At 40.9% G+C, this 72,089-nt stretch overlaps 3 protein-coding genes across 5 annotated transcripts in view; 2 read left to right on the top strand and 1 right to left on the bottom strand.

Annotated features, from left to right (window-relative positions):
* Positions 1-213: 213 nt before the first annotated feature.
* Positions 214-26,138, bottom strand: chka (choline kinase alpha). Its single transcript, XM_080437781.1, has 12 exons — positions 25,635-26,138; positions 24,902-25,010; positions 22,153-22,206; positions 14,772-14,885; positions 13,847-13,980; positions 10,239-10,343; positions 9,655-9,713; positions 9,267-9,354; positions 5,398-5,506; positions 5,197-5,303; positions 4,689-4,770; positions 214-4,445 (listed from the first exon to the last, which is right to left on the bottom strand). The coding sequence occupies exons 1-12, from the start codon at positions 25,874-25,876 to the stop codon at positions 4,386-4,388; spliced, it is 1,263 nt and encodes a 420-aa protein (XP_080293907.1). The 5' UTR covers positions 25,877-26,138; the 3' UTR covers positions 214-4,385.
* Positions 26,139-39,722: 13,584 nt separating this feature from the next.
* Positions 39,723-46,312, top strand: LOC308092478 (uncharacterized protein). Its single transcript, XM_080438394.1, has 3 exons — positions 39,723-39,808; positions 40,848-41,486; positions 42,519-46,312. Exons 2-3 carry the CDS (start codon positions 40,923-40,925, stop codon positions 43,104-43,106), a joined length of 1,152 nt encoding a protein of 383 aa, XP_080294520.1. The 5' UTR covers positions 39,723-39,808; positions 40,848-40,922; the 3' UTR covers positions 43,107-46,312.
* Positions 46,313-47,697: 1,385 nt separating this feature from the next.
* anpeplb (alanyl (membrane) aminopeptidase-like b) overlaps positions 47,698-72,089 on the top strand; it is a 25,808-nt gene continuing 1,416 nt past the window's right edge. For 2 of the 3 annotated variants that reach the window (XM_080438279.1, XM_080438280.1), the window contains exons 1-18: positions 47,698-48,996; positions 50,967-51,109; positions 51,259-51,398; positions 52,264-52,384; positions 54,012-54,163; positions 54,622-54,735; positions 55,096-55,239; positions 55,413-55,478; positions 55,754-55,819; positions 57,658-57,794; positions 58,182-58,261; positions 58,693-58,826; positions 59,727-59,782; positions 60,871-61,018; positions 62,124-62,236; positions 62,376-62,483; positions 64,992-65,159; positions 69,039-69,179. In XM_080438279.1, the coding sequence (XP_080294405.1) occupies positions 48,377-48,996; positions 50,967-51,109; positions 51,259-51,398; positions 52,264-52,384; positions 54,012-54,163; positions 54,622-54,735; positions 55,096-55,239; positions 55,413-55,478; positions 55,754-55,819; positions 57,658-57,794; positions 58,182-58,261; positions 58,693-58,826; positions 59,727-59,782; positions 60,871-61,018; positions 62,124-62,236; positions 62,376-62,483; positions 64,992-65,159; positions 69,039-69,179 (2,651 nt within the window). In that variant the 5' untranslated portion in view covers positions 47,698-48,376. The other variant, XM_080438281.1, reaches the window with a different exon arrangement.

Here is a 72,089-nt window from a genome sequence, read left to right on the forward strand (position 1 = left end):
ATATAAATAAATAAACAGGGCAGTTAGGCTAACATGCTTATTCCAGGGATAAAGAAAACACAAACTTTGAGCACCAAGAGATCTTCTTGGTGCTAACAAATAACAATTCAACATTGCATGACACATTACAATCATATTGTAATTTTGGATTATTTAGAAAGTATATGTGAGCCCACACCAGCGGTTTTTTGTTTGTACTTTATTTGTGCAAAGCAGAAAAACATATTTACAGTTACAGTCTTTCATTGTATATAGTGGCACAATGCACCTGCAAAGCACTTTCTCCTTTACCATTTTCGTTACATAAAGGATGTAGTTGTACAGTAAGTCGTTTATATTCATAGTAACTGTGCATACAGTAAGCTGCATAGATAGCAATGGTTATCATTCTAAATCACATCATGAGTGTTGGGTCCTATTCACAGTATTGACTATAGGACATCCAATACCAACAATAAAGACAAAATAATGTACTGTACATGTTATCAGAAATATTCAGAATGATTAGGGTACATGTTATTTGCTGCACCTCTTTTTTAAATTTAGCTAGCATCAATGCCTGGACAGAGGCAAGAGCTTCTGTTTATTCTCCATTAGGATAACTTATTAAGATTGCAGTTCTTTTGGTCTCAAGTTGAATCCTACATGCTAAAGGAGCTTAAACGACAATAAGTGGCATACAGTACAGTATATACACAAATATACATGGTTATGGAATGTACAGCAGTTATAAAGTCACACATGTCCATTATTTATGTAGAACTCACAAAAGAATAAAAGGTTGATTTCAACAAATGACAGAGAACATCTCACGAAAAATACACATTCTAGGAGGCCGATGAAGAAAATATATGCCTGTCATTAATACTGTGAAAGTCTCATTCATGCTTCGGCAGCACAAAATAACGTATTTTCAACTGAAACATTTTTGAAAACTTTTAATGTTGAAAGTACATTATTTTTGTCAAGCAATACATCACAGCTAAAGAACACAATAGGCTTTACTTGCCTTTGAGAAAAGTGCCATCACCATGGTAAGACAAAACCAATGGCTGCCAAACGGTGCTAGGCAAGTCAGTATTATCTTAAATGGAATGTACCAGTTCCAAGGACTGAGTAACAATCTGATCCATTTGTTTGTGGAAATGCTCAATACCCTATTTTAAGTCAGATTTGAGCCCAATATCCAGTGCCAATACAGATAATACAAACATAGATGCATCCCTATTGTCATATCAAAACAAAATCAAAAATGTCTACAACAAAATATACTACACAGAATATAATAATGAAATGTGCAATCAAAATACACATGTATATAAAATATCTCAAATAATCACAGTTCTGGTAATTATTTGAAAACAATGACTCTAAAACTATAAACATGAAAATTGTCAAGTACTCTACATAGTTTTTCCAGTCCTCAGAACAAAAGGTGCCACAATAAACATTCAAACACCCAGACATAAGTGTAGTGATCTGGTTCAATTTCACAGTTCTCCAAATTTCGTTCACCTTGATAACACTGTAGAACCTAGAACCCATTTGATTAACAAGAGGTAAAAGGCCATGCCTGCCGTACACTAAACGACTAAAGCCGTTTAGCACATTTTGCAGTCGAAGGCTAATTTTGGAGCCTTTCCTGCCAACTGTCGATGATGTTAACTATACCTTCCATAAGTTACAATGCCTAATACACCATTATAACACAATGCTTCACGGCTGTATGCTATGTATTACCATAGTATTAGTACGCCAGTATCATCTTAATGTACGTTAGGCATAAAATACTGTAGCAGAACTCAGAAGACATACCCATACGGTAAGCACAATATAACCTTTGTGCAAGTCAATCACTGTCCCATGTGCAACACTGCTTGATTGTAAACCATAGGCCATACAGTTGAAGAATGAATGTGTAAAACATGACACAAATGTAACTGGTATTGTGTGATAGGATTTCTCTGCTGTCGGGCAGAAAGCAGCTATGTCCAAAATATTAACTTTTCAGGAAATGAAAAAAACAACAAAAAAAAACGACAATTTAGAACGACAATAATGCCTCATCAAAGTCGGTACGATGACTTTCTACATTGTCAGATACTAGAACATGTCCTTATATTATCAATACAGCTCAAGTGGAGTTAGGAGGTTTTTGACTATTTATGTGGAGATAGGGTTTTTCCGTCTGACTTCGTCATTCTAATCAATGGGGGACAAACCACCTAACTCCACAAGTTGGAGTTTGCTGGTTTGACCGACAGTTTGAGGATCCAATGGGCGGGGTTAGGAGGTTTAGTCAGAAGCGCTTTTTAAATACTTTTGATTGGTTCAATATTTGTAAAACCCACACAGACGTAAAGGGTGTTCAATAGCACGGATTTATTAAAAAAAAGTTGAAGTGGAGTTAGCTGGTTTCTGCCCGACAGCGACAATATGGCCATTTGTGGCCAAATGGCCATATAGTATAAAGCTTAAAAGGCTTATAATTCGTAGAATTTATGTTTGAATCCAATCGGTACCAGAGGTACTACCAATCCAATCGGTCTACCAGTTTACTTTTGCTCAAAAAATAACAAAAATTCAAAACAAAATCCCTTTAAAACAACAGACCATATTTGCCTGTCTATCAATCGATGAATTGTCATTCTGTGGCTTGGTGCAGGAGTTTTACATAACAGTCAGCATTACAGAATGTCTTCTGTGTGAATGAACTGAGCTAGTCTCAAACGTCTTTGGGTCAGCTGAGAGTTGGTAAGACACAGTGCCCCTCTCCATGTAAACACAAACATCCATAGATAATGCCTCTCTATTGCTCACTGCAGTCCATTACATAGGAGAGAGCCTCAAGTCAGAGCAGTACACTGTGAGTGAAAGTATGTCTGAAACACAGAGTGCATATGCTGAATGCCCTCCTTTACAAGTCAAGTGTCTTGCCATTTCAATAAGTAATGCTCCCAATCTGTCACAGTGATAATACAGTTGAGCGCTATGGTTTGCGTTTGCTTTCTTGTGGATTATTGATATAACGATAAGGCAGCTTCATAGACCACACATGTACGAAATACTGTATCATTGGCATCAGCAAAAAACTCCATTGTCACAGCAAGGAACAGCTTTCATAGTATTAGGGTTTACATGCAATGGTTAACATTGCCTTGTATGAGGGAGGGAAAAAAAGCTATGAAGTTGGTTAACCAACTTTAGATATGCTTGATCTCACAAAAGAGAAAAAGCACAGGTGGGACGTATAGTTTTAGTTGGATGATCAGATTGCTTAGCCAGAGCTGTTGCATAATCTACTGAAAGTAATGGGGTTCCTCTGTGTTCCATACTGATGTGACACTGATGACTACTGATCATGTTAGAGACAACAACTCTGTCAACACATGCCTTTTTCTAAACCAATTCAGGTCACAGAATATCTGTCAGCACATGCTTGTCAATAACCCTCTCGGGTCACAGAATATTCACAGCAGAGTTGAGGACATCTCCGGTAAAACAGGTTGTTTAAGGGAGATCACAGCTAATAAGAACAAGAGCACAAAGTGGCTGGAGTAGCTGGTCAGTTTGGAGGAGCAATTATGTGGCATGGGGTAACAGACCAGTTGACATTTCAATTTGTTAGGAAAAAGATTTTTTTTAAAGCACACCAAATTGCTCAAATACTTGAAACTATTTGAAATAGAAACAACCACAGCAAACTCAAATGAATAACTTGAGTTTGAAACTTAAGTTTCTAATGACAAAAGGTGCACACACTGATCCAACCTGTTGGAGTCATGTTTGCACCTCATTCAGTGACAGCCAGCCAATGAGTCAGCTTTTCAAAAGTGGGTCCAGGTTAAGGAACTATATTTCATATGAAACTACGGATAGCAGCAAGATGCTTCTGTAAGCTAGGCTATTGCCAAGAAAGGTTCGTTTTTCAGTTCTTTCACATTTCCATATGAGAATAATATATAGTTACATTGATGCAATGTTAACATTTTCAAATGGGAATCTGACGATAACGGAAACCCACTCAAGATGGAATAACTAATCTCCGATGTTAGTGATATGGTCTCAACAACGCAGAGGCATAGAGCAGTCCTGGCCAATAATGGGGGTTAGCATAAGATGATGATTTTTGGCCCTCTGGGAGTTGCGTACTTTAATCTTCAAGTAGCAATGTATTATGGGAAGTAGTTCAGCATCTAACCAGACGGCCAAAGTTTGGCTTTGGTCCATGCGACACCAATAGTAGCCAGCAAATTCTCCTGAGGCGGAGAGTCTCAGTGAAGCATGGATGTGGACTCTGATTGGCTAAAAGCACTTCAATCTATATCTCTTCATCTTGCTGAGAGGCTCAATGCGTTGTCAATCGTGAACGGCATCTTCCTCCATTAGATGCCCCAGACTTTCTTCTGCTGAAAGTAGGCATCAAACCTGGCCATAGCGTACTCCTAAAATACATTAAAATATTTGTGTAAATATATGTAAAACATTTGCATAAATAAAATACAGCAAAGGCTTTTATAAGCCATGTAAAAACAATCAAGTTAACAACAAGAATGAGCATCTCCCGTTCACAGTCCAAATGCTTTTCTATAGCTTTCTATGCCCCCCCAGCTACACAGCAACCATGAGCAATAAACTAATAACGGAAATCTAAAAACGGCAAATATACAAAAAGCTCCAAGACCCACCATGTATCCAAATTCAATGGTGGAGATCCTGGCTTGGATGACGGACCACAAACCCCAAAATAAGTGGGATGCCAAAGAGAACCTACACACACACACACAGATTTTACAGATTGGGATGTCACAGCAACACTATAGCATTTATAGTCATATATTGCAGTGGTTCTGGTTCCTAACTACAGTATCAATTATTTAGCAGGGGACCCCCTGGAAGCCCATCAAGGACCCCTGCCGATCTCTAGACCCAACGTTGAGAACCAGAGTAGAGTATGTGTTGGTATCAGTTTTGAGATCATATTGTGTCGTATTGTATCGTGTCATATTGTGTTGTGTCATAATGTATTGTATCATGTCATATTGTGGTTTATCAAATATACTGCATATATCATAAGCAATATTGTATATTGTATCACAGCCAAGCATGTCAATTTTGCAATTGTATTATCTATCACATAGCATCAATGAATCACATGGCATCATTGCATTACTTTTAGTATGCAGTTGAGCTCACCTGTTGACCTCAATGTAACACTCTTCCTTCAGCTTCATCTGGTCTTCCTCACTCAGGTTGTCAAAGCTCCCATCTGTCTCCCTCAGGTAATTATCAATGAAATGCATCTGTAGGTAGAAACCACAAGGTCATTCTGGGTTCTTTGCTAGATGAATAAAGAATAATAATGCAGAATAATGGTGACTTTTGCTCCATACAGACCTGTTGAGCCTTTGAAGGGTAGTTCTGGGTGTTCACTTTGAAGAAGGGGAACTTGTCATAGGTGTAGTCATACATCCATTCACAGAAATGGTTGCCAATGTCAAATCCCCTGCAAAGTAGGAAAGGTAAACAGGCAGATAGACAAACAAGGGGAGAAGAGAAAGAGAGTGGGACAGATAGAGAGAGATATTTGGATGATATTAGTGGATAAATTCCAACCAAGCGAAGGGAGCAGCAACAATCACATCAGCTCTGTCTGTCGGAGCAGAATGTTCCAGGGCTGTTTCATAAGTGACATAAAGGGGAACCATGATGATAAGATTATCAAGACATAAAAGAACAAGACCTACATAATCATATCTACATACATACTGTACCGTAGCTACCTGCCTACTGTACATACGCAAGTGCAAAGTGTACAATCAAGTATTAGGTAAGAATGAACTCACAACAAGTTGAATATCAAAGATATGCACACATATGTAGTGTAAAATTTGGATGACACAAACCTCAATTTTAGTGTTTCCCCCCTAATTTTTCAAACATCCAACATATCTGACACGACAACTTTATTTTGACACCTGTGGACCAGAAGTTAAATACGTATGCTTGCCTCGTCAGACTTGACTCTGTGGTGTATTAAAATCTTGTTATCTTATCTCGATCATTTTCTTGTGATCACAAGAAAACAAAATGAAGTCGTTATCACAAGAAAATCAAGTAAGTGTCTTGTTTGCATAGCTGCCTACCACCCCTCTGTGTCCTCAAGTAAAGGGTATCTACAAAGCATACCACAGGCTGCCATGACAACCAGACACAAGACACAATTCTCTCTCTCTCTCTCTCTCTCTCTCTCTGCAGGAGCTTGCACGTGTACTTGCATGTAAACTGCATGAGTGTCATCAATCAAATTAAAGCCTTTCATTTATGCAAGGACACACAAGTGATACCGGAGCATTGTTTGCAGTGGGGAATGGTGACAAATTACAATTAAAAAATCAATACTGACAAGAGTCTAACAGAAACCACATAATCCAACATGTAAGGCATAATCTTAAGAATAGCAAACAAATAAAATGGGTATGCATTTTGTGAACTATAGCCGTGTGTAGAACTGTAGTAAAAAGGCATGAGGGTACCTACTACATCGAATAGATTCTGTTTAGTGGGCAAATTTTGTATGCATGCTATATAGTGAGTCTGAAAGCTATAAAGAGATGTATGGAGGCGATTTCTGTGAAAAGCATTATGAGTGAATATTGAAATACATGCTGTTGTACTTTTTATAATGCCCTTTACAGAGTGTCTGTGAGTGTGTGTGTGCATGCATGTAGTGTGTGCAGGCACTACAGTATAATCATGTCATCAGAGCCCCTTCAGCTGGGAAACCTTTCCAGTACAAATCCTCCCACACCTGCCAGACCTGTTGCCTGGGAGATGCAACTGGACGAACCGGACCGGACTAGACCAGGTGACAGCACAGAAGGTGGGGCTGAATTGGACCTAACTGGGCTTGATTTCACAGCATTCATCCTCTGTATACTGTCACTTAATGAGAGAGCATGAGAAAATGTGAATGTGTATGCTGTACGTACATATCTATATGCCTGTCTCATATGGCTCTGGTCACACTGTCTGTGTGTGTGGGCGGCGCTACATGATGTCATGATGTGTACATGATGTAACATGTGCTAACACACGTGCAGGAGTTTAAAGGGGCCGCGCGAATGGACTGAGGCTGGGAAGAAGGATGGGGGGATGGGCGAGTTTGTGTGTGCATGTGAAAGAAAGAGAGAGAGAATGAGAGAGGCAGAGAGAATGAGAGAGACAGACAGACAGAGAGAGGAGATGGGTGAGTTTGTGTGTGCATGAGAGAGAGAGAGAGAGAGAGAGAGAGAGAGAGAGAGATAGAGAGAGAGAGAGAGAGAGAGAGAATGCTTTGGCAGAGAGAGCTGATTTGGCGCCTGAACTGGGAACCAAGGCCAGTCTGCACTATGCTATTTCCCATAACTGAGCCAGTCAGGAATTCCTGAGTACTCACACACACACACACACACACACCAACCCTGTAATCTTCCAGCGAGAGTACAAAGAACCCAGAAGACTGTCCTTAATAAAACACTGTCTGGTCCGTGTACAAAGCCCAGACAACATCAGCAGACTGGAGGGGATTGATAAGACCCGTCCATGTCCTATGCATGTCTCAGTGCCCTTCCACACGACGGTCACATGAAGACTCAGTGCACGTCTCATCAGAGGGGAGTGCTCGTGAAATATGGACGAAAGGGCTGCCAGAAGCTGGCTCTGTGCCTTTCATCCCCCGTCTTCCCCCTTGCTTTCTTACCGTCTCACTCTGGATTTACTCTATTTCTCTTTCCCTCTCACTTACTATTAGGCTCAACCCCCCCCCCCCCCTCTCTCTCTCTGACTGCAGAGGTAGCTTTAAATGGGAACTGGCTGTCGTCCAATGGTGCACTCTGCTGAGAAGGGCAGATGAGGAGACGAGGAGAGGAGATGGAAGGAGGGTGACGCAGTACAGTACTAGAGCCTATTCAGTAGTACATGCATTATACTGGAGCCAGAGCCAGACTGATAGAACGGTCGGGATGACATATCGACCGTTATTTTGATAACGGCGATCGTGCAGCTGATGTGTGCCGAATACTAACCACTTTCAACCTGGTGTCCCTAATTGGGGCATGTTGTTGTTATATGCGACAATCTTTTGAAGAAATGTTCAAAAATAGCTGGTCTACTGTAAGTTGCGACGCGGTGCGAGCTTGTACATCTCTTATATTGGAAGAATGTGTTTTTAATCTTTTTTTTTTTTTTTTCAAATTGATTACAATTGATTTAGCACTTTTGGTTAAAAAAAAAAAACAGTAACCGTTGGGCTAAGACTCTCCAAAATCTGGATGGGGACATGTCATCAGTCAGGCTCTAGTATGTACAACCTCTGTGCAAGAGCACAGCTCTAAGTATAAGAGTTCCAGTGAGGACAACTGTGTTAGAACACGTTTAGTGCAGCTATATAAACTCAGTCCTGGTGACTGACTTGTGCTACCGGCCTCACTGATGGGGGGATGAGCTGTAGTCATCCTAATATACAATAGAGAGTCGCACGCATGCGTGGCTGTCTGCGTCTCCAAGCTGTTTGTGTGTCTGGGTCTCCAACAAGTTAGGCTTCGCGAGCTACAGGAGAGTTGCGTGCATGCGTGGCTGTTTGCGTCTCCAAGCTGTTTGTGTGTCTGGGTCTCCAACAAGTCAGGTTTCGCGAGCTACAGGAGAGTCGCGTGCATGCGTGGCTGTTTGCGTCTCCAAGCTGTTTGTCTGTCTGGGTCTCCAACAAGTTAGGTCTCGCTTTCGCTTTCGGTTTGCATGTTGCAGTCAGGTTTTGCTTTCGATTTGCATGTTGACACAAACACCCGTGTTGCAATGAACGTCGACACGCTCTGCTGTCTCTGTCTCCGATGTGCGGGCCAGGCGGGAGGGCAGCGCAGTGGCCCGAACCTCTAGTTTACTTACATTGGCCAGACCAAGGAATCTGTTAAAACTGTTAACTTTGTTTTCATGGGCATTGTTGGAGTTCCTTGGAAGGCAGAGGAAATACATTTTGTACATTTAGCACTAGTTTCATTTTAGATATCGTCGATGTTGGGCAGAAACTTGTACTGTATCTCTACAACAGTATATCAAATGTTATACTTTGTCGTATGAAAGTAGCATAAATAGCCGATCTACAAGCTCACAAAACGTCGCAATGTGACAATGTGAAGAGAGAATTATGCTTTTCAGTTATTATGGTCTGGTTTTACATAGATTTTAATACAGCATGTTGCAGCAACTGTGTATGCCTCTTGCTAACTTACCTGTAATTGTAGCTGCTATATTCAAAGTCAATGAGCATCAGCTTCTGTTTGTCTGAGCCCTGGCGTCTGTTCAGCAGCAAGATGTTGCCTAAAACCATGAGCAGGTGACTTTATTGTTTATTATTTGCAATGACCATTATTATCAATTCAATACTTGAAAAAAAAAACTTTTACATCAGTAGTGTTTCTCATCTTAAGCATGCGACATAGCCTATAAAAATCCCGGAATCACTTGCCTTAACCCAGCATTTCGATGCTGTATTAACACATTTAGCTGGGAACCCCCCTGGGAACCCCCCTGGGAACCCCCCCCCCCGCCCCCCCCCCCCCAAGGACCCCTGAGGGTGCCCGGACCCCACTTTGAGAACCACTGCCCATAAACACATACCTTCTTGACAGTCGTTGTGGCAGAAGACTACAGGTGAATGGGTGGACTCCAAGAGACACCTGTGTGCACATGGATTACAATTACAACTCAGTGTTTTGGCATGTTTATATTTGTCTCTGGCAGCAGAAAGACAAGATTATCTAACACGCAATACAAAATGCCCGTAGCTGGGAAGGACATTATTATTATTATTATGAATAATCCACTTTCAGAGGGGGAGAAATACAATAACACTCAGGTCAGTGGTATGGTAGTTCTGCCAAGGCGCACAGGGATCAGACCATACTGTAGTTATACTGTAGCTGCTTCAAGGACAAGCTGAACCATAAGAAGATAGGCTGTATCAAAAAAATAGCCGTCAGGCCTAGTGGAGAGTGGAGACATGTGGGCTCTTACAAGCTACCAAATATCAAAATGTATTGTATAAGTACCAGTACTAAGTGATGGTAAAATATAAAGGTTAAATATAAGCAACCATAATAACAATATAGTATAATGAATAATTCTTCTCCACATTCTGTGTTTGTGTCATGTGAGGGACAATGACTTTGTGTTTGCTTTCTTCTGTATATATGGGCTCTTACTTGAGCATATCCATCTCATGAGGCAGATTATAGCTGAGCAGGCGGTTGAAACGACGTAGGTGTGACTCCCGAGTGAAGACCAGCCTCATGACTTGGTTCAGGTACCTGGGGAGCGGGGAATAGTCACACAGAGTTTTAACTACAACTATTTAAGAACCTCCTGCACAGCTGCAGAAGAGAAAAACTGGAGGGAAGATTTGATGAGTCTGATCTCTATAGACACTTTCACATATGAAAACTGGAAAATGTCCGGGGGAGTCAGTGTTGGGACGTTTTCCGTTGTTGGTCGTTCATATCTACGCAGTTATAGTCTATTAGTCTGGCCATGCCAGGCTAGGTCGTTCACACATGTAGCATGCAACAGGAGAATGTCTGTATCAGATGCGTTCATTCACACATTAAGGTAAATACTCTGTTTGATAAGGTGAGGGCGGGGTCTGAGTTGTAGACTCACACATTACGCTAGCTACTCCCACGTAAATTTAACACAGGCACAGCCTGAGGGAGGAACGATGCGTTCCTGCGAGGAACAAATGCAATATTTTTCAGAGAACATTGGTCTCCCTGCTCGTTGTCTACAATTAGGCTACTGCAGTAGTAAAGAAACGTTTATGTTCGATCGGTGAATATTCCAACTAACTAACGCTAATAAAAAGCAGAATGATTGAACTGATTTTCAGTTCTCCCTCTCTCTTAACACCTCGGGAGGAGGAGCCTGCTGTCCCTGGTAAGCTCACAGTATTTAAAACCTTCAACTATCCCTGAGACACAATGTGGGACAATTATGTCTTCACCAAGACGAAGTCACAGGCAACAATAGAGGCATTCAGAACTCTGAGTTTGTTATGTGTTATGTGACTCAGTCCCATCAGGTCATGACACGTCATCTGGAAGTATCACCGCTCAAAAGGTCATGTCAAATATCATGTACATGTGTGCATGTTAAAACAGAAGGTTGTTTCCGTTTTATCAGTTGAACAGAAACGACCTCAGAGAGAAAGCTGAAAAAGTCAGCAATTACTTTCACTCATAAAACAGGGGATCTCCCCTCAGGAATGAATATCATTAAGATAAGATAAACATGTTTATCAACCTGAGCCCCTTGGCTAATTTGTACTTAAAAACTAAACTAGAGGAACTCGGCAATTGTCAAGATATGCCATTTCCACGTGGCATATATTTTACCAGCACTATAGTTGTTCAGTGGCCAGAAATGAACACTCCAGCTCTCTCATTTTTATTTCATTGGTCTAACAATGTTGGGTTTGCCTCCTATGTCTGCTGATAGACATACAAAGTTACAGTACATGTGAGATGCCAAGCCCACTGCCACCCCCATTACTTAAGTTTAACTATGTTTAGGCAAGGGTTTGGTATGGCTCAATTAATTAAGTTTAGTTAAGGTTAGGCTCTGTCAGTAGGTTAAGTCCAAGCTTGGGTTTGGTGTGGTTTAATTAATTATGTATGAATCTGTTTTGGAAGATAAATGCTTTTTTTTTAAATATGAGAAGCCACACACACACTACCACACATCCTTTACCGATCGGTGATAACAGTTAATCAGTTCTTCTTTACCCCATGACGAAACTTTCATCAGTTTCGTGCAATTTGTAATTTGGGGATATATCTTGCTGACAGACAATCAGGACAGGGCTAAAACATATCCCTCGTCCAGGTAATAATCAACAATGATCATTGAGACATGTGGGTTGTGGTTTTGGGTGGGAAAGTAATACCAGCCATCAGAGAAAGGCTGCTAAACATTCACAAAGTGTTTCTACTACACATGCCACTTTGGAATCACCTGCTAATTATTTTAGGCAGTCTGGTAAAATGCTTAAAGTAACTGGTGAATGATGTATTGGCTACGGCTAGGGGTACGGTACAGTAGACTATAAAAGCTTCATATCCTACAGTGCGTAGTTGTGGGCAAGATTGTGACAATCTGTGGGACACTTGAAGCGCCACTCCACTCAGCCTGCACTGACCACTACCCTCCCCCACAACCGTCAGTATTTCATTTCCCTGCTATGTCAGACGAGTTATCCTGGCTCTGCTTCCTTGTATGTCTGAATGAAGGGACAACTGGAGGCTGGATGTGTACGTTTCTCTCCTGTAGGGATGTCAGAGTGGTGGTCTACCACCATGTTCTTTGACTGTAATCACTAGCAGGTAAGTCCTAATAAAATGTTAAATGCTAACATTTCCTGGCAACTGGAATAGTTTTATGATGCGAGCTGCGATATAACAGTGGTAGGAACAGCCTGGTGTCTTGTCCTGGTTCACCTCTACAAAACCACCCAATCAACATCTCAGCCATGTGAACAGGTGACTGACTCACTGTAACCTTGAACAAACAGAAGTTTTGCAAACAGACGCAGATGCACGACACTGTTTGTTGCTTAGCCTTTAGGCTATGTTAGTGGTAGGACAGGGTACTTTTCCGTTAACCGTTGTGGGGACATTGCACAATGCAAACAATCCTAAGCATCACACAATCTTTGACTTTCCTGTCCTACCCCAGATTCGAACGCGGGTATCCTGTGCAAGTGATGACGTTTTTACCACTGAGCTAATATAGCCTGCCTGCTTGCTCAGGGAAGAAATTGAATTTTGACCTTTAGGCAGTACCACTTATCTACCAGCTGTGTCAAAGCCGACACAGGATCTAAAAAGTCTCAATGGAAGAGCAGGGGGACCAAATACAACCACTACCAATTGTATACGTTATATTGTATTTAACATACTCTTCCATACAGATTGGACAAAATAACATCCCCACAAAAAGTTACATAGTGCAGCTTTAAAGTAAACCTAAAAATGAATGATGGGGGGGGTAATCCCCCATCACCATGCTCCTCTTTGACACTCTCATGTCTTGAATGTGGTCCATTAAACTTGCTTATCAACGTGGAGATCTGTTATCATACAGTACGTCTTAAATAAGCAACACTCAGTCAGCTCCAGAATTCCACTGGCTATTATCTGCACGCCTGCAGGACAGGCTGACGGTTAGTAATATGTACATCACTGCACTGACTAGCGGTGAATTTATAAACCGGCAGTTCCGACAACAGTTTTTCCCACAATGATAGTCAATAGAGTGTTACAGGGATGACGTATTTTAGAAGGCCAACATTATCTCCGCCATGGATACCCATTGGATATTTCCAATGGAAGTTTTGCATTCGGTTTTGGATAAATTAAATACATTTTCTGCATGAATTCAAAACCCTATGGGAACCAAAGCATTAGAACAATGGTGAGGGAACCCATTGTAAACTCACATGTGGGCTTTAGGACTACAAACTGAAGCACTCTTTTAGCATTGTGCATTAATTTATAAATAGGCCACGGTTTATCATCTGAGGGTTCCAAATGAAGATAAATTGTTTATATTCCCAGTGCTTAACCACTTTAAACCTGGCATCCTTATTTTGGCCATCATTATAGACTGTCCAAAAAAACACGCTTTGGGAGCTTTAAACCAGTGTGCGGATGTTTTACCTTATTCTCCTTGATTCTTGCCTTAATGTCCTGCACCTAGTCTAAATACAGGTACAAGATATGCACACAATCTCCTCTGTGAACTGCCGTAAATTACTTACTTGTCCATGGTTCCAAAAAGCCATTTGGGCTCCTTGTTGAAGGGCATCCTCATGCCATGGAACTTTGCCATCTTCTCTGCAACCTCAGCTGAGATGCTAGGGTCGCTGAGCTCACAGGTGTCCAGTTTACGGCTCTGTAGTTTTAATAGAACATATGATTTTATTCATTCAGCAACTGATGATACCGTGTACAGAATGAGACAGCTGCAAATGAATCATTCACGTGTATACTATCACATGCAAATCAGATAAAAAGCGACCCTATATTTTGTTGACCAGGGCCCTCCAAGGGTCTATAATTGGTCCTCTACACACCAAATGTTTTTGCCAAAAATTGCTGCTTTACATGCTCACAGCAAGGGATGGCGCGCTTAGATCTTCTATTTCCGCCGAATATTCGCAGATCATGACATAGTGGCGCTCGGGTTCATGTGGTTAATCCTGTCTGCTATTGTCTCTAGACTGAGGCTCCTCATTTACACACAACCAATGATTTCTGTAGAAAACATGTCTACTTTATATATATATATATATATATATAATCTAAATAGAACTCAAATTAGCTAATTTTAACTCAACTTTCACTTGAAGTCGAGTCATATTTGACCAACAGTGTTAAAACTGATTTGATCTGGTTTAATCCAAAGAACCAGAGCGTTTCCTGTGGTTTGGTCACAGGATGAGGGCAATAGTGTAGATAATGTCCTTGTCAGCCGAGTGGAAAATTCATTGCGTAACAGTTTACTGTCTAGTGGCTGGAGACGAGAGCAGATGTTTTATGGTTTATTAATTCTCTCATCAATCATACATCATTGAACAGAACACCAACATAACCACATACCGTGTAAGACATGGAGGTGGTGCCCCACACACACACACACACACACACACACACACACACACCAACAACAAGATGCTGACTTACAGGGACATACTGCTCTAGTCGACCCGGAGGGAAAATGCCATAGAGTTTGGGTCCCAACTCTCTCTCTGCTAAAATGGCAAACATCACACTCTCCAGGACCATGGCCTCTGCCCCCTGGAATTACATAAAAACAAAAAGCAGCAAAACGTTACAAATAAATGCAACAGACAGTACAATATGTACAACTGTTGTCCATCACCACTACCCATCAGTGCAATGAGAACAGCGTGAGAGACTAGATGAAAGGAATGAAATAGTTGATGTCTGACATCAGAACGTTGAACCTGGGCTGGTTAAGAGCCATGGAAGATGCCATTCTCCTGTCAAAAACATCAGCGGTTCCCAACCTTTTTTGGATCAGGGCCCACTTGAAAACCATGTAATTTTTGTAACATTTTTTTTTCATATCAATGTTATATTGTCATTAAAATCGTGTTTTGTCAATTACCTGGGGGCCGACTCGCAATAGAGCACCGAAGTCTGACGTCTTTATTTTTGGAACACAGTTCTTATATGATGCGATCTAAGATGGGAATTTCCATACAAAAAAAATACTATAGAAGTACTCTATACCCTCACAGCACAGGTTGGGAATCACTGAACCACACGAAGCCTCAGTGGAAGTCTGAAGAGAACAGAAGGAAGCTGGTGATGGTGTAGGAATGAGAGGTGTTGTAGTTAGGGTTACAGCTTGGTACACTGTGGAGAGGACAACACATGGATTGTGTTCGTTGGCCCAGTGAATCCGCCAGTCATCACCGTAGCTGCTGAGGCAGAGGGGACAGCCTGGCCTTTCACTTCAGGAGGAACGTACACGCGCATGTGCGTGTGTGTGAGTTAGAGACACAATACAACGCAGACACACACACACACACACACACAGAGCTCTGGCCAGTGTTACTGAGGAGAATTAAACCTCCCACCAACAGATAAACATGTGCCCCTGGAGCCTGAGAGGGTGTTTACTCAGGCTGTGTACCAGATCCCATGCTGCTTTGATTCCATTCTATTCTACTGGAAAGACAGAGGTCTGGGCTCAATACCAAATACGATGGAGGTCGTTAGCAGAGTGGTCTGGAATCGTTAAGGCCAAGGAGTTCAGCAATCAGCAGGTGCTGGACCCTTTTCTAGGACTGGTTCTCAAGTGGGGTCCCGCGGGTGTCCCTGGGGGGGATTTCCGGGGGTCCCCAGCAAACAGTTTAAATACTTAAGACATATTGTATTTCATTATAAAAAAATGGGTGATCTACAAGGTCGGGAGCTTGTAGATCAGCTATTTTCAAAGATAATTTTACAATGGGAATAAGAAGGAATATTTTCCAAAATATATCAATAGGGGTCCTTGACATGAAAATGTTTGAGAACCACTGCTAGAGCACAGTAACAGGCTTACTTACAGGTACCGCTGAAATTGAAGTGTACAGGAGGGATTAGAATACAAGCCAAAAGCGATACATAGACTGATATATACACCGATGGCAGTCAACAAGGGGGAGAATCAGTCATTACCGATGTTCAGCTGATTAATCGGTGCATCCCTAATGGAGGCAACAGACAGACAAAAGGGAACATTTTACTAACAACATTTGGAAAACTACAGAAGAAAAAAAACTTGTGGGTATGTCGTATATATCTTGCGGCCATGACATAAGTAACCGAATCACTCCAGTTACCTGTCCCCTACCCCAAAAAAACTTATTCAAAATGGTATCATATAGCTGCAGACCAGAACTGTTCTTTGTTTGATGGGCCATCACTTGGTTTAAATGTAAGAACTTCGCCAGTAAAACCTCAAACTCCTGCTCATCATTTCTGGGATATGGAAATGCATACATTTCTGTTTGACTATGGTAGCCAGCAATCACTTTGCATTTTAATGTGTCCTGAAGTGAACTCTCCTCCACTAAATTGTTGTGGAAATCGCAATACATTTCTAAAAGACCATGTTACAGTGACTTAATGTGCTGTATATGCATATAATTAACAATTGTTGATCCTGTGTTCGGGGCTTGAATGTCAGCATGTGCTGATGACACTTACATTCAGAATGTTGGTGTCATGTCCTAACCTAAATACCGGAGATCCAGTGAGTGATATAGGATCCTCCCAATTACTGAGTTGGTGATTCTGTTGGTAGGGGGATCTCTGTTACAGTAAATTAATCACGTTCACACACGTTGCAGTAGTCTAGCGTGATGTCAGGCTACCGAGCATTCCAGGTGACCTGGTTCTTCTGTTTGGTCTATTACAGAAGCTTAAATATGTTCTTTCGAGTTATTTGATGGACCATCACTTGGTTTAAATATAAGAACTTGGCCAGTAAAACCTCTAATTCCAGCTCATCATTGCTGGGATATGGAAATGCATACATTTCTGTGTTTGACTATGCTAGCCAGCAATCACTTTGCATTTAATGTGTCCTGAAGTGAACTCTCCTCCACTAAATTGTTGTGGAAATAGCAATACATTGGCTAAATCACCATGTTACAGTGACTTATATATAGTGTGCTGTATATTATGCATATACTTAACAATTGTTGAGACTGTGTTCAGGGTTTGAATGCTGGGCTCTTTGGCCGAGAGCCAAGGAATGCACTCACTGCAGGAAATGAGTGCAATGGAAACAATAGTGGTTGATTTGTGGCAGTAGATGCTACACGTTATTTGGAAGCATGTGTTAGAAGCAGGTTTAAGAAGACCATACTGGAATACACACAGCCAACAGAGACTTTCCAGAGCCACACACTTTCCTATCTATAATATAATCCAGTGGTTCTCAACTTTTATCCCCATAACTCTGAGAATCTCTGAGTTACAGTCCTGTAAGGGTCCATTTGGTTCCTAACTATCAGAAAATTAGCTGGGAACCCCCTATCCCCGGATCCCATTTTGAGAACAACTAATATAATGCACTATATATTTAATATTATGCAATTAAAGACACTATTAAATATTATACAGGGATATTTTCATAATATCTATTTACACACACACACACACACACACACACACACACACACACACACACACACACACACACACACACACACACACACACACACACACACACACACACACACACACACACACACACACACACACACACACACACACACACACACCTAACATGAAAGGTTCAATCTTTGCTGCACTCAGGTACATGGTGAGTCATCGGATGCTCACAGTGTAAAGTTTACACTTTGCACTCTTAACAGCTGACTGGTCATCTTTTTGACCATGTAGTGTACCTGCTACGTGTTTGGACTGTGAGCGTCCCGATACCTCACCCATGTTACGCAATGCCGTACCAGTAGAGTGCCACAGGCAGACGCCAATCCCCTCCCTGTATATCACTGTATTCCTAAAATGATCAGCGTCTAACCCCTCTAATTTACACTTGTGTCACTCGTCTAAAGCCCAAGTTACATTTCGTTGTACGATGGTGTGGCACACCAAAAATAGACGATCTGCAAGCTCACGATGCGTCACGCAGATCGGCTATTTTCGGCACGTTAGATCGTCGTACGACTAAGTATAAATCAAGCATGAGCCTGTGCGTAAAACAGAGTAACTTATAGTATTTTTGGAAGGTGGCACAAGCCTTGGATAATATTTCAGTCAGTCATTGGGTCTGTTACGGTGTTTACCCTGACACACAAACAAGTCAGTATGTGCTGTTGACACTTAGATTCAGAATGTTGGTGTCATGTCCTAACCTAAACACCAGAGATCCAGTTAGTGATATAGGATCATCCCAATTACTGTGTCGGTGATTCCGTTGGTAGGGGATCTCTGTTACTGGAAATGAATCGCGTTGACACACGTTGTAGTAGTTTAGTGTGACGTCAGGCTACCGAGCATTCCAGGTGACCTAATAGTATGGTGACATTAACCTACTGTCAGACTACAGGGCTATGGCAACGATAGCAATGTTGGCAATGATAACAATGTTGACTGTGCTTTCATGTATAGCAAGAATTTTAACTACAGGGCTATACTGCCCTGCCAAGCCAAAGAGCAGTAACTACGTTTTTGGACACACCACCTTATTTGTGTATCCCAAAGGTCAAATTAGCCTTTGTGATGTTGGGGGATAAACAATTACCTCAAGAACAGATGTACAATTAGTGTAATATCACTTATATGCAGATATCTCATTTGGCTGACCAGTTGAATCACTTTTAAACCCATTTTTCAGTGATTTTTGTTTTCGTAGTTACTGCACTCTGCCTTGGCAGGGCAGTATATACTACCAGCATTACTTTATTAGGTTCAATAGGTTTATTTTCATTGGGACAATAAACTTATCAACAGCTCTTTGAGTGTGCAACAAAAAATAAATTTCCCTTGGTCCCATGCTGAAAACATCTTTCAATCTAGACTTTTCTTTTAGGCATTAGATCTAACAAAGTAATGATATGAGTCAGTTATAAGTTATATGACAACTAGAAAGCGCCCTTAAGGCCTTAATGTCTAAAGCTACTGTATCCAAGCTGTGACAGTGTCCTATGGGTGTGACGTAATTTACCCCATTATTGCCTTTGTGATAGCACAATCAATTTCATTTCCTGTGGCCTCTTTTAAATGATAGGGACTGTTTGGCGGTCTCTTTGAGTTGGCTCACTTTCTCCGCCAAGTCTTCTACCTATTTAAAGGTTAATGATCAATTTTTTGTTGCCGTTCTGTTCCACCAAAACACACAACCCAGAAGAATTTCAACATTTCTACAACATGCTTCCTTCCGTTTAAGCTTATTTACAGGAAACAGAAGCTTCCTCTGTTGGACCTTAGGATTCTATTTGAGGTTTCACTTCTATAAGAAGAATCGAAGAATCTACTTAAATAACAACCTCCCTGGGGGGTGAGGATCTGGATTCAAAACATATCCCATAACACAAGTCTGTTATCTGTAGTATTAGTCTCAGACCATCATTACTCCCCAGATTTTTTGAATGGATTTGGGTCTGACCTTGGAATGGTACAGCTGGTAGACTGTGAACTGAGCTAACCTTGAAACTTATCTATTCAGTAAATCCAAGGTCACATTCAAGGATTTCTGACACATCTGAACCAAACAGAAGTGATACTTCTGTCACACTCATCCGTCAACAGAAAACTTGTACCAAGGACTAAAACCTATTGTACAGTGTATAACGCTCTATGAACCGGTGCCATATGTAGCATGTGAACAAATGCTAATATTTGTTACAAAAAGAACACCTGGAGAAATCTTATACAGTGTCAAATCCCAGTGTTCATGTAACTCTGAGTGTAAAAACTGACCCCCATTGGGTACCCTTTTAGGATTAAAACCTCCATCCACATAACTGCAATGTCCACCTCACTTCTCTCTACTGTAATATTCAAATAAATCAATGACAGCTCATTAAAATAATCTTTAAATAGAACTATGGTGTCAGTGAGCAGACAGCAGATGGTCAGACTGACTTTAAATTCCCAGATTAGATCCTATAAGCTTTTCACTGACCCAGACAATGATATGGAAGAAGGAGGACGAGAAGACATTCTGACAACCTTTCTACAAAATTCGAAATAAATATTTTCAGTTTATTTTTCTGTGTGCTATGTTTTTAAATAGGGCTTAAGTGATTAGACACCATATTTGTCTTTTGGGTCTCGAGCGGGAAAAGGTTTGGGAACCCCTGGTCTGTAAGGGTTAGATGCAAGGGAGGAAAGTCGTCCTCAAGTTGGTGTGACGGATTAAAGTGCTTGTGGTGCACTGAGGGAAGGATGCCAGAGAGACAACAATGGCTGACTGATGAGTGATGACCTCACCTCGATCACATGATGAGGGATGGTGAGTCATGCGTGACGATTGGGGGTCATGGTGACAGGACAGGAAGGATAAAGGCTAAGGGCTTTCCAGGTCACTGGACTCTTGGCTGAGCAATGCCTCAGCTGTACAGTAAAAACGTAGTGTGTTAATTAAATGCTGAGTGTAAAAGTGGACCCGTAATTAATGGGTCCATTTTTACACTCTCAGAATGTAATTAACATGCTGGATTTTACTGAGACTGTACTCAACAGCGGTGACCAAAGCTCTGAACGATCAATATACGAGACAAAGATTTACATTTTTAAAGTCATGTTTTTTCGATACACTCCACACACAAATTTGAGAGTAGGTGAATGAGACTTTCTTTCTTTTTTTACCCACGATTTATTTTCACCCAGTGCCAATTGCCTAGCTGTAGTCCTGGGCGCTACTCTCTCTGTGCCAGCCTGGGGAGAGCCCCGAACTGAGCTCATGCATGAACAACCAGTTATTCCAACCAGTTCCTTTCCCCTCCATCAGGCGCCCCGGCTGACCAGGGGGAGGCAGTATAGAAACCAGGACTACTGCATGTTTTTTTGTGAGGGTACCTACCCCAGGGAACAAGGGGAGAACATGCAAACTTCACACAGAAAGGCCCTTTCGCCAATCCCACCAAGGGTATGGGCACTGATGACACGGAGGAGAGAACACGCCCCCAGCATCCCTAGCGGGAATCAAACCCATGGGGACCTTCTAGCTGTGAGGCGACAGCGCTACCGACTGCGCCAACGTGCCCCCTGAATAGACTTTCTCATGCTGGACCAATCATTTACAGTAGGTTCAATTACACCAATTGATTCAATTATGAACACTTATGTACGTTATAGCACTAGCTGAATAAGCTAGCTCACCTGAATTACTAAAATGACTACAGTATTTACATATGCCATTTGTATTACATAATGACTTGTACCAGAGCTTGAAAAGTGAACTGTGGGACCAGACTGGGGATTATCATCATTCCACAGATTTTTCCAACAAAAATTAACTGAGGAGTTCACCCAACTGGCCGTTACTTGTCAGGAAATAGAAAAAAGTGCCTGTGTTCCAGAGTGGATCCAATAGTTATTATTTAGTCACAAGCTCTTGTTAATACTTTTAATTGGTCAAATATTTATAAAACCCAGACAGACAAAATCACTTTTAACTTGGCATCCCTATTTTGGGCTTATCATTATAAGCGAGAGTTTTAGAAATAGGCAAAAGAAATTCAGAAATTAGCAGCTGTACAAGCTCAAAATGTGTCACATTGCTACTTTTGCATGACACTGTCTATATGATGAAGTATAAAATAGGGCATTCATATGCGACTTTCTACAAGGTTTCTGCCCAACAGCGACCATATTTGCCCAATAATCATACCCATATGGACAGAGAGAAGGATTAACATTCAACATGAGCAACATGTGAATTCCCAAGGACAAAAAAGAAAGAACAGAGGGGCCTGACACGTGAGACGGTTCATGCTAGGTTAATAGAAACAGCTGGGTGAAACTGGTGACACGCTGGGCAGAGAAACACATCGTTGCACCAGTGGTTACTTACTTTGAAGTGATTTTCTTTGTTTGACTGTCGGGAATCTCCTTTATTACAGGACATCTATCAACAAAAGAAACAGGAAAGAACTATCCATGAGTAAATGCAAATCTCTGAAAATGATGTACTGTAAAAGCCTAACCGTGCATTACAGTACAGTATGATCCCCCACCAAAGCCGTTAGAACATAACAGTACAGAGGACTGGATGTAGCTGCCAGACAGAGATATGAGAGATAAAGTGAAGAAAACGATATGGATAAAAGCTAGGTCTGAGGAGAAACAATAGAATGTTTTACATCCTCAGTGGCATATGCCTTATTTATACGTTGTTGTATTGTTACTTACTTACTCACGCCTACTACCCCTTCTGGGGCATAGGCCGTCAACAAGCGATCTCGTGGTATTGTTGCTCGCTGAAAATAACGGAATTTCAACTGCAAAACATGATACATTATATCAACGCAGTCGTATAATGAAGTAATGAAAGTAATTCAATAATAATTTAGCCATTAGACCACTGGTCTGTGGGCCAAAACTATTTCAAACTGCATCGGTGAGATAATGTGGAATTAAGGTTTTTATACTGAGCGCCTCACTAACAATGCTGCTGGCCTGCATTCTCTAGCAGCTAAAATGGATAGGCCTAATCCATGTTAGCAGGTGGAACATTGTATGTTTTATTTAGTGGTTCTATTGTTAATCTAAATAGCACGTCACATAACTTCATTGCCAGGAAACAGTCTTTGCTGTGTTTGCCGTTTGTTTAATCGTTAGTAATTGAGAACAGATTCCCTTTAACAATAGCATCTCTATGTTCCTTAATGATATTAGCTTTTTGATGAGACGTCGATAATTCCTGTGACGCTGTGCAGGCTTGAAAGAAATGGCCACAGTTACCTTGGTGAAGGACACAGTGCCATCGGTCTCTTTCAGACATCCCTAGCAATAAAAGGTAACTACTCATACACAGGCATTAGCAGCAGTTATACTGACTTCAGTTAATACTTAATGTAGAACACCATCAGATCTGGGGTTAATAGGGTTTCATTTACATGACCATTTGTGGTTGCAAATTACAAATTTGTATTCCAAGAAAGCTATAAATGGTCAGCAATCTAACAGACAAGGCAAGGCTAAGAATAACAGAGAGTAAAAATGCATGTCTTTGTTTTGGTGCTTTGGGGGGTTTCTTTATTTATGACCTAATGTTAGGGTAAACAGACAACATGTACTGTAAACAATGCCTCTAACTACACTACATAACATTGCATAATTCTAGCCATCGACCGATTAGAATTGATTAGTCTAATATTTATGAGAGTCTGCTCCCACCACCACTGATAGTGACTGAATTATCTTCTCAGTGATGTGGTTACATTAAGAATAGTTCATAATGTACCTGTTAGCGAGGCCCATGACCTCTGTAACGCAACGCCACGTCATGTAGTGAGATAAAATTGCCTCTATCACAGCAAGTTAGCTATATTGAGCGCGGCCGGCCTGCAAAAATAAGTACATTGTCTTCACACTTAGTGACCCCCATGTGAAGCAACAACACAGCGTTATCTTTCAAAAGCAGAACAAGCATTTTGTTATTGCTGTCCTGGCGCTCTCAGCTTAGTGAGCTGAAACGCTGCAGTCTTACACAGACTTATGTCCACAAGGTCGGAATATTTGGCTGACGACTTGCCTTTCAAGAATCAAAGCTTAGGCCTTGTTTTTTTTTTTTATAAAGGAAAAGACAAACAGGAGAGGTGTTGTAGTGATTTTATGTTTCCCTCCATACTGTATCTTCCCAGCAGGACGGCTGGGTTATGCTATTATACAGTATGTTTGTCACGTCTTTAACCACTTGAACCCCAACATCCCTATTCTAGGGGGAGGGGGGGGAACATTCGCCAAAAATAGTAGATGTACAAGCTCACAACGTGTCACGCTGCGAGTGCGACACGTTGTGAACTTGTAGATCGGCTATTTTTGGCAAAGAGATTTGGTATAGAGTTATAAAAGATCCTAAAGTACAGTTGCAACTCAAGTCCGTTTCACTAAGAATAGAGGGGTTTAAGCGGTTAAAGTAGGCTGAGATTTCAGCGATCTCATACTGTACCGTGTTTGTTTGGTGGGTTCACCTGGGAACAAGAGTGCTCAAGGCACGCTCCTTTGGGATGCCTACGGCAAAGAACACATGCATGTACAGCCATGGGGGTACATCACCGCACTCAACAATGGCACACGCACACACACACACACACACACACACACACACACACACACAGGCATACACTCACATAATCAAATGATCTACACACGCACACCTGCTCCCAACATACACATTTACACACAAAAACCTATAGCGGTGGAACCGTCACATCACTTTCTGTGGTAAGAGACCCAAGCAGGTAAATAATGAGTTGACATAAGTGAACTTTCACCTCAGTTCAATGACTCAATACAATATAATGGCTACAGATATGTGGGATCAATAAAATCTTTTGTTCTAGCTACAGAATATTTGGTTGTTGGCTGTTTATGCTCCATGCCAGTTATGTTTTCTCTGTGAACAAACAACTGATAAAAACAGGAATTTCAAGTTGGCTAAAGTCATGGCATGATGGCAAGCAACTTACTCGTGTTAGATGGCAAAACATTTGGTTTAGTATTGATTATTATGTGTATGAAGACACAGTCCTTGTCTTGAAAATAGCTAGTTCGAAGGGGAGAAAAGGCCTGGTGACATATTTATACACATTACACACCTGTAATATTGCCCCATAGAGGCGAAGTAGGACATTCCTTGGTTCATCTTCAACATTGTTCACGTTGTCAGGGAGAGCACAGAGGAAGAGTTTGTTGCTCAGACCACCCCTGGTGGAGGGAGAGAATCAGGGAAGAACAACCAAAATGTCAGGATATATACTGGCAGCATTAGGGAGGAGATGAAAGATCATTTAACTTAACCAGGTGGGGTATTATGATTGATGAATGGGATGGTAGATTTACATAGCCATCATTTATCCAGTCGAATGAGTCTTATCAGTATGATTTTAAAAAGTCCATTCATTTTATTCATGAATATAGCCTGAAACACTTGCCACACCTCTAAAATTCTATCTCAGTTCTGGTAAAAAAAAAAAAAAAAAGCTCATCTTGTGAGATCAATTATTTACAATAGGCTCAACTCCACATGCCAGACCTAAATCTGCCATTTGTTTAAATGACATAATTCAGACAATTTTATTTATAGGCTGACATAATTCAGACAATTTTATTTATAGGCTTATAATCTCTATGTAGACATACAACATAGAGATTCAAAGCTTATAAATAAAATTGGATGATAACTGTAATGTAATTAAAATGACATTACACTGATTACAGTTATCATCCATTAACCTGCATTGGTTCATGCACAATATGAATCTGGTAGGCCAAGCAATTTGTCTTAGATGGAATGCAACTTCAGGGATAACAATATGTAGATATTATTACCTTATGATGGTGATTTGAAACTCGTCCTCAGACAGCGTTTTCCATGCCCCGTGAAGAAACTCCTTGCACCATAAATAAGCCTTGTGCTTGGTCTCCAGGTCTGGCTGGTCGGGACGGATGATGTCCTTGCAGTCATCATGATCTGCAGTGTCGGGCTGGACTTCCAGAGCGTTCTCGGTCACCAGGAGACCCAGGGACATGGATGGGGAGGAAGAAACCCCATTGATGAATTTTGTTTTCATGATCTAATCAGTAAAAAAACAAATCAAATGCTCGCAAATGGCAATTTGGATTTTTTTTCTTTCTTTGTTTCGGTTTGTAGGGCTGGAAATGATTTCTTCGACAGCGATTCTAACTGATCGAAGGCGAAAACAACGAGTCTGATGGTTTTATTGAGTGAAAATGCGGTTGGTTTCTATTGAGAGATGCTGGATCACGGATGGGTGCTGCTGGATGTAAGCAGGGTCGCTCAATGGCATCGAATGAATTAACAGGGCAGGAACACACAGCTTTTCATACAACGCAATTCGCTGGGAGGGAGAAGTTTGTATTCACACGTCCGCTACCGGTTATCTCATCCTATTGGTCGGCGCAGGCACCCTCTCTCTCATCCCATTGGTCGGGGAGTAGGTGCAGCTCCTAAAGCTCTCTTTGGTCCGCGACCAGCGTTGCCAGATTGAGCGAGAGAAATAAGCAACCAGGTCTATGAAAATAAGCCCAAAAGAAGCGACTAGGCTACGGCTATTTAAAAAGTGGAACAAAATCTCGCCTCCTGGTGGCGCTGTAATAGGGCAATGTTAAAAGGGTGGAATTTTTCCTCAATGAAGTGTGAATGTGCGTGCAAAGTTTCACGGCAATCGGACGCTGCGTTCATGATTTGCGGCATTTTGTTCAAAACGGGCCACTCCTGCAAACATTAGATGTGAATCTTAGCCAATCAGGATGGAATATGAAAAATCCAACAGATCCGTCTTGATCACGTACCGATTTGCGTGAAATTTTGATCAAATCTGAAGGAGTAATATGAAAAAATGTTTTACATAAGTCGACATCCTGGGGGCGCTATAAAAGGCAGATGTGAAGAATGCAGGGCAAATGTTTTTCCTTGGCCTCTAGGGAGTGCACATACAAAGTTTTACACAGATCGGTGTAGTTATAGGTAAAACAATGACAAACGCCATTTCTTCCTCGGCCTACCGGGAAAGTGTGTGCAAAATTTCACAAAAATCGCACACTGTACGTGTTCAGGATTTGAGGCATTTAGTTTAAAACGGACCAATCCTGCAAACTTTGGAAGCCAATCAGGATGGAATATGAAAAATCTGAAAGACCCGTTTCGTTTAATGACAATAGAGATACTGTGTACCGATTTGCATGATGTTTGGACAAAATCTGTAGGAGTACTGTCAATTTTTTTGTGTGCAAAAACTGGCCTCCTGGTGGCGCTATAACAGGCCCAAATTTGGGGCAGAGGTTGCCGGAGATTAGCTGTTCACAGACAGAAGGACACGCACAAGGACGGACGGAGCCGACAGACGGACAGACAGACAGGGAGGGTGCAAAACATAGTCTCGGCCATGCCTTTCGGCCTGGCGGAGACAAAAAAACGCAACCCGCAACTATAGTTTTGCAGGTATACCAAATATTGGTGTACCAATATTAAAAAGCAACTTCACAGAAAAAGAAGCCATAAGTCGCTTATAGTAAGCGGACATGGCAACACTATCCGCGACACCACCGTACTACGGAGTATATTATACTTTGTCATTCAGCCCCCCCCCAGGAACCAAAACAAAGCTGTAGCCCCGCCCTGAATCTTTCCTACAATTCTATTCAATCTATTTTGAATCTTATCTTGTTTGTCTATTCAATATTATTGGCTATTACGGCTCGGATTAGACAGATTTTGACTGCAGTCCCTGTTGCACAGCACAATCACAGTAGTTCAAACCGTTCCGGTTTAAATGACATTTAAACGTTTATTTTGGTCGATGGTTTACAAACAAACCCCGGAGACACGTTTAGTGATAATACTGCTACCTTTAGGATAACATTCGCTGTGGGACTGGAGTAAAAGTAAAGTAGCCAATAAGTGCTTAGTAGTGCTCCGATCAAATATATTTGCTGTCGAATTTTCAATATCTATCTTCATCAAAGCTATAATGTGTGAATTTGTGTGTGAAACGGGACTGATTCTGATTGTTGAAAAGATGCCAAAAATGCCATTCCAATGAGAGCATGATAAAACACTGCCCCCTGCGGCTGCTTTGGGACAATTACACATTCATTACACATTTTCCACGTCCATGCGCAGTTTAGCTTTAGCCTTTAGGCCAGTGGTTATCAACCATTTCAGGCTGTGACCACCCAAATTAATCGTATTTGAACTGGGGACCCCCAAAAATAATCACATTTGAACTGGGGACCCCCCAAATAATCATATTTGAACTGGGGACCCCCAAAATAATCATATTTGAACTGGGGACCCCCCAAAATAATCAAATCTGAATTGGGGACCCCCCACCCTGACCAGCACTGAATTGTAGGAGTTGAGGCATAACATTTAGTTTGACTCGGTTCCACAGATAAATATTGTGAAAATAGCGGATCTTGTAGATCGGCTATTTTCCAAATGTTGGCCTCTTTCTTATATTATTTGACAATTTGGCCAATGTTTGGCCAGTTTTTATCGTTTTTATTGTATTTGTTGATTACTTTCATCTGGTGTAGTCTAAGTATAGGATTTTCTTATCAAACAGGTTGCTATTAGTTGTACTTTGAGTGCTTAAGTATATTAGTGCTTTAAGCAGTAAGCTGTTATAGGTTAGTTTGTATTTGTTATATTTGTATTAGTATTTGTTTTTGAAGCAGTAGGCTTAAAGCAGTTGAGCAGTTAAGCAGGCTAGCCCAATCAAGTGCCTTGCTAAGTGTCTGGGAGAAGGCCCATCACATCTCACCAACACGTCTCTGATGTCTGGATGCTTTGCCTTCAAGACTGCCAGAGTCACCCCCCTCCTGAAGAAACCAACACTTGATCCCTCTGAGATCAAGAACTACAGACCGGTTTCCCTTCTATCCTTCCTATCAAAAACTCTTGAACGTGCCGTCTTCAATCAACTGTCCTTGTACCTCCACCAGAACAACCTCCTGGACTCCCACCAGTCTGGGTTCAAAGTGGGTCACTTGACCGAGACTGCCCTCCTGGCAGTGATGGAGTCGCTCCATACCACTAGATTTAACTCTCTCCTCCGTCCTGATACTCCTGGACCTGTCTGCAGCCAGTGGCGTAACGGAGGGGCAGCAAGTGCTGCGGTGCGGGGGGGCCACCAGCAGGCGGGGCCCCGCCTGCGCAGCGCTGATACAAATATTTTTACAGCAAAAAAAGAGAAAAAAGTTGATTTATATTGGTCAAATAGAACCGAATTAGACCCGAATTAGACCGAATTAGACCCGAAATTTTTCGCGCGCACGCACAACCACGCGCGCTGCGCGCGCGTGCATGTGCGTGGGCCTCATGTGAAACTCCCGTGGGGAGGCCCCGCTATTCTGCGTTACGCCACTGTCTGCAGCGTTAGACATGGCGAACCATCAGATCCTCCTCTCCACCCTTGAGGGGATGGGTGTCTCAGGCTCTGCACTCTCCTTGTTTGCATCCTACCTGACGGGTCACTCCTACCAGGTGACTTTGAGAGGGTCTGTGTCAGAACCAAACTCACTACTGGGGTCCTGCAAGGCTCGATTCTGGGTCCTCTTCTTTTCTCTCTACACTACATCTCTTGGCGCTGTTATCCACTCCCATGACTTTTCCTACCACTGCTATGCCGATGACACCCAGCTGATCCTGTCATTCCCCCCCTCTTACACACAAGTGGAGGCACGCATTGCTGCTTGTCTGGCTGACATCTCGGAGTGGATGTCGACGCACCACCTGAAGCTCAACCTCGACAAGACCGAGCTGATGTTCCTCCCGGGGAAGGGCTGTCCGCACTGAGACATGGCCATCACCATTGATAATGCTGTGGTGACGTCAACTCGGACTGCGAGGAATCTGAGAAGGCAGCGCAGGTGCTCATCCATGCTCTTGTCATCTCCTGCCTGGACTACTGCAACTCCCTCCTTGCTGGTGCGCCGGTGTCTGCCATCAGACCTCTGGAGCTTGTTCAGAAAGCTGCGGCTCGTCTGGTGTTCAACCGCCCCAAGATCTCCCACACAACTCCCCTTCTTCGTTCTCTACACTGGCTCCCCGTAGCGGCTCGCATCCAGTTTAAAACCCTGGTGCTAGCCTATAGGGCAGTGAAAGGAACAGCTCCTTCTTACCTCCGGGCTATGGTCGGGCTTACACCCCTGCCCGACCACTTCGGTCTGCCGCCTCGGGGCGACTGGTTTCCCCGTCGCTCAGTGGTCCTTCTGGCCGATCTACGCGGTCACAGCTTTTTTCTGTTCTGGCCCCACAGTGGTGGAATGAACTCCCCACTGATGTCAGGACAGCAGAGTCACTGCCCATGTTTCACCGCAGGCTGAAAACCCACCTGACTTGTTTGTTGTCAGACGAGCTCTTGTTTTATTGGATCTTGTTTATTTTGATACACTTATTGGTTTTAGCTCTTGCTCAATTGATTTTCCTATTTGTTTCATCTGTTTAAGAAAGTAGGTAGCTGATATATTGCACTTTTACCTTAGCGTTAGGTATACTCTTAGTTTCTTGTTTTAGAAGAGAATGCACTTCCGGTGATTAGTAGTTTTCTTGCCTACCTATGTTGAATGCACTTATTGTAAGTCGCTTTGGATAAAAGCGTCTGCTAAATGACCGTAATGTAATGTAATGTAATGTACTTTTGATGCAGTTATGGTCTTTTTTTTCCTTTTCTTTTCTTTATTATTTTTTATTAGGTATTAAAAAGGTCTTAAAAGTCCTTAAATTGTCACTTCACTGTCATCTGGGGACCCCCCAAAATCATGTGGGGACCCGGCATGATGGTTGAGAGCCACTGCTTTAGGCTATATTAATTGGGTTTATCAGTGTGCATTTATGAACATTTATGCTATTTTCTTTTTGATAGGTGAACGCTTAAAAATAACAATAGGCCTACTACTATTACTAGCGACTCTGCTTCTCCAACCGAATATATATATATATGACTAAGGGACAGGTCGATTTTTGCCAGACCCAGGGGGTCAGGCCTACATGAGGCTTTGTCGGTCCCTCTTTTGTCCATATATGGACAAAAACGGTTCAACGTTTTTGTCCATATATGGTGCTTACATGTCCCTCTTTTCGATTGGCCAAGCTTAGCGTGACGTAGGCTAAGGTGGGACAACGCTTCCATAGGATTGGACTACCACCCAAAGTAAGCTTCCAAGTCATAACATTGCACTACAAAATGACCTTTAGGAAGTGAGGTGAAGTTAGATTTTTCTGATGGACTCACTTGTTCCTCACCTGAAGCACAACAATGGTATTCACTGCACTGTTACGTACTAGGAATCTATTCTGGGTCTGGGTACCCCTGGAGAAAATGTATGTGCCCTGATCTAAAATGGCATGACCCTCCCTTTGACTAAAAAAATAATCAATGACCCTCCCCAAGTGATTAAAAAAAAAAAGATGAACCCTCCCCGCCTAGGAGTGTCACGATATATTGTCCCACGATATAGCCTATCATGGTTTTAAAATGTGACGATAGGTATTGTCATGATGTCATACTGTATCGTAATATTTGTTTTTAAAACACTTTCCTTTTTTTTCCCGATGAAAGTTATAGGAGTTCTTACTGTATGGTGTATGATATGAAATGTAAAGCTTATCATAATCACAGTAATTATTAATCATGTCTTCCATCATATTCAAGGTATTTTGGAGAAACAGACTTTCAGTTTAAAGCACTGCAGAGAGGAGGTGTGTGTCAGCTGATGCTCGTTGACGCTCGTTAATCAAAGCAATTATGCCTCTGCACTCTCAAATAGGCCTACATCTAATCTAAGGTTTACATGGTATTATACTGTATCTGGTATTATAGATTTTTTTGAGCTGTTGGAAATAACTAGGCTGCACTTGGTTGGTAAAGTCCAGATGAGAGTTTGTGGAATTTATAGTCATGCAGTGTTATATTATATTATATTTGTTATATTAGTGTCTATCTGTCCTGTGAAACAATGGGTTTATAGTTAGTGAGAACTTCACTTCTCCCTTAAGCTTGCACAAATGTATTTATTTGTGTGTACAAAGCACTGTGTAATTGTTTTTTAAAGTGCTTTATAAAGTTAGTTTAAACTAAAGATGATGGCCAATGTTGATGATACATGAGAAAAGAACATTAATAATGTATCATATCGATATCATATGCCCAACATCATGTATTGTATCGTGAAATTAGTGTATCTTGACACCCCTAACCCTCCCCATCATCCCCGTCCGATGTTTTGCTTTCCACATTGCTGTAGTCAGTCTTGCTAAATCCACAGTGTAGTATCTGTAGTAGTGGTAGCAGAATGGATGGTGTTCTCAACTTAGATGTGGGAAACCCATTGAATCCTGTTCAGATTGAAGAAAGTTGAGTATTTGGTAACCAGTTGTCAGAGCTGGCCCTGAGGAATTTGATGCCTATAGGCAGCATTTTACCTGGTGCCCCCCCCCCATAGCCTATTATTTAATAATAAATAAGGCTATTTCACAAACACAAATAACTAGGACACCGTGTAAATTACAAAAGCCAAATTACAATTTAGGCATTTAGCAGACGTGATTTACAGTAAGCAAGATAAACTCAGTAATCTAGGATCATAGATAAACCAATAACCTATCATCAGTCTAAACATTATAATAATAATAATAAAAAAATAAAAAAGTACATTGAAACTATACACACACTTAGGATGCCAGGTCAACAATGACCTGGCATCTGTCTAGATAAAATGCTATCTAAATTACATTTTAACGTTTGCATAAGACTGCATGGTCGTCAAGGCTAGAACATTTAAAACAAAACTATTATATATCAATATTAATGAATTTGTATTGGGTGTTATCTGAGTAGATAGAAAGGTGTTTTATTATCTCCTGGAATAGAGAGAGAGAGAGAGAGAGAGAGAGAGAGAGAGGACCTCTGAAAGTCTTATTAAAGAAATGTAACTTAACGTGCTGTACGGCACGTCATTGCCATTCACGTGGCCGTTGCATGTGCATTTTGCACGCATATTCACGTCATGTACTTTCTGTACCATGAAATTATAAACCGGTTTCTGCACATACCTAGGGATGTACAGTTTGCAGCACTCCTTAAATGATCTGGAATGTACCCTTCTAACAATACAGGTCGATTTATTTGCATATTGAAATAGGGGAGGCCATAGCTGGGGTCACTCTTGAACGTGCCGTCTTCAATCAACTGTCCTTGTACCTCCACCAGAACAACCTCCTGGACTCCCACCAGTCTGGGTTCAAAGTGGGTCACTTGACCGAGACTGCCCTCCTGGCAGTGACGGAGTCGCTCCATACCACTAGAGCGACTTACACTTATTGTAAGTCGCTTTGGATAAAAGCGTCTGCTAAATGACCGTAATGTAATGTAATGTAATGTAATGTAATGTAATGTACTTTTGATGCAGTTATGGTCTTTTTTTTCCTTTTCTTTTCTTTATTATTTTTTATTAGGTATTAAAAAGGTCTTAAAATTCCTTAAATTGTCACTTCACTGTCATCTGGGGACCCCCCAAAATCATGTGGGGACCCGGCATGATGGTTGAGAGCCACTGCTTTAGGCTATATTAATTGGGTTTATCAGTGTGCATTTATGAACATTTATGCTATTTTCTTTTTGATAGGTGAACGCTTAAAAATAACAATAGGCCTACTACTATTACTAGAAACCTCTGAAAGTCTTATTAAAGAAATGTAACTTAACGTGCTGTACGGCACGTCATTGCCATTCACGTGGCCGTTGCATGTGCATTTTGCACGCATATTCACGTCATGTACTTTCTGTACCATGAAATTATAAACCGGTTTCTGCACATACCTAGGGATGTACAGTATGCAGCACTCCTTAAATGATCTGGAATGTACCCTTCTAACAATACAGGTCGATTTATTTGCATATTGAAATAGGGGAGGCCATAGCTGGGGTCACTCTTGAACGTGCCGTCTTCAATCAACTGTCCTTGTACCTCCACCAGAACAAACTCCTGGACTCCCACCAGTCTGGGTTCAAAGTGGGTCACTTGACCGAGACTGCCCTCCTGGCAGTGACGGAGTCGCTCCATACCACTAGAGCGACTTACACTTATTGTAAGTCGCTTTGGATAAAAGCGTCTGCTAAATGACCGTAATGTAATGTAATGTAATGTAATGTAATGTAATGTACTTTTGATGCAGTTATGGTCTTTTTTTTCCTTTTCTTTTCTTTATTATTTTTTATTAGGTATTAAAAAGGTCTTAAAAGTCCTTAAATTGTCACTTCACTGTCATCTGGGGACCCCCCAAAATCATGTGGGGACCCGGCATGATGGTTGAGAGCCACTGCTTTAGGCTATATTAATTGGGTTTATCAGTGTGCATTTATGAACATTTATGCTATTTTCTTTTTGATAGGTGAACGCTTAAAAATAACAATAGGCCTACTACTATTACTAGCGACTCTGCTTCTCCAACCGAATATATATATATATATGACTAATAGTAAAAGTGGAGGATGGAGTGATAATGATATCAGCAGGGGCGGTCTTTGCACTAGGCAAGGTTAGGGGACCGCCTGGGGCCTAAACAGTCAGGGGGCCTCATGAGATTTTCCCAAATTATTATTTTTGGGCGGTGAAACCGCCCCTATATGTGAGGTTTGGATATTTGCACACCAAATCCTACGCTGTGATTGGCCACAAATGTACCCCCCTAACCCTGCACCGTGATTGGCCAATCACAGTCTTTTCAGGACTGTGATTGGCTAGGGAAACATGACACATGTGCATAGCCCTATAAATAGGACCATAACTTAAAAAAACCCATAAATGTGTTTTTTTAAAGTTATGGTTTCTTCCATCACTTCTTCCATCACTTCTTCCATCACTGTGATGACCACTGTGACCACACCGCCCACTTCACACTGGGTGTGATTTTTGGGCGGTGAAACCGCCCCTATATGTGAGGTTTGGATATTTGCACCCCCCAATCCTGCGCTGTGATTGGCCACCAGTGTACCCCCCTAACCCTGCACCGTGATTGGCCAATCACAGTCTATTCAGGACTGTGATTGGCTAGTGAAACATGACACATGTGCATAGCCCTATAAATAGGACTATGCGCTTAAAAGAAACACATTTATGTTTTTTTTTAAAGTGAATCACACATTGTGGGTTGCACATCGGAATATGACTTTCATAAAGAGTGTTTCAATAAATGTATTTATTTTTTGTACATGATTGGTTGACTCCATTCAGTATTGTGATCAGCTAGCAAGACACCGCCCACTTCACACTGGGTGGGATTTTTTAAATATAAATAAACCCTAAAAAATCCTGTGTGAAAATGCCACAACAAGCATTGTTGAAGCTTATTTTATAAGCTTCACTTGTGGCCCCTCTCAGTTCAGACTGCAGTGGTCTATTCTATAGGCCACCGGCCAATTGCAAGCCGAGCTGCCCAGAACGTCACGGCACATTCTAGGAAATAAGCGCACTGCTGGTGGGTGTGTGTAGTTGAAGGGTGGAGATGAGAGATAAAGTTACGGTGAAAGAAAGACACAGAGAAAGTGAGAGAAACCCGCCTACCAGTGACATCATCGTTAGGCAGGTTTTATTTTTTTCAAACAAGATTTCAATTTTTATTTTTACACGAGAACAATGGCTTCTATTCTATTATAGCATGCTAACCTTCCAGGAATAGATAGCCTGCCGTTTCTATTAGCTCACTGGTAGGCAGGTTTCTGAACTGTCCACAGCCCTCCTCTGAGACACATACCGATAGACAAAAATGGTACCATATATCATCAGCATTAGTGAGGACCAATTATATGAAGATAGGTTGAAAATGGGTGAAGTCAGCCTTTAATGTAAATTTGCATATTTCCTTGGGTTTTTAACATGCAAATCGCCATGGCAGTAGGCCCGAATTAATTTGATAGTTTTTTGTTGTAAGGTGAGAAAGGTCTCTCTCTCTCTCTAACACTCTGTCTCGCTCTCGCTCTCTCATCAATGAGAGAGTGGGAATGTTTTACACTTTTACTGTCGCTTTATGTATATTATGTCTGGATAAACTCCAGTCCCACAAACAGTGTACACATACATTCCATGTATCTAAAGTCATGGGTTTTCAATTGGTGGTCCGTGGACCACTGGTGGCCCGTGAAGGTATTGCATGTGGTCCTTGACCATGCATTTAGTAATGTAGGAAAGTGAAGATTTGTATTTTATTTTATTTTATCGTCCACTAGTTGAGAAACAGTATGATGTATGATGACGCATCAATGTTATCAGTTGACGCATCAATGTGATCAGTAACTGGGAAGTCGGATGTCAAGAACTTCCACAGAAATCTGAGTTAGAATCTCAAGGGAAACTGTACCGGATTGTCTGGTTGAGTCACCATTATTAGGAAATGTGCCCATAATCCCCCCCACACCACACCCATACCCCCACTCCCAACACAACACAAGTGGTCCCCAGGTTGATTCTCAGTCAGGGTGGCGGTCGCTGGTTCATATCAATCAATCAATCTCTTTAAATAATTCTGGGGGGGGGCAGACAACCGGCTTGAGGGCGGGGTTAGTGACATTGAGCCAGGGACCTCATACTACGGTTCGCCTAAGGCCTCTAGATCCCTATGTCCGCCTCTGGATATCAGTAATGAAAAGACAAATAATTAGAAAATGTGCTCCTCAGAGCACAGGTCTCCACCAAAACAAACTCCTCGCCCTACAGCCAAACAAGGCCACCGGCCTTGACAACATCCCCACCAGATTCCTCAGAGACACAGCGGTCTCCATTGCTCCCATAGTAGCCCACATTACAAACTTATCCATCAGTCAGTGTCACGTCCCACAAGAATTCAAGTTGGCAAGAGTAATCCCTCTATATAAAAAAGGAAGCAAACTAGATCCTGGCAACTATAGGCCTGTTTCCATCCTTTGTTCCATCTCAAAGGTTATAGAGCGATCAATCCAAGAACAAATCAACAGCTACCTCAGCGAGCGTAAACTGTTGTTTGAATTCCAATCGGGCTTCAGAACATCCCACTCCACTGACACATGCCTACTGTATTTGACCGATTACATCAAACGTGAGGTAGACTCGGGCAAATACTGCGGCATGGTCATGCTGGACCTCCAAAAGGCGTTTGAAACTGTAAACCACAAAATTCTACTTGATAAGCTGAAGGCGATTGGTTTTGATTGCACATCACTAAATTGGATGAGATCTTACTTGGAGGGTAGAGAACAAGTGGTTGACATCAACGGAACCATGTCCTCATCCCTCCCGGTGAGCTGCGGGGTTCCTCAAGGCAGCATTCTAGGGCCGTTACTGTTTCTTCTATACATTAACGACATGAATGCTGCCTGTAACTGCAAACTGCTCCTGTTCGCTGATGACTCGGCACTCCTGATCTCGGGTGAGGACAAGTTGCAAGTCGAGGAAGCTCTCAGCTCTGAACTCTCAAAAATCCGTACCTGGCTTACCGATAACAAACTGTCACTACACCTTGGGAAAACTGAATCCATCCTATTTGGAACCAAACATTCCCTCAGTAAAATGAAGGTAAATGACTTCAAGGTCAAAGTCGATGACACAATCATCACTAGCAAAGAAGAGATTACCTATTTGGGATGTATTCTTGACAAATACCTGACAGGTGAAAGCATGGAAACAAAGGTGGTCAAAGGAGTAAACCAGAGAACCAGATTTATGGGCAGAGTTTCCTCTTTTGTCAACCCTCAGGCACTCAGGACCCTCTCAGGGGCCCTGATTCAGCCCCTTTTTGACTATGCTAGCTCCTCTTGGTACTCCAACACCTCAGTGTCACTGAAGACTAAGCTTCAAACCTCCCAAAACAAACTGATTCGACTACTTCTCGGACTGGGGCCCATGACCCACCTCTCTCCCACTCACTTTGCCAGCCTAGGCTGGCTCAGGGTGGAAGACAGGGTTAAACAACTAAAAATGGGACTGGTCTTCAAAATTGTAAATGCAGATTTGCCCGAAATGCCCCCTATACTTGCATATCTGTATAATTACCTCGAAAAAGTTAGTGGCACCCACAGTCACAAAACTAGAGGGAGCGTAAACAACAATCTGGTACCACCCATAAAACAAACATGGGCAAATTCTCCTTCTATAGCACAGCCACCAAGGAATGGAATAGTCTAACCCCATCCCTCAAAAAATGCAGTTCGCTGGGCCCATTCAAAACAGCCCTAAAAACTCATCTTTCTGGAGGCCTAAAGAGGAGCTAGTACCAGTTTCCCTGTAGACAGACGACCCGGAAATTTGTACAATTATCCTGCGCTGTGATTGGCCAAAAATCTACCCCGCCTAACCCTGCACCGTGATTGGCCAATCACAATCTATTCAGGACTGTGATTGGCCAGTGTCACATGACACATGTGCATAGCCCTATATAAGAAACCATAACTTTAAAAAACCCATGAATTGGTTTTTTTAAAGTTATGGTTTCGTCCATCATAAAGAGTGTTTCAATAAATGTATTTATCTTTTGTACATGATTGGTTGACTCATTCAGTATTGTGATTAGCTAGCAAGACACATGCTGTGATTGGCTAGTGATACATATGACGAAACTAATCTAAAACCACTGTGATGTGACACTAGTATATTACTTAGATACTGTCCATTTCGTGAGAACAGTAAAGAAGAACTCAAAGATCACTATGGCTGAAATGAGAAAAGGGAAAACCGATATTGAGAAGAAAATAGAAAGTCTTCCTAGAAGTAAATGTATTTATTTTTTGTACATGATTGGTTGACTCCATTCAGTATTGTGATTAGCTAGCAAGACACCGCCCACTTCACACAGGGTGTGATTTTTTATTTTCTAATGCTTTTTTTGTATATAATTTTTGGGCGGTGAAACCGCCCCTATAAGTGAGGTTTGGATATTTGTACAACAAATCCTGCGCTGTGATTGGCCAAAAATGTACAAAAATGTACAAAAATGTGTACACCGCCTTAACCCTGCACCGTGATCGCCCACTTCACACAGGGTGTGATTTTTTTATTTTCTCATGCCTTTTTTGTACATGGTATATATTTTTTCCTCTGTATTCTTATGTTGATTTTTGAACTGTTTGGTTGCTACTATATATGTCTATGAAATTAATTCAAGGACCCCAACGGAAACAAGCCCGCAAGGACTTTTTTGGCCGGACCTTTTAGTCAAAAGCATTATAAATGTAACTGTGTTGTTTTACATTCTTTTGCCTAATAAAAATTTCAATCAATCAATCAATCAAACCAGGTGAGGTGGTAAAAGAAAGTACTGTTCCTGATTAATCCTGTCTTACCTATTTATATTACTTATTGTGATGTCACGTGAAGCTTGACCAATGTTAGCTGTGAGCGGACGGACTGTCCGTGAAAAAAACATACTCTCCACCATGCCTTCGGCCTGGCGGAGACAATAATGTTTAACTGAGTATACTCCGCCCGACTGTGCCACATTGGACAACAAAACGAGCATCCACCACAGCGCAGATGGATGACGTACGGCGTTGCCATGTCGGCTTTTTATAAGCTACTTTGGGCTTGTTTTTCTGTAAAGTTGCGTGTAAATTATTGGTAGTTGTGGGTTGCAGTTTTTTTGTTTCCAAAGTGTAGTTGCTTATTTGGGCTTGACATTTTCATGTCAAGGAGTAGGACCCCTAAATTAATATGTATATTGTCCACAGACCCCTCCATCTAAAAACATGTTGTGCTTTTTCCCCCAATATTTGTTTGATAATAGCTCAACTAGATCTAGATTGGCTATATTCAAATAGCCGATGCTCAAGTGGCTTTTTTTGGGCTTGTTTTCATGGACCTGGTTGCTTATTTGTATCGCACAATCTGGCAACACTGATGACGTCATCACCCACGAGCCACAACAACAACAACAACAAACAGTACTCAGCTGTTTCCATCCCTGAGGCCTAACTAACTAAATGTAGCTGGTAGTTTGTTCTAGCAAAGTTACTGTAAGTATTTTTGGTACGTTGTCATGTTAAGCTTGGTCTTCGGTGTTCATAACGTCATTAAAAAAACACGTTGTTTTTATATAAACATATTTTGTTTCCTTTCTTTGTTTTTACTAGCATTGGGTTAATGTTAGCTCTTTAAACTACGCTAGCTTATTCTAACTTAAGGTACGGTTCTTCTTATCCTTCAACAATGGTGTGACAATAGTTTAATCGACATCAATTAGTTTGCAGATAAAATATATTTTAAAAAAATCCGTTCCGATTATTTAACCTTTCTTAATGTAAACGTACAGCCTGGTTGCTACAGTAACTAGCCGCACTGCGCTAGTAGCAACAGAGGCTGTCTTGTTCCAAGCGAACTCAAAAGGAAAATAGACTTCGATCAAGACGGTCATAGATTTATTTGATCGATTCTGTCATTTGTGTATCTGTGACAAATGTCAGAATCGATCAAATAAATCAGTGGTTCTCAACCAGTGGTCCTTGAGGGGTTTCCAGGTGGTCCCCAGCTATTAGGTAACCAAATGGACCCTTACAGATCTTTAACTCTTGAGCTTAAAGGTCCATTTGGTTTCATTTTACGCTCTCAAGAGTTAAATTATTGTTAAACATGTGCATTACTTAATTTACAAGAAGTCTACACAATTATAGAATGTAGAAGAATAGTTATTTTGATCAACGTTTGCCTGCCATCTCTCCTATGGTACCACATCAATACAGCATGGAATTGTGGACAAAATCTTATCCAACAAATAATAAAATATTTAAAAATAAGTTTTGGGTCCGAGAGGCTAAATCTCATCAAACGGTAGTCTGTGGTTCAAATGCCGAATAAATAATGAACCTTAATATGAAAAAGGTTGAAAACCACTGAAATAAATCTATTACAGTGTTGGTCCAAGGCCAGAAAATCCCTCATCTCTACCTTTGAAACTTATTTAAACTGTAGTATATAAACTGTGCTTATTGCACATGCTTTGTGCTGATATCTCAACGATGCTACATTCTTATTTGAAATAATCTGTCTTTTCACTAGATCTATGGACCAGAGGAATTGATGGCAAAGCTGGACCACAAGACTTCACGGTGGAGATTCTTCTGACCTCCACCAATGACCACCAATATTATTTTCTCATCCACCATTATGTCACCACGGAAGAGGCCCTTGGTTCCAGTAAACAGTCGGAGGAAAGCCGTGGATGATTTCTTCCCTTTCAACCTCCTGCCGGTGGAGTGCCAGCTTCACGTCATCTCCTTTCTCAATGAGGTGGACAAATGCAGCTGTGCCCTGGTCTGTGCTAGCTGGAGCTGCCTCGTACGCTCATGGAAGCTGTGGCGGCTGGCAGACTACTCCCGCCGCGCTGCCTTTCATCTAGGGCACGAGGGCCTGCTCGTGTCTAACCGAGAATTTGAGCGATGGAAAGCCTGGGTTCACCATTACACTCATCATCTCATCTCCCGCCATGCAAGTCTGCTCACCCTCAAAGCCAGCTTTGACCTGGGGGATAGATGCAACAAATGGGGGGAACTACTGAGTGACCTGCTGGATAATGTCCACTGCAGAGATCTCAGCCGCCTGGACCTCAACTGGACCTTCACCCTCCTGGAGCCCCTGGATCTCAGGGTTCACTCCAGCTCCAGCTCCCACCAAGACAGTATTACCAAGATGGACCAGGTAGCCTGTTTTGAACTCGATGTTTTGTTTTTGCCTGATCAACTTCTGACCTCTGCATAGTATGGTATTATTTTCATATGGAATCAGAATCAGTTTCTGTGAGAAGATAGAGGTAAAGTCAGATCAGGAGAGATAAGGGGGGAAAAACACAGGATAGAAATAGGTTAAATAATCAGAGAGAGAGAGAGAGAGAGAGAGAGAGAGAGAGAGAGAGAGAGAGAGAGAGAGAGAGAGAGAGAGAGAGAGAGAGAGAGAGAGAGAGAGAGAGAGAGAGAGAGAGAGAGAGAGAGAGAGAGAGAGAGAGAGAGAGAGAGAGAGAGAGAGAGAGAGAGAGAGAGAGAGAGAGAGAGAGAGAGAGAGAATTTAGCAGGTATGTAAATGATGTTTAGAACATTACCATAATATGCAGGTGTAACTGTGTACATGTTCTTTTTAGCATCATATGCAGGTGTGTACATAATATGCCATCATGAGGCGAGGGTTTACGCTCCTGTGTGTGTATATGTATGTGTGTGTATGTATATATATGTATGTATGTATATATATATATATATCCATTCCTCACAAAAAGTTCAGAAACTAAACTTCAGTCGATTATTTCTCCACTTCAATAATACCAATTGTATTTTATATAATGTTTATCGTTGATTAGTCGCCTTTACAACGAGGTATAACTTGTAAGGATTGTGCAATCGTGGAATGAGCAACACATGAGCTAAACATGTGGGTCGCACCCCCCAAAACATTGCCAAACTCCCCTAATATGCTTCTCTTGGTAATCGCTCTCGGCTCTCTGCAAACGTTTTGGAGGCGCTACTCACACGTTTAGCTGTGTTGCTCATTCCACGATCCTTACAAGTTTTATATTGTTGTAAAGATGTTTAATCAATGATAAAAATGATATACAATATCAATTGGCATTATTGAAGGGGAGAAATTTACCAAATAATTTTTTGTGAGGAATTTATATTTGTTCGTTTGTTTGTTAATGAGAAATTTGGCGTTTTGGTAATTTCTTTCATTAACTGACAGGTTGCCAGTTTCCAGGAGCTGCTGGCCAAACTTACTCACAGCTGCCCTCGCATCTCCAAGATGCGTCTACATTTTGACTGGTCTGATGCCTCAGTGTCGCTGCTAACCCAGTTCCAGCACCTGCGAGTCCTTGAGCTCAAGTACTTCTGGGTCTTTAAAGGAGTTACTCCCTCAACATTGCAGAGCCTAACCAAATCACTGCCCAATTTGAAGTCTCTGACTTTGCACATCCTGGTGCCACTTAGGAATCTGGGCATCTCCTACACGCTGGAGTCACTGTCCCTGGAGTTCCTGGACGTGTCACCCAGCCGAGGCCTGGTGTTCTCCTGCCTGAAGCTGCCTGCATTGCGTGAGCTCCGGGCCAAGAAGATTGTCCGTGGCATCACGTTGGACAGGAGGACCAGACTGAGGATTCAAAGCAGGTGGCCCTGTCTCCTCCATGTCCTGCGGGACGGGACGCCTAAACTCCAGGCCCTCAACAATGAAAGGCTGCTCCCTAACTGGAGAGAGGAGAGCTATGGAGAGCTCTCGGCCATCCTGCAACAGTCCTGTTACTGTGTCCAGCATCTAGATAGTTGGCTTTGGTGATGTACAGTTCAACCTGTGGCACTGAATACATGACTGGGCTTTGGACAGTAGACAGTGTAGTAAACTGTCAACAATATATATTAATAAGTACACCAGATTGTGTCTAAATTTGAACTGGATGATTGCAGATTCATTGCAAATGGAAACTAAAAGCAACGCCTGTAATGCTTCTAAGCGAAGCACAAGCTAGTTTTGTTGTACACTACTCTTGCTGCACATTTCAGCAAGAGAGTGATCAACATCTAATTCAATCATGTTCATTTCCAAGAACAAAACAGAAGACAAAACAGCTATTGACTGTGACAATAATACCTGCAAAAACAATGGAGCTTCACAATGTTTGTGATATAATAATGCCAGTCTCAAATCAATATTACCAAGACTCATGGTCCAGACCCTTCATGGTTACAGGCAGTAACCATGTAGTTTTAACCACTTAAAGGACGACTTCACCCATTTTCAACCTATCTTCATATAATTCGTCATCACTATTGCTCATTATAAAATGGTACCAATTTGTTCTACTCACTCTGTGTCTCATAGCCGGCTGTGGACAGTTCAGAAACCCGCCTACCAGTGACATCATCGTTAGGCAGGAATGAACGATTTTACGAAAAGTTTTTACATTTTTTTATTTATTTATTTTTTTAACGAGAGAACAATGGCTTCCATTATAGCATCCTAACTTTCCAGGAATAGAAAGCCTGCAGTTTCTATTAGCTTGGATTCCCCATCGATGATGTCACTGGTAGGTGGGTTTCTGAAATGTCCACAGCCCTCCTCTGAGACACAGAGTAGACAAAGAGTAGACAAAAATGGTACCATGTTATAAGGAGAATTAGTGAGGACCAATTATACGAAGAAAGGTTGAAAGTGGGCGAAGTCGTCCTTTAAGCCCTATGCAACATGTTGTGGTAGATCAGCTTGTAGATCTGTTGTTATTTGAACATTTTCGACTACAAGGCGATGTCCAAAAATAGGCTCGCCCGGTTGAAAGTGGTTGATGGCACATTCAAGTTCGTCTGACTTCAGGTACAGTCAGCTGTATGAGTACAGTCATGTACTGTCTCCAGTGAATGGACAAGGGCACAATGCTATAGACTAGAGAAAGTAAGCTTTCAACAAGACTGTGGCAAAAACGGAAAGATTACAGCTGTAACAAATACCATCAGTTGGACACTCAAAAATCCTCAGTGTCAATTTATCCATTTGTACACTCTCAGAGGTAAATTAACACTCAGGAATTTACTGTGTAGACATTCTGTTGGTGTTTTAGAATAGACTCATTTGGATGTTTCCACGTAACCATTGATATAATTAATTATAATAACACAATTAACACATTCCATGCCAGAGTTTAATCTCATAATGTACTCACCAGTGCCAGCGTTTTATTGTTGTTTTTTTGTTTTTTTCATGTCGCCACAGACCTCGCTAAATAAGTTAAAAGTGCGCGTTCATTTGGTTCTAAACACACAGCGGATCTGTGAGAAACGGCCAGCGAAAATAGTTTCCAAATGCGAGCCGCCATCTTGAAGATACAGTGGATCAACGCTAAACAGTGATCAGCGAGGAGAAAAACAACAACCGAGAAAATCGAGTTTTAAACAGGATCCCAGACAGGAAGCGGATACGATCGAAAAAAACGGAACCCGAATAATTCTGTTTCCGACCGGAAACGGAAATGGATAAAAAAAAATCGGAAAGTGCACCCGGGGCAATTTCAATGGGAATCGGCGGTTCGCGTAGATCTACGCGACTGGCACGCTGCGGCTTTAAATAGGTTCGCGTAGATCTACGCGACTGGCATTCAATGTGTTAATACACTGTGCAAATTGGGGCTGCAAAACAGAATAATACCTGAAAGCTTCCTAGAATGATGAGTGCACAGTACGCATTCACCATTCACCCAGTTACATTTGTATACTCTCTAAGTTACAAATGGATAAATTAACCAAGTTTTTTCTTTTACTGTAGGCTGATCTAGAGTCCGTACTCAGTTGGACCAGTCCCCTTCACATAATCTTGAAATAGAAAATGTGCTCAGTAGAGCTTTTGTCTGTAAGGTGTTGCAATGCTTCAGGCACCATGTCTCTCTTTGGTCGATATGAGTAACTTCATGATGCAGTAGTCTACCTATGGGGTACTGCCACTCAGTGCCAGTGGCCTCTGGAGGTTGAACAATTAAACGGTGAGACCTGTTAATCAGCTCTTTATGGGGCCATGATAAACCCTCCTTCAAACTAAAGTATTGTGTTCTGTTATGATGTCTTCTGTTCAGAAGCTTTGTGCATTTTTGGGACAGGCCATGCCCCCTTTTGGCCAATCAGCATGACAAGTTTATCAGTTCATCCTTAGGCCAGAACCAACCTTTCCACCAAGGTTTACAATCTGTTTACAACTGCTTGAGATATCCTGCTAACAGACAGACAAACGGGGCAAAACGTTACCTCCTTGATAGAGATAATGACCTGGAAGGCGACACTGATTCTATATTATTACTGAAATGGTTGCTAGGTTTTTTTTATCGGCTCAGAGTGCATTAACAAGAGCCAATATTAAGCTGGTGTAATACTAATCATAGCTGCCTGGTTAGGAATGCAGCACAGTTTATATAGTTTGACACCTACACTTGACTCCTATTTTGACATTGTTTTTTATTCTGACATAACTTGACTGGTCCTTGTGTTTCAACATGTGTGATTTGTCTCCCAATCATAACTAATTTGGTTATTGTACGAGATTAATCATGTGACATGGCAGTCTTTGAATGAAGGAATTCAATCACTTTATACATTTTTTGATATTTGACTGTATCTCTCCTCATAGGAGACTGTCTCTCCACCGTGTTCCATTTGTGAGTAACATGCCTTTTGTGTTTACGGTATCAACATAATGTATATCACACACATTGCAGGTTTGTGGGGATGAAGTTCTATTTTCATTTGTTTTTGCCATAACCCCCAGTCTGGTGTTTTCAATTGAGGAATGGATGCTGTTGCAGGCTTTCTTGTAACCAGTAGAGGTCCCTATATTCTTAAAGATTTCTTTTGGACGTACACATTTCTCTCTGATGGTCTTACAATGTAACATTCCTACATGTGCACTAGAGAGTAACAATATCTCCTAGGACCTAGACCAATGCATTCCCATTGACTTGTTTTCCATTGGTTTGCTGTGTCGTAATAAAGAACTGCAGAACTGTTTGTTTGAGATTATCTATGATCTTCAAAATCTATCAGTGTGTTTCTTTTGATGAAACATTTGCGTTCAGGATCATTTCAAAGAAATGTTGAAGAACTACACACTATACTAATCCTTAAATTCATCACATACATACAATTGTGTGTATTCTGCAAATGTGTCTTATTTTAACAGTGTAAAAGCTGACTGGTCTGTGAGTGTGTGTGTGCTTCTAATCTAAGTATAACCATCTGCAAGCATACATAATGTTTATACAGAGAAACAAGACTGCCAATTCCCAATTCCCTTCACCGTGATAAGAAATTAAACACATCCACTCAGGGGCTACAATGAGGTAAATGTAACAAGTTTGAGTTACATGCGTTCCGTACAGCTTTTCTTCATATTTATAAATATGCAATTATAATAATTCTTCACTAGTTGATCAAGTTTAAACTTTTAACATTTGTTTGTCGCGTGCGTGTTTAGTATGCTGTTATGATTTACTGTAAGGTTATATAAGATGTGTGCTGTGGTCACTTACATCACAATGAATGATTTTCAACTCGGTTGCACAATCTTAATATTTATTTCTCCCCCTCCCCCCCCTCTTAACTGAGGGTTTATTATGTTTCTCTGAGGCAGCATACAGTATTCTTACATAGTTTTGTTTTTCGATTTGTCCTATAATGTTTTGGCATTTCTGTACTTTGTTAATTAGATTCCATGCTGCTTCAAATCAACTCAATGAGTTCAACAGTTTACACAGTTTCTTTAAATGCCCCAAAAGAGGGCTTTTTGTCCACTTTGAGTTGGACGTCTCAGTGTGGAAAAGGTTTATCATAGCACTTCAGGCTTAATGATCCACTCTGTCATCTATACCAGAGACTCAATAACAGCCTGTCTATTGTTTCTAATAATATAATTTAAAACAGAACTGCAGTCCTCAGTTGCCAGCCTTTCCACCTGGGTCTGGCCTCACTATGATTGCTGCCATTGTGTCATGTTATTGATTATAATCAATCAAGTAGAGATCCCCCTGCAACAGCAACATCTGTAGTAAATATCACCACACCCATACATCCCTCTTGTATAGAATGTCACTGTTCTGCCCATACCCCACCTCCAGGAAGAATAAGAGTGTGTGTGTGTGTGTGTGTGTGTGTGTGTGTGTGTGTGTGTGTGTGTGTGTGTGTGTGTGTGTGTGTGTGTGTGTGTGTGTGTGAGAGAGTGAGAGTGAGAGAGAAAAAAAAGTCAGGCAGAATGTTCCAATTGATTCCATGATCTCAAATCATTTTGTACTCTCAACTCCCACCCCTCTCCTTGCTTCTCCACCCCTCTCCCTGCTCCTCCCGATGTCCCTTATTACACCTTCTAACACATGCTTCTCATTTGGTGAAAGTTCTCCTGGAGCCCAGAACCTATATAGACCTGTGGGGGGTTGGACACAGGCAGGACTGACAGAGCCGGACCTAACCGTGGGAGATGAAGGAATGGCCACCAGTACTGTGGATCGTGCATTGAGACTTGGCACCAGTGTTCTTCAGCTCTAGGATACCTATTTAAAAAACCCAGATTGGGATCCAGACTCCTGAGGTGCAAGCATGCTGATTTCTGTATTCTTGTTTTAACAAGGCATGAAATGGGTCATGGTGGCTATTTGTATGTATGCCTGAACATGTGTGCACGCACAGATATACATGTCAGTGATTGTTTGAATGGTGACACTTTCTAAAGGGGAGGGTGTTCTTTCCCAGAGGTTTACCTAACCTCTGCATTAGCAGCAAGACCACACTAACCACTTCCAGATGTGTAAGAGTGCAATCTGACTCATTATTTACAACGGGGACAATGAACATCACTCTCCTCACGCTATACCTCTTATAATCTTTGTTCCTTCACTTGAAACCCATAAGTTAATTCTTAATCTCAGGCCAAGCCCTGTTTATGAGAGGGAGGTGTCTTGGACATTGGCCATTTGAGTGCTATGGGTCAAGAGACATAGGAGTGACGGGTAAATCTTCATTGCAGAGTCACCACTTGTGTCTTCCAGTCAAAGGACCAAGACCGCCTGAACTCTGTCCAGAATGGCGAAAGGATTCTACATATCGAAGGCTCTCGGCATTATTGCGGTCCTCTTGACTATCTCAGCCATCGCTGGGATTGTCACCATGATAATTGTGTACCGGGCTGAGATCTCTGGGATGAACCCGTCACCCCGTCCAACCATTCCACCTACCACTGCGTTCCCCACGGGACCTCCACCCGAGATGAGACTGCCAGGAGACCTGGTACCCGAGAGCTACACCCTCTACCTCCAGCCTCATTTCTATAGCCGCATCATTGATGTGGTCAATGTCACCAGCCCCAACCAGACGTTGACCTTTACTGGGAACTCTACTGTCAATTTCCGCTGCGTCCAGAGGACTAAGACCATTTTTATCCACTCCAAAAACTTGTCAGTGACAGAGGTGAAGGTGATTAACAGAGACACCAACGAGCGCATCAATGTTGAAGAACAGTACCACCACGAGAAAACCGATTTCTTCGAGATCCAGTTAGACGATGTGCTGGAGCAAGAACGGAATTATAGTTTATTCACAGCTTTCCAGGGAGAAATGACAGATGGTATGTTTGGCCTCTATATCAGCAAATACAAGGAAGAAGGGGTCCCAGCTGATAATAACACTGAGAGGTACACTGAGAGGTAAGTGAAAATCAAAAGGTATGATTTTATCATTTTTGATTCTTGATTCATTATTTATTTGAAAACAAAAATACTGAGATCAACATACTCTCTCTTGTAATAAACAATAACTATGTACTGTATACAGCTGTGTATGTGCACGTGAAACAAAAAAGAAATATCGTAAAATTAAAATCTCCAAAAAGCCTCCAAAATGAACAAATAAAAGGTCCAGGGACTCTGGGTTCCTTGAGGGGGTCCTCTGAGTCTTGAGTTGATAAACATTGCGTTCTAGGTCATCATTACACAGAAAAAAATTATCAATGCCCATCCAATTGATGTTCAGAGAAATGTATTCTACCAACATGTTGAGCTCTGGCTTGAGTGCTGAAATATAAAAACTAGCTACAGTACATCATATCAAAGTGAAAATTAATATAAAATAAAATATAATACAACCAAATGAGCTTGTTGTGTCCAGGGATTGTTAAATATATTTTTTGGTGGGTGCCAGTGTTTCGAGTTTTGCCTTCAAAATAAATCAAATTGAATTCAAAGTACTTGAACAGTGTTTTTTGAGAACTCCTTGTGGAGCCCATTATTTCATATCAAATTAGCTGTCATGAGAAACATAATCTCATTCTGTGCAATAAAAGATGTTTTCTTTTTCCTGGATCAGGAAAGCTTAATTTATATGACTTAATCTTCTGATTAAGTCATCGCATAGCTTTATACTATATCCCTTCCAAAGAAACTCAATAAAGGTAGGATAAGTGTGTGTAAGTGACACAAAAAAAGTTTTTTTGTTGAAAAGTTAAAGCGTTATATTCTGATATCATTGCTATAGACTAGTGTTTGTTCAGTAACAGGGGTCTCCCTGTCTCTTCAGCTCTTTAATAAATAGAGAAAAAAAATTCAGGTGGGTTGCCAATTTCAGCCAATCAGTAGAGAGTACTGAACAGACGTCTTCCAGTTCCAATTTTGTGTGCTCATTTATTTGAGTCATCACGTATCCTGTATGAGTTATTTTACCTGATTGGATAAAATTTATATCCCGACTAAACAAAATGCACTGATTGCTATCAGAATTTATAGCAATTTAACAGTTATTTTGAGAACTGAAAATCACTTACCTTTAATTGGTTGCTGCATATTATCATTGTCATCATAGAGTACATCAACAATTTGTCTTTCCTCGCAATTATCTACACACCAATTTGGAGGTATTTGTTTAACTAACATATCTCTGGTTATCTCAGCCCAACCCTCTGCTCTGCTTCTGCAGTATGCCTCATGTGCAGTACACCATAAAATGGGTCCATTTTGGAGTTACATTATATCTGTGGATTTTGCGTTGTTTTCAGTTTCAGGCTCAGGGACTTGTACAAGAGCTCAATGGCTCGTGGGCTGATAGATACAATGAAAGGTCCATTGTTTGTTACTGTATCAGTCACAAGATACTGTAAATGTCTTAGTTTTTTTTTTTAAAGTTACCTGTTCCTGACAGAGTGACAGTGGGAAATGGGAATGTTACTGACACGCTGGTCACAGACACTAAAATACCACTGTTTGTCAGTCCACAAGATCAACAGCTTGGTGATGGTGGTGTACAATTACAACACAATGACTAGTCATAATACATTCTGAAGCCTCAAATTATATCATCATACGCCCACTACAGACACTCAAGTAAATTGTCAGTTTGTATAGTACAGTTGAGTTCAATACAGTTAAGTATACATATAGGTCTTTGTTATGTGGGTCGTTTCTAGCATCAGACCTTTTGGTATACGCTATAATGATGTATGAGCTATACTGATGTATGCGCTATCCTGTATGAGCTGATATGCTCCTACGAGAATCATGTTAAATGTGATAAAATATGTTTCCACTACACATGCAAGTTACTGCCCATGTTAATTTCTTTCACTAAATTGTATTAACCTGACCAAATACAATATTTGACAACTAAATGTCCCAATATGTTATAGATACCTTGCTGCCAGCCAATTTCAGGCTACAGATGCCAGGAATGTGTTTCCTTGTTTCGATGAGCCAGCATTGAAGGCTACGTTCGATGTGACCATCATACATAGGAGATACACTTCAGCCCTGGGGAACTCGGAACAGTCAGGTTAATAAACAGTTTTTTGTCCAGAAAACACTTTCAATCCAAAATTCTATGCATTTCATGTGTACACCACCTGTGATTGTGTTGTGTGAGTTGGTGGTTATAAGAGAAATTACATTACAAACAAGCTGCCTTATGTCTACTACCCTCAGATAACAGGATTATAGATGATGACTGGGAGGTCACTTCTTTCTTTCCGACGCGGAAGATGTCGACATACCTCCTTGCCTTTGTGGTGTCTGAGTTTAAATCTGTCTCATGCACACCCACAGGCGCTCGAGTGGACATCAATGTATGTAGTCTGTTGTTTTTGCACATGTTTACTAATACAATCACAGCTGTAGGGATATCATGTTGTATATAAAAACTCTTATAAACATTTTATTCGCACAAACATTAGAAAATAAACCTTCCACTAAGTTATTGTTCTCAATTGCGCACATATAAGACTTCATCCACACTGTTGTATACACCACAAACCACATAGTTTGTATGTATCTTCATCCTTAAACAGTTCGCATATGTCTCGCAGTCACATTTTGTTCCCAGGATATTTAAATATGGTAAAATATGAGGTAACACTCTGAAGTTGGATATAACAAATATTGGCATTTATTTACAGTAGCTCCCGTGTAATTTAATCTGGTTACCATAAACGGTAGCAGGTAGAACGTAACACACCATACAGTATGGTGCAGAAGTTTGGATAAATACAAGTAAGAAAAGAAATAGACCAACATTTTCGCCAATGCCTTCATCTGGGTCCCAAAATAAACTCTTTCATAAAGTTGATGAAATGGCGTAGGACCCTCCATGTTCTCTATCTTATGGGGGGCCCTTAACTCTTATGGGGGATCAGGGTCCACCCCAGCCCCTCACCTCAGTTCAAACCCTGGTACCGTTTTGGTGTGAAAATGTCAGCAGCAACTAACACAACCTGAGTCTGCGACAACAGTTGTGACCCAGGTCTGACATGGCTAGGTTTCAAGGCTTACCAGGCTGGGACTAATGTGATTGAATGGGTTCAGCATGTGTCAAACCCATATTCAATTTCTCTTGTCAGTCCAGGGATCTTTGCCTGAAAAGGGCATTAGTAATCTGTTACATGTCAACTGAGTGTAGTGCTTTCTTACTTACTGAATGTTTGATTTGCACAGATATATGCTCGCCCTGCGGCCATAGAAGCAGGACATGCTGACTATGCAGCCTCGATCGCTGGGAAGGTTCTCAAGTATTTTGAAGATCGTTTTGGGATTAATTACCCTCAGAGAAAGCTGGGTAGGTCACAGGATTATTTAATGGATGGACAAAAGGGTTTCAGAATTCTGGGAATATACTGTAAGGTGCAAAATGTCAATGGTTATGTGTAACTCATGCTGAACCAGTGACCACTTGCCCTGAGAAGAATAAATTGTTTTCCTTGTTTTCTGGAGAGTGTAAGAGATTGATTGGATTATTTAGTAAGAGGATACCACACAGAGCCACATCAAGTGGCCTCACACTGTAACCTGACCTGTCTTGTTTCAAAGTTCATAAAGTTCACAACACGTTGCAATACAAGGATTAATTAATTTATCATTATTATTATTATTATTATTATTATTATTATACTGTAATTATTAGCCTATACAGTACAATCATCTGTGTTAATTCATTAACTCTAAAGGTCCTTACACACCGGGTCTTTTAATTATTCGGAACGAGTCAGAATTTTGCGTATATTCGCATATTCGCCGGTGTGTAAAGGCAGTTACACACTGGCGAATATGCGAATATACGCAAAATTCTGACTCGTTCCGAATAATTAAAAGACGCTTTTTTCGCTCCGCGAAACTGGTGTGGAAGCTTGCATTGACTTTATAAGGTTTTTAAAAAAAACGTATTATTCGCATGAAAAAAATCACCCCGGTGTGTAAGGACCTTAAAGGTGGTTACACACCGGCGAATATACGAATATACGAAAAATTCGGACTCGTTCCGAATAATTAAAAGACGCTTTTTTCGCTCCGCGAAACTGGTGTGGAAGCTTGCATTGACTTTATAAGGTTTAAAAAAAAAACGTATTATTCGCATGAAAAAAATCGCCCCGGTGTGTAAGGACCTTAAGAGTATGAGAGGTCATTTTTTCCACACTCAGTTAACACTGAGGATTTTATTGTGTTGTTTCTGCGGCTACTTGTTTTGATTGTTATTTGCTCAAGACGGATCTCACAATGCAGCAAACTGTTAAAGACGATCCACATGCTGATGAACATTTTAAGGCATTAGCCTGTAACTTGCTATCTGCTCTTATTTTGAACTTTGACAGGTCAGGTTACAGTGTGAGGCCACTTGATGTGGCTCTGTGTGGTATCCTCTTACTAAATAATCCAATCAACCTCTTACACTCTCTAGAAAACAAGGAAAATAATATTTATTTGTTTATTTATTTATTGAATGCATCCCCATTAGCTGACGCCGAGGCGACAGCTAGTCTTCCTGGGGTCCATATAAGATGCATACCAATATAAAACATGAAAAATACATAATTACATTAAACAAAAATTAAATACAACACAAGATTAAGATTCCGGTCATGTGGTCTGCTGCAACATGTGTGTCTTTCTTGAATGATAATTTATTTTGTATAAGATGAATGTGAGATGGTAAGAAGTTCCAGAAGGATATAGCTCTATAAATAATATAGACATATGCAGAAAGAAACAATTCCGATAATTAATTAATTAATTAATCCTTGCATTGCAACGCGTTGTGAGCTTGTAGATCAGCTATTTTTGCCACTCTTGTGTGATACTGTAGTATGACGACGTAGGGCATTAATTTATGAAAAAACATAAACATGTTAAAGAAATGGCGATACAAGGTTTCTCCCAGACAGCAACGATATATTATGTGCTACCTCCAGATCATGTTGCAGTGCCAGACATGCCCGGAGCCATGGAGAACTGGGGACTGGTCATCTACGGAGAGTTTGCCCTGCTGCTTAATGAAGAAGAATCTTCATCGTTCAACAAGGAAAACATTGCCACTTTCATTGCACATGAACTGGCACACCAGGTCAGAGACATAATGGACACTGATGCTTATACTGTTTACACTCTTGCAAAGAAGAAAAACTTGGGGATAGCCAGTCCAATATCACTTGGAGTAAAGTGACAAACAGATTGATAGATAGATAGACCTTTGTTGATCCTGCAGGGGAAATTCAGTCGCCAGACACAGCAGTAAGGTACAGAATACAGATACTGAGTAAGAGGAGTAGACAGCAAGGGTAGCAATACAAAAAGGAGTCAGGTGAAGAACAACATAACAAAAAGCACCATCAATAATGAACAACAGTATAGAATAGTATACACTCTCTATACAAAATGTTTGGTCCATAGGATCCTCAAAAGCATATAAGACCAATGGTAGACATTAGAGCAAGGGTTAGTCTTCAGTTGGTGTATGACATGGTTTTGAGATCAAGTTAGAATTTCCCTTTAATTAACACCTTCAACTTTCTCTTGTTACAGTGGTTTGGAAACCTGGTGACTATGAATTGGTGGAACGAAGTATGGCTGAATGAAGGCTTTGCCAGCTACATGTCATATTATGCTGTGGACAATGTGGAGCCCAGCTGGAACATAGTAAGATGTGTCTCTAAAACATAAATCAGATTCCTGAATATTGGTGGAGCATTTGGATAAGGAGTGGTACATGACCGTGTCATTTATGATGCATAACCTCTTGTGTTTTCAGACTGGCAAAGGCCAGTTCTTTGCACGACCATAAAACCATAAGGAACATGCTTTTACATTTAAGTGTAATTTGGTATTAGAGAGAATAAAAAAAAATCTAACTTGACAGAACATGGACAGATGGTTGTATTTACTCATTCCAACAAGTGGTCCCCAAAGAGGTTCACCACTTTTATCACACCAAGAAGTTCATGATTGAAGCCATGGTTCTCAGAGTGTAACAGGATGTGTTGGTTCTCTTTTCGGCAGAAAGAGGTGTGGGGGTTGCGGGACCTTGACGACGCATTTGACTGGGATTATATGAACACGTCTCACGCTCTCAATGCCCCCATGGACAGTGTCCAGACTCCTGACGAGATTAGTGGGATGTTCAGCATCATCTCCTACACTAAGGTTAAGAGGGAGGGGGAGAGAAAAAGAAACACCTGCACACACGCATGCACTTGCGCAAACACACACACACACACACACACACACACACACACACACACACACACACACACACACACACACACACACACCGATGATTATGAACTGAATCATCATATTTTGTCTTCTCTCTGCAGGGAGCACTTGTTCTGAGGATGCTTGCAGACCTGCTCACTGAACGGACATTCGACAATGGAGTCAATGTAAGCATGAACTGCTTTTTATGTGTCACAATAGTGCCACAAAAATATGCATTTCCTAATTTGTTACAAACTTAGTTTGTAACACATTAGGACACACATTTAATTCATCTAAATTGATCAGCAACACACTTTTTGGGGATAGTTTCTAGTCTGCCACTATTCTGCAGAAATCCTGTGATTAACGATTTTTCTCTGATTCTTTCCTCTCTCTCTCTCTCTCTCTCTCTCTCTCTCTCTCTCTCTCTCTCTCTCTCTCCTTCCCTCTCTGTTTTAAGATGTATCTGAATGCCTTCCAGTATGAGACCACCCAGAGTACAGACCTGTGGCAGTATTTACAAAAGGTATTGTTTCATCATTTGACCATCAAGTCACCATTTTCATTTATTTTATTATGAATCCAGTTGCAGACCACAAAGCGGCATCCTGCTTGTAATCATCCCCCGCTCCTCCCTAAAAAAAAGGGGAAAAAATAGATCGGCTATTTTCGGCAAAGAGATTTGGTGTAGAGAGGAAAAAGTACAGAGCCAACTCAGGTCTGTTTTTCTCAGGGCAGATCCTGAGTCCATGGGCCCCTGCCCCCTGGGCCTGAGACTGCCTCAGGACCCCCCCACATAAATGCATGCCGTTGCCACAGCCGGAACCATTGAATGTACACTTCACTTCAACTGCCCCTCTATTTCCATTTATATGAAACCAAACACAAGAAATATTCATGAATGGTTGAGTAGATAGCACATCTCATAGGATTTACAAAACACTCATAATGGGAATACACAGGAAGAATGAAATGCACGCTTCATATTCAGTCAAAATCACATGCACTCAATCATCTTTATGCTGGGCAGCTCCACTTGTTTGCAACCTTTCTCAATGAGTGCAAATGCTGTTCGGTGACCAGTCTATGACTTCAATGCCTATCATAATACATTATTAATGCATTCATACAATAATGTATCAATTTAGATGTATTAATGTATGGTATTATGTATAGTTTAGGTCATTTAGGTATTATTTTATGTGTATGCATACAGTATAGCCTTTTTTCATTTACAAGCAGGGATGAAACCCACCATGTACATTTAAATCACTGTTTAAAATGTTAAAGACGGTTTTCTGAGCTTTTGTAATTCAATTCATGAGATACAATATTTTAGGTTGTATGAGCCAAAGCCATAACATTGTATTAGACAACAGAAAGTTGTTAAAACAGCCAATGGAATAACACAAAACAAACACAGTACACAGTACACAGTACTAGAATTCTATTACTTATTAACCACAGCTAATGAGACAAGACATCAGTAGAATGAGTTCTGAAACAGACATCATGAGACAAAAGATATACGAATGAATTACTTTTTCATCATGTGGAATGGTAAATGTATTTGTGTCATCAGAAATAAACTAAACAGTGATGGTGAAGAAAGATTACTTGGACAGACACTGACAAAACCACAAGGCATTTCACAAGATTTCTGCCAAGAAAAAGAATGAAGGAACTGAAATCTCAGATGTGTAACATACATGAAACTGGATCAAGCGCTGTCAGCAATATTTCAAGTATTTTTTTGACTGCACAGCAACTGCACAACGACGGTCCTACTCCTCCCGCTCAACTTTCACCCCAGCCCGTAGGAGTATGTGCGTGACAAAGATCACACCTAATGACAGAGAACGTCTGACCACGAGAGTTGCTTCGGTTTCATGTATGCTAAACATGTATAAGGCTGAGATTTCAGTTCCTTTTTCCTTGTCAAATGATTTGTGGTTTGTCATGAGATGTCTTTCCAAGTTCCCTGGTTTCACCACTGCTGCATTGTTGTTACTAATGAGACAAATACACTTCCCATTCCAACCAAAAAGATTGTTCATTGTACTGTATGTTTTCTTTTGTCTCATGGCGTCTGTTCCCAAACTCATATTGATGTTGCGAAAAATAGCCGACCAAACATCTAACACACCTATTGATATGTTGCCAGGGTCATTCCTGTGTTAATTCACACACTGTGCCACACCCCTGATATGATTCGTTGGGGCTCACATTGGGGCCCAGGGGCCCACGTATCTAGAATCCGCCCCTGGTGTAATATCTTTATTAACATGTTTCGACAGAGATTCAGTGACTTGTAAGTTAACTAATAAGATGTTAATTGCCATTGCACTGCTGACATGTTTGCAGGCAGTAGATGCGGATGGCGGTCACGTCAAGGTCGCTGAAGTGATGGATTCCTGGACCAATCAAATTGGCTACCCTGTCATCACCATCAACACCACCACTGGAGAGGTCTACCAGAAATCCTCTGTGGCGGACTCCGAGTAAGTTTGTCCCATGTACGCTATCACATCATGATGCATTGTAAGCTTGGACATCTGCTATTTTTGCTATTTAACCACTTCAACTCTAGTGGCCCCTATTCTGGGGGAAATAGCCGATCTACAAGCTCACAACACGTCACGTCGCGGTGCGTTGTGAGCTATCGGCTATAAAGAAATTTCGGTGTAGAAGGAAACAAGAGCAGATCAAGTACAGAGCCAACTCAGGTCTGTTTAATTTAGAATAGAGGGTTTAAGGAGCTGAAACAAATAGGACACCAGGGTGAAAGTGGTTAATCCTTGACCGGTTAAGGAAGCTGTATCGTTTCTGTGTTACATGTCAACCCTCCTTATTTTTTTACTTTGATTTGTTTGCTTTGTTCTGTTTAGTGTTGTGTGGCACGTCCCAATTAGAGTCAGGTCACATACATCCGAACCTTCTCTGGTCATGCTGGACACCAGTGACATAGGTAAGATATACCTTCAGTGTTCTGCACCAACATCCCCCCAACCCCTCACAGCCCCCCCCCCTTGTCAGTTGAAAACATTTGATCTCCAAAAGGCCATTTATTCTAATCTCAGATTGACAGCAAATGATTTGATAAATTATACCATTTTTGTTAGTATTATCTTTTACAGTCCTGTACTGCCACTCAACTTGATTCATCCTTAAATGTCCTAGTTAAACTTCAAGTTAAGACCAGCAAGAATACCAAAAGGGTAGTTGTCCTAGTTAGTAGACAGTGTAGACTTTCTGGATTACACATTCTAGAAATAGTGAAAGAGAACAAACCAAGAGAAATTAAGCAACACCCTGACATTTGTCAGGATAGAGTACAGTCTAACTTCACAGTTTGCAGTCACCCTATGTATTATGACTCATCCTATGTCTTCTGAGCAGTGATGAAGGATGACTTCATCTCCAAGGATGGAGAGTGGGTTTTGGCCAATGTCAATTGTGCTGGATATTACAAAGTCAACTACAACCCAGAAAACTGGGACCGGCTCTTCGCTCAGCTGGAGAGTGACCTGAGTGTAAGTACTAGGATCGTATCTACACAGTAAATCGGTCCCAGGCGGCAGTGGCTCAGGGTTAGAGTGGCCGGCAGAGTGGCCGGATGGAAACCTTGAGTTGAGGTTCCCAGTTCCATACCGGGCTCCCCCAGAGTTGTTGCCGAAGTGTCCTTGAGCAAGACGCTGAACCCCTAATTGCTCCCTATGAGCAGGTTGGTGCCTTGCATGGTTTCCTCTGCCATCGGTGTATATGAATGTGTATGTGAATGGGTGAATGTAATGCGTATGTATGATCTATGTAAAGCACTTTGGATAAAAAGCGCTATATAAATGCACCATTTACCTGTGAAACTGACACAAACATTTACACTGGCCATTTTTGTTCAATAGATATTTCCCTGTGTAGATGAACATCTGAAGGACGGGAATTGAAAGCTTTCAGAAAAATCGAGTTGTTTTTTAATCTGTTTTTCTGTCTGATAAAGAAATACTCATTTTGAGATTTCCACAGTGTTAAAGTTTAAGTTATACTTTATCTCATGAACCCATAGTTTTGTTGGAAGGATTGGGTGAAAATATGTCAAGCTACACTTGTAAAAAGGGCCAAACGAATAATCTATGAGATTAATCTATGAGAAATTGGCCCATAGACTCATAGCAGAGCCAAGTATTCAGAAAGGGTTATAATAATAAATTATAACAAATGGTACATCTCATCTGCACCACAGTACAGTTCATAACAGCCATGACATTGACAGATGTTATACATTCGGTTGGACAACAGTTTCTGTTGCAACGATTAGGAAATCAAGGCCAATAAACACAATTATATATTATTTTTGAGGCCAAGTTAGGCAAAAAGCTTTCATAGGTGCGTATGTGTATATCGTTAAAATTAATCAGGGTTTGTTTTGTTTGCAGGTCATCCCAGCCATCAACAGAGGACAACTTGTTGGTGATGCATTTACCCTGGCAAAGTATTGACCCCTAACCTTTGACATCTATACTTTTTGTTCAGGCTAAGGATAATTCCTTTTAACAGGTTGTTCATGAAAGTCCTTGCGGTCTTGTTTCCAATGAGAACCTGTGAGCAATTAGGGGTTAAGAGTCTTGCTCAGGGACAAATTTCATGTCATCGACACATATGCTGGTCTGGCCTGGAATCGAACCTGGGGCAACCAGGGCCTCTGGCTCCCTAGGCGGGCTCACTAACCACTCAGCTATGGCCGCCCCTCAGGTCAGGTGGCTCTATCATGTCCACCTGACTGATGCATTTATTATGACACCTTTACTTTATGCAGAATACACTGCACTCTCTGCATGTGCATGTATCTAGTAGGTTGGAATTAGTCTACTATTCCCTAAAGGTTTAATGTTATGACGAAAGCCTGATTTCATCATTCAGCGTTAATTAAGTAAATTTAGTAACATTTTCATGTGACTTTTTTATATTTAATAGAAACTGCATTTGAGTAGGATGTACAATTTACAATTTAGGCAATTAGCAGACGCTCTTAATCCAGAGCGATTTACAGTAAGCAAGGAAAACACGAGGTAATACATCAAATGCATAGAAATAGTAATCTAGGATCATAGGTAAACTAAGAACCTATCATCAGTCTAAACAGTATAATATAAAACATAACAATAATCTGTACATTGAAACTATACACACTATAGGATGCCAGGTCTACAAATGACCTGGCATGATGTCATCTGTCTACATAACATGCTATCTAAGTTACATTTTAGCCTTTGCATAGGCCTGCAAGGTTTTCAAGGCTAGGGCAAGTGCTAAGGCAAGTGCTACGGGCTAATAAGGTACCTTTGAAATCATAAAAACAATTAATTTTATGCAGGGTGTACCATGCAAAGTATAAAAGGTTTGATAGAATTCATGTTTGAGAGGAATTAACCTTTAAAAGTATGAAAGTTGAACTTGAAACAATTGATTAGTTTATTATATGACCGATATCGATATTTCTTTTATACCCGATTAGTTCGATTAACTGTTCTACCCCTAGCATGTGGAAAGAAAAATACATCTAATCCCTGCTTTCTTCAGGACCAAACTGGTGAATATAACACTGGCGTTGAATGCTACCCGGTACCTTCGTAACGAGACAGCGTACACACCATGGAGGGCTGCAGTGAAGAACCTCGGATATTTCAACAACATGTTTGACCGCTCTGAGGTCTTTGGACCTATGCAGGCATGTGTGACACGCACGCACGCACGCACGCACGCACGCACGCACGCACGCACGCACGCACGCACGCACGCACGCACGCACGCACGCACGCACGCACGCACGCACGCACACACACACACACACACACACACACACACACACACACACACACACACACACACACACACACACACACACAGATTAGAGGACAAGGATATAGAGCAAGTTATTCCAATATGGAAATTGCAGTAGTAGTGACATGTAATATGAAGTCAGAAACCAAAGCAAAGCTGAAAAACAAAAAAAGTAATGGACCGGATGGGTATCAGAAGATTCTTAATTTTGTAAAAATTAAAAAAGAATGATGATAATAATTAGACAGGTAATATTCCACCAAAATGCTCCTTCAGTCAGAATTGCTGTTTGAACATGCCACTGGAGCTGTTGCTCCTATTGTGAAGAGCATGTGCTGCTGCTAGAATGGTTTGTTACTGTCTTCTTGCACTCTATGCAAGGGATAATGTACAGGTAAGTGGTCATTATCGAAAAATAAATCCTGACAAGGTGATTATCCACCGACACGAAGCGGAGGTGGATAATCACCCTGAAGGGATTTATTTTTCAATAATGACCACCTACCTACCCGTACATTATCCCGCTTATTACACGGCTACTTAATACATAAATACCCAAAAGTAACAACGACAAAGTATTTCATTGCTTACGGCAATGAAAGTATTCCATAAGTGGTGCGCTGGGTGGACATGGTCGCCTCGGAAAACAAGGAAGTGTAGTGGATCAAATAGAATACATTTTTGGTTACTGCATTGTCTATTTCTTGCTTAAAATATTTTCAAAAACATTCTTGAGAGCAACGTTTAGTTGTAAATGACATGTGTTTGTTTACATGGCTGTCATGTTGGATACAGCATAAGATCAAGCAGCGCAGGTTGATACACTGTATGAGCAGGTGCTCTTTAATTAGACAGCGTCTGTTATAGAGCGCATCGGTCATTATCAAGAAATAACACACCGCTGAATTCAGCGATTGACCAATCAGAATCAAGCATTCAACCAAGCTATGTAATAAGCTTGGATATTGATGTGCAGCAGTTTCTTTCTACAGGCCTATCTACGGAAGCAGGTTAAAGGCCTGTACGGCCACTTCCAGAGTTACACAGACAGTACAGACTGCACAAACTGCACAAACTCCTCTGTCCCTCTTGACCACTCACAAAAGTAAGCTGGGCCTCTCTTGTCTTAAACCTTATATACTATGTCGTACAAAAAAATTACAAGCTTGTAGAACGTGTAGGTTGGCTTGTAGATCGCCTATTTTCAATTATTATTTTTATTTTTGTATCTGATCTCTTCCCAGGCACCTCCAGATCACTGTTATCAGTACAGCTTGTGGCAGTGAACTGCCTGAATGCGTGGAAATGGCCACAAGCAAGTTTAAGGATTGGATGACCACTTCCATCAATAGGTACGAGCCCCGCTTGAAAAGCATACAATACTTTATTAATACGTATTTGTGGTGTGTAATTTGCTATGTAACCTGGAGATGCTAAAGTAACTCATCTCTATCTCTTCCCTGCAAACCCCCTTCCTTAATTTGTGTATGTAGCAGTTTTCTTTTATTTAGTAATTTGAAGATGAACATATTCTCAATAATAATAATGCTATGGTCTTGTAATTGATAATAGTAGTTATTTATTTTTTCCTTTCAAGCAACCAAGCATTTTGGAAGTGTAGGAGTTTAGTTGTTTTTCTTTTTTTTAATACATATTTTTTTTTATTGAAAATGTTCCTTTTACAGTTACAGTGCTAGGGATCATAAGCCAAATACAAAACATTATCAACATAGTCTATTTAAATTTGTCCATTGTTGCTAGTGATGTTGTCTTGTTGGGTTCTATATTGAGCCCATTTGCCCCACTTTTCGATGAATAGTCTCTCGTAATCTTAAAGCATGAGTCAATTTCTCCATTACAAATATCCCTTCCACAATGCTCAGCCACTGCTCACGGCCCGGAGGATCCACTTTGTACCATAACCTTGTAAAACCTGCTCTGCTCCAATCAAATCCACGGCAGTGACGGCACCAGCTATTTCTGGGCACCAGAACCTACTTGGCCCCGGGAATACTTTGTGTGTGAAGTCTTAAACATTAAAGCTTATGTTATTATGCATCCTTAAAATAGAGTTACCGGTTACCGGATATAGTACCAGACATGTTTTGGGTATCTCCTAACCTAGTCTCCAAAATCTAATCTTATTTGTCACCAACCATACATTCTCCCAATATCTTAAAATGTTTGGACTGTTCCAGAATACATGTTCATGGTCTACATCCATCTTCCCACATACCCTCCGAGATGGTTGTTGCGCATGAAACGTTCCCCCTAATCCTTGGAGTTATGAAAAATCTAACAATATTCTTCTAACATAGGGGCGGCCATAGCTGAGTGGTTAGTGAGCCTGCCTAGGGAGCCAGAGGCCCTGGTTGCCCCAGGTACGATTCCAGGCCACGCCAGCATATGTGTCGATGAAATGAAATTTGTCCCTGAGCAAGACTCTTAACCCCTAATTGCTCACAGGCCCTCATTGGAAACAAGCCCGCAAGGACTTTCATGAACGTCCTGTTAAAAGGAATTATCCTTATCCTTAACACAATTCTGTCCTAGAGCTAGTGGCTGGTCACTGTGTTTTACATACTGTATATTGTACCATTCCTCATTAGTAATTTGTACCTTAAGTCCACTTTCCCACTTCTCTTTAATATAAAGCTGAAGTTTCTGTACATGCCACCAAACCTTGATAAAGAGTAGAGATTGCTCAACACTTTTTGTATTCATAAGCATTATTCATAATCCTAATAACCTCATTCATGGAATCTGTTTTTATCTCTTTCTCATAATAGTCCCTCACCTGTAAGTATCAAAAGAAATCATGCTTCCCCAGATCATATTTCTCCCTTAGGTTTTCAAAGTTCTGCATCTCCCCATTCTCAACCATTGTACAGTACATACTGCTGTAATGTCCTTTTGTGTCCATTGTTTAAATCTTTGGTCCTAGATTCCCAGTTTGAAACCGGGATCATATGCCACCCAACTAAGACATTTTGTTTCTCTTTCCAATTTATATTTTTTAACCACTAGATTATTATTACAGTTGTAAATATAGTGATTGGACCCAGGGCTTTCTCCAACTTCATAAATAACTCCTTATTTGCCGATATTTTGCACCTGGAATCCTTCAAATGTATTTCAATATCCTTCCATCTTGCAACATATTCTGCATTGCACCAGCAAGTCAGAGCCTTGATTTGAGCAGCATTGAAATATTCCTTAAGACTTGGCAAAGCCATATCCTTTATCTTTGGGGAGTTGCATATAATCCTAGGTTTCTTAACCCCCCCATATAAACCTTGATAACCACTTATCCCATTCCATGAATTGTGTTTTGGGTACCATCACTGGCAAGGATTGAATAAACAAATAAAGAATTCTCTGCAAAATATTCATCTTAACTCTATGCCGGAGCTGAAGTCCAAACTAAGAACTGACCAGCTCTCAATATCTCTTTTAATTTCACAATTTATAGGTGTGTATTTTGTTTCATTTAACCCATCTATTCCTTTTGTAATGGCTACCCCCAGATATTGTACTGATTTGGATTTCCACTTAAGCTTAAACGTTTCTCTGATTGCTTGTGATGGGGAATAATCTAGTGTTTTCATAATATTGGGTTTGTTGCATTTTGTTTTGTTCTTCTTTGACAAAGGGACATTGAGACATTGGGAAATCGTTGAAGGTGTGTACTGTGTGCTGCAACATAAGTGAATATATGTAGTGTACATGCACACTCGCGTCTATGTGCTGTGCATGCATGTGTTTCTGCATCTGCATGTTTATGTATGTACTGTATGTGTGAGTTCAGGCCCATGATGTGCATGACAGTATGCGCATGTGTATGTGTGTGCATGTCTCAGAATCCACCGCGACCTGCGGTCTGCCATCTACTGCCAGGCCCTGGCTGCAGGCGGGCAGGATGAATGGGAGTTTCTCTGGAAGCAGTTCCAGAACACCACTGAAGTTTTTGAGCAAACCCAGCTCATTGCCGCTCTCAGCTGTACCAGGAAGGTCTGGCTACTAAACAGGTGAGAAAGATCATCTTGATCGTTATAAAACCGGGATATAGAACATCACCAAACCCAGTACTGTTTTAATTTTTTATAAAAATGTTAACTTCCCGTTGATTTAGCTATTTTTATTAAGAACCCGGACTGGATTCACGGATCCGGATCCGGATCTTCAAATAGTAAAATAAGTAGTAGTTAGGGAATTTTAGCAAAATATTTGGACCATCTGTGAAAAAAATTACTACCAATAGCTTTCTTCACCAATGTGTTCTTATAGGTGTCTAGAATCACCTCTCAAAAAGTGCAACCCCAAATCCTCGTGGAAAATCCTGGAGAGCCAATCAAAGTTAAGGAGCCCAGAGGGCTTGGGTGAAAAATATGAAAAGAAATAAAAGTCTTGTGAGGTGTCTAACTAGGGGTTTTCAGGGGTGCTGAATCCATTCCAACCATTATTTTTTGAGTAAAAATGTCTCCCTGGCCATCTAATATTGGTATATTGGTTATTGTTAGTGTATAATCAGTGTATAATCAATGGTAGGGGATTGGGGTGTTGTTGAATTGATTCTATTTTGAAAAATAAAATAAGAAAATATTGCTAAACACTTGATAAGAGTGTACACCTACTGTGCACATGCTCAGTGGGATACACTGTCTGCATGTGGGGAAGGAGCGGGAGTGTTGCATCCTGGCAAATATGTCTGGACGATTTTAAGGTACGGTAGTTTATCTACTTTTTGGCATTTATTTTCCTCTGCTGGCAAAACTTTTGATTACTGTGAACACTTGTCTTTTAGTAGACAACATGGAAGAGGATTCTGTAGCTTGTGGCTTAAGGTGCTTCATCTGTGGTGGTCCTGAGACTGAGATTCAAAAGCTCTCAAAAGTCACCCAAAAAGGCTATGCACAGATGTTGTCTTATTCTGAGAGTGTGGATGATGCAGCATTAATCAGAAGACTACATGAGGACTGGAAAAACTGAGATGACCCCAAACTAAGATACCATTTGGAATGCAAAACCGAGCTATACAGTCGTGCAAGAGGTATATCCACTGGAAATCGTACGTTTTTTTCAATGTGATGAAAGTTGCCACTTGCAGATTTCAATCCTATTCTATGTTGTGAGTGACATCATAATTTAATAAAAACTTTAAACATAATCTATTCTTTAGAGCAAGATGAGCAAGACCAACGGCCAGACAGGAAGAAAAGACGCAGGGCATTGTCTGGGTCAAGTAGTTCAAGTGCTAGCTGGCACACTTGATCTACCATAATACTTGCATCCTTTGCAATGAAGGTATCAATGCTGGCACATTGAAAAGAAACCCTGGTAAGTCTTTTGTATGTAAGATTCAAATGAATTTTGATAATTGTTTTTCTTGCTCCTCATTGTAGGCTTCCACTCAAAGTAGAATAATTTAATCATGCACATACTGTATGTGGCTACCTTTTATCCAGACAGAGCTCGGCAGTTGTATCGTGCACCTGATAATGTCTACCAGGACCAACTGAAAGGAGTTTGATGCAGAGAGCAAAGCGACGAGGTGATGACTGGGGACTTGAAGTTGCTGGTCGCCTGGTGGCAGAAGAGGCAGTATATCATATTCGATGCAGAAGAGACTTTGAGAACCCTGTTACAAAGTCTGAGGTAACATTATATGGATACACAATACAGCTGTACAATACAACTCACATTTCTTATCCTGAGGGAAGAAATATAATTTCTAATAGTGAAACTTTTGATTTCAAAATAATTTATTCTGCAAGATTGATATGGGTCCAGGAATGAGGTGGACTAATAAAGGATAAGAAATGTGAGTTGTATTGTACAGCTGTATTGCGTATCCATATAATGTTACCTTAGACTTTGTAACAGGGTTCTCAAAGTCTCTTCTTCATCGAATATGATATACTGCCTCTTCTGCCACCAAATCTATAATACCAGACAGGCGACCAGCGACTTCACGTCCCCAGTCATCACCTCGTCGCTTTGCTTTCTGCATCAAACTCCTTTTCAGTTGGTCCTGGTAGACATTATCAGGTGCACGATACAACTGCCGAGCTCTGTCTGGATAAAAGGTAGCCACATACAGTATGTGCATGATTAAATTATTCTACTTTGAGTGGAAGCCTACAATGAGGAGCAAGAAAAACAATTATCAAAATTCATTTGAATCTTACATACAAAAGACTTACCAGGGTTTCTTTTCAATGTGCCAGCATTGATACCTTCATTGCAAAGGATGCAAGTATTATGGTAGATCAAGTGTGCCAGCTAGCACTTGAACTACTTGACCCAGACAATGCCCTACGTCTTTTCTTCCTGTCTGGCCGTTGGTCTTGCTCATCTTGCTCTAAAGAATAGATTATGTTTAAAGTTTTTATTAAATTATGATGTCACTCACAACATAGAATAGGATTGAAATCTGCAAGTGGCAACTTTCATCACATTGAAAAAAACGTATGATTTCCAGTGGATATACCTCTTGCACGACTGTATAGCTCGGTTTTGCATTCCAAATGGTATCTTAGTTTGGGGTCATCTCAGTTTTTCCAGTCCTCATGTAGTCTTCTGATTAATGCTGCATCATCCACACTCTCAGAATAAGACAACATCTGTGCATAGCCTTTTTGGGTGACTTTTGAGAGCTTTTGAATCTCAGTCTCAGGACCACCACAGATGAAGCACCTTAAGCCACAAGCTACAGAATCCTCTTCCATGTTGTCTACTAAAAGACAAGTGTTCACAGTAATCAAAAGTTTTGCCAGCAGAGGAAAATAAATGCCAAAAAGTAGATAAACTACCGTACCTTAAAATTACACTCTTATAAAGTGTTTAGCAATATTTTCTTATTTTATTTTTCAAAATAGAATCAATTCAACAACATCCCAATCCCCTACCATTGATTATACACTGATTATACACTAACAATAACCAATATACCAATATTAGATGGCCAGGGAGACATTTTTACTCAAAAATAATGGTTGGAATGGATTCAGCACCCCTGAAAACCCCTAGTTAGACACCTCACAAGACTTTTATTTCTTTTCATATTTTTCACCCAAGCCCTCTGGGCTCTTTAACTTTGATTGGCTCTCCAGGATTTTCCACGAGGATTTGGGGTTGCACTTTTTGAGAGGTGATTCTAGACACCTATAAGAACACATTGGTGAAGAAAGCTATTGGTAGTAAATTTTTTCACAGATGGTCCAAATATTTTGCTAAAATTCCCTAACTATAGGAAGTTAACATTTTTATAAAAAAAACAAACAGTACTGGGTTCGGTGATGCTCTATATTGTCTGAATCAGCTTTATTCGTGTTCATTTACGTGCTAAAAGAGTGAGTTTAAGAGCTGTTTTACTGTACAATGTAAGTCAATGAGGAGCAAATTTAGAATTATCAATTTCTAATCAATGTAGCAATTATTTTTGATTTCTTGTCCACCTTTGGAGTTGCATCATGGCAAGGTAACTACACAACCCAAACCTCTACCAAAGTGGTCTTGCCCTTTAAGTGTCTAAATGAACAATTGAAATTGAAAAGCTTGAGAATCACTGTTATAGACCAGGTGGTTGATATCGATTTTCAATATCAAATTTACATACTCTTTGAATCAACATTACTGACACTAACTTAAAACACTTTAGTCCCAATCACGTCAGTCCTGTGACTCTGATCGGGGACAGGCGTGCCTGAAACGTTACATCTTATCTCAAATTGGTGTTCATCCCTGTAGGTTATGTGTCACTGGAATTATATCAATATTAGTGTTACTGTTTACCTATGTAAATACCAGCCCTTCAGACTCATCTATGATAGCATGATACAACAACCATGTACCTTTTAATGAACAGAGAGCATTTAATCTACGGCCTTGCCTTCCTTATCTTACAGATTCCTGGAGTACACTTTGGACCCTGAGATGATACGGAAGGTGGATATGTATACCATCATCCAAAGAGTAGCTGCGAATGTGGCAGGACAGGCCCTGGCCTGGAACTTCGTCAGAGCTCACCACTCTCTGTGGTTGGCTGAGTAGGTTGCTATTATTCTTGTTTACACTACAGCTCTTCTCAACATTAAGATGCTACAGGCCTCTTTAACAGCAGCCATATTAACATAAAAAGTTATATAATGTTATTCTTTCACTGGTGTTACAAATGATACATAATTAAGGTTTGTTCCATTCAGGTCAAACAGAGCCAGAGTGCTGCTGTTGTGCATTGTTGTTGGCTCTCTGGAAAGGCTGCCTTATGCTTGAAATCCACACAAAAAAAAAAGTGTCGCTCACGCTCTTTATTGTGCACAGAGGTTTGTGCCCGACTGTTCTTGCCATGACGTCTGGTGACGTCTGGTCAACACGTTTCAATGAGAATGCGCGTCGGAAAATTATTATTCTTTTTTTGCCCAGGATGTAAAAAATGTAATCCACATCCGCGTCCGTGCGCATCACTAGTCCCTGAGCTAGGATAGCTTGCTAGGATGTGAGCACTCAAAGTATTTAGGAGAGGAGGCTGTTCATTTGATCATGGCTGTGTGTAACAACCCGGTCAATTACCTGACGTTGAGTCGTATGTCGTTACCACAACCATGAGAAGTCCATGCTTCCATTGTTTCAGGCAGCTAAGCTTGCTATTTGTGCAAATAACATGGTGTTCATGCGAACATTGCGCTTGTGAATAGAAATTGTGAATGGACATGATATCCAAAGCGCTCCTCCTCTCATAAAACGCATTGTTTGGACACGGCTCCAAAATCAAAGTCCTTTATAACTGTGGCGCTGTCACTATTGCTGACGTACTTGTCTTGTCTGTGTGGCAGGGTGTGAGTGTGAGTGTTTTCCGTAAAACAGCTTGTGGCTGCGAATGCTCAGTAACTTCCAAACTCCACAGAATTCACAAAAACGCTAATAAACAGCTTCAATTTGGGAAAAGTGAAAAATGGCATTCGGGCATTTGGGGCAGAGGTTCTGCTCTGGCCTCCAGGGAGTATGTGTGACTGTGTACAGTTTCACGTTGTTTGGGTGCCGGAGATTAGCTGTACAGACGCACACACACATGGACACAGACATGGACGGACGGAGGCAAAATCATAGTCTCAGCCACGCCTTCGGCCTGGTGGAGACAACTACATATGAGTATGGCTGCTGAGAAAAAGTCAGTTTGTAAGCTTGATAACGCATCACTCTATCTAAGATGTTCTTTATACAGAAAGCCTTGTGACCCACAAACCAATAGTCATAACTGTGTAGTTGATTTGCAGTCTGCTTCAAAGAGGTTACATTTATTTAGGCTTAAAGACATTTATTATTGTTGCTGTAATCCTTTCTTTACCTTGTGAATGTTGTTTGTTGAGGTTTTCAGTCATAGTTAGTTAGGCTGTTGTTGTAATGTGGGAGGGAGAACTCCTTCTCAGACAGAGAGTAAAATCAGGTTAGTTCAGTAGTAGTCTCTTGAGACAGACTGTTGGCTCCATACTCTTTGGTTGGCTCACACAATTTTCAAACGCTTCCGCCATACGTCAGAAGCGCTGAAGTGGTTCAAGGCTGCAAAGCAAATATCCGCCTTCTTCCCACGTCCGTTTCGTCTTCGCAGTCATATACATTTGCCCTACTGTTAAATAAAATTAGTCAACGCATATCTAGGTTGCTGCTTAGCAAAAATGGAAATTCAAAATTATATTTCAAATATATTTTAAAATATATTTTCTGGAATGGAAATAATGAAAGATGACAACTTCCTTTGACCGCTTGCTTGGCATAGATAGTTACAGACTCTCGAAGATTGTGGAATATTTGTCTGGCTTGAGAGACTAGTTCAGTTTATACCAACCATTGTTCACTATGAACATTTATACAAATAACATAAGTGTGCTAGTTTTCAGCTACTCCACTATCTATAGTGATTAGGGCCTAATCATTAGGCCTATGTAGCACTGCGTGCTACTGGTCTAGTCTGTCTGGTCTATAAGTAAATAGACCATTAGACAGCCAAAACAATATTCAATATTGATTGCAGCTAGAATACAATTACAATTTGTTGTTTAGATATCAAGGGGAAAGTGCGAGGGAAAGGCTTTAATTTCCCACCATCCTCTTAAAAGTTCATTATGAATGAATGACATCCACACACACATGAAAAATGGACAGGATTTACAGGAAAAGCCTCCCAGTTAATTCAGTTGAGTCATGAAACAGCAGAAACCTAATCAGATTACTTGAATTATAGCTACCGGCAGCCATAAAATAACAGTATAAGCAGTGGCTGGTGAAAACCTAGACATTAGCATTATCAAGTCCAAAGGTCTATTCATCCAATCCGTGCTTATCACTTGTTATTTAAAAAGAAAAGAAAATGAACCCTGTTGCATTATTACCAGGAAGTTGAAATGCAGTGTCCCATTCTGAGCTTTGAATTATTACACTGTTCTACGCAGCAACATTTTATTGCTATTTTGACAATTGTGTTGATCTTATTTTAGTGTGGTTACAGTAAGATAAGATAAAATGAACAAGCCCCATCCTGGCTGCAAATAGAGAGCTATCTCTGTGACAGCCCTTTTGTTTGCCATTTATTTGTATTCCCCATCACACTGAATATGTTCCATGTTGCTATGATGCCATCGTAATTCCCTTTATGCCATCATTCATGCTGTTCTATGACATAAAAGAACTTCTGACATAACGGACATCTGTTGTGATGCACACATACATATACAGTACAAATACACACATCTATGATCATAATTCTTATGTTTGAAAGCTGTATAAATACTGTAACATCACAGTGTTCTTTTCCAGTAATATGAAGTCATTAATTAATTCCATTGTCATGAGCAGAAAACATTGTGTAATGAAAACATTATGCAGTATCGTTACATTGTTGTGTTATTTTAGCTTACTTATAATGAATTCATAAGAATCAAATTATCTGGATTTGTGAGTGA

Source organism: Gymnoscopelus braueri (genome assembly GCF_963280865.1).
Source record: "Gymnoscopelus braueri genome assembly, chromosome: 9".
Classification (NCBI taxonomy): domain Eukaryota; kingdom Metazoa; phylum Chordata; class Actinopteri; order Myctophiformes; family Myctophidae; genus Gymnoscopelus; species Gymnoscopelus braueri.

What these genes read in the sequence shown, in the direction of transcription:
- chka (XM_080437781.1), bottom strand. Translation starts at nt 25,876, where the DNA reads ATGAAAACAAAATTCATCAATGGGGTTTCTTCCTCCCCATCCATGTCC. An exon ending in CATGAGATGGATATGCTCAA is followed by an intron (nt 9,714 to 10,238) that starts GTAAGAGCCCAT and finishes ATGTGCACACAG; the next exon opens with GTGTCTCTTGGAGTCCACCC. An exon ending in CCACAACGACTGTCAAGAAG is followed by an intron (nt 9,355 to 9,654) that starts GTATGTGTTTAT and finishes TCATGGTTTTAG; the next exon opens with GCAACATCTTGCTGCTGAAC.
- LOC308092478 (XM_080438394.1), top strand. Translation starts at nt 40,923, where the DNA reads ATGACCACCAATATTATTTTCTCATCCACCATTATGTCACCACGGAAG. An exon ending in GTATTACCAAGATGGACCAG is followed by an intron (nt 41,487 to 42,518) that starts GTAGCCTGTTTT and finishes ATTAACTGACAG; the next exon opens with GTTGCCAGTTTCCAGGAGCT.